This window comes from Desmodus rotundus, chromosome 8 (genome assembly GCF_022682495.2).
Source record: "Desmodus rotundus isolate HL8 chromosome 8, HLdesRot8A.1, whole genome shotgun sequence".
Lineage (NCBI taxonomy): Eukaryota > Metazoa > Chordata > Mammalia > Chiroptera > Phyllostomidae > Desmodus > Desmodus rotundus.
This window is the reverse complement of record NC_071394.1, coordinates 9218955-9291043: the sequence shown is the minus strand read 5'-3', so window position 1 is coordinate 9291043 and position 72089 is coordinate 9218955.

The window sequence follows — 72089 nt, the reverse complement described above, 5'->3', positions numbered from 1 at the left end:
CTGAGCACAGAGCAAGTACATACCATCATCCCAGGAAATAACTTCTACCTAATAGGTTCTGAAAGCTAAAAATAAGTAAGTTCCCTTTGGCATTTATCTTTCTAGTGTAAACATTTATCGAGTGCTGACTGTGTGCCAGGCGTATCACTAGGCGCCAAAGCCTCAGCAGGGAATAAAGTCCCTTAGTCTCATGGGAGGAGCCAACATTTTAGCACAGGAGCTACAGCCAAAATAATAATAGTGATGATATTGATAGTAATACTAACTTACATATTTCATCATGTAGTCAGGGCTAACAATCAAAATTAAGTAGCCTAGACATATGGATTAAAAGAAGGTATATTCATTCATTCACTTATTTGTGTTTAAATGAGTTTTAAGTAGCATGGAAAAAGACAATTTTAAAAACACAAAATTGCACACGGCAGTTTTGTGACCACAGGATCAGAACGTCGTAAAACCAGTGGAGGAGGTGAGGCGGACGATGCACAGTCATAGGAAAAACATCAAAATGCTCGTCTCTGAAGGATCTGGTCAAGGCTTCAAAATATTTGTAGTTTTCAAAATGGCTATAATGATCATATAAGCGTTTCATTTTTTTAATTTCCATTGCATTGTATTTCACTTAATAACTATAGTTTTAACTTACAACATAGAATATCTCAACAGCATAAAGGTAAGCAGCAGAAAAGGAGTCTCGCGCGTCGGGCACCGGTTCTCTCCTCACAAACAACGGCAGTTCTGGTGTGTCCTTCCAGGCATGTTCCACAGACTGTGCTGTGTCAGGACTTGCCTTTTGAAACTGTCTCAAACTTAACAGTGAAGGTGCAGATACAGGCTGCAGATTTTTTCCTAAGCCATTTGAGAGTTGCCAATCCAATGGCCCATTCCCCTGGATATGCTAATATACCTTTTCTGTACACAGGGTAGCCACAACCTTCAAATCAGAGTCAACAGTGATACAACACTGCCACCTAATCCTCAGACCCCGTTCAGGTTTCTCCAGTCGTCCCGATAATGTGTCTCTAGCCAAAGGATCTAGTCTGGAGTTGCGTGTTGCATTTAGCTGTCACATGTGTTTGGTTTCAGTCTGGACCAGTTCTTCAGCCTCTTTGACTTTGGCCATGTTGATATTATTGAACATTAGGAGTCAGTGACTTTGTAGAGTCCCTTCATTTTTGGTTTGTCCGATGTTCCCTCACAAACAGCTTCATGTTGTGCGTCTTTGGCAGGAATACTGCAGAAGCGATGTTGTGTTTTCCTCGCTGTACCCCATCAGCAGGCGCATGATACTGGTTTGTCCCGTTACTGGTGAAGTTAACTCTGATCGGTGGATTAAGGTGCTATTTGCCAAGCTTCTCACTGTAGAGCTCTCTATTCTGCTTTGTTGTTAGGAATTATTTTTTGAAAAGGTTGTTTGAACTAAGTACATATACCATTGCTCATCAAACTTTTTAATATACATATTAATTTATGTTCTTAATTAATGTATTTATCTAGCATGGACTCATGGTTTCCTATTTTATTTAGTGGGCCAAATCTGTATTATCATTACTTATTTCAATACTCCATTTGCATCCAATTTGCCCAGTGGGAGCTCCTTCAAGCTGGCACGTCCCCGTCATTCTCTGAGTACTTGCATACTTTCCAGTACGTGGCATTTCAAGCTCATCCTGCACTTTCCCGTTCCTCTTGTTGTCCCTCCCAAAATGGCCATTTCGCCAAGGATTCCCAATTCATTTTTGGGGAGAATGCTATTTAACAAAAAAGCTCTGGGTGTGCTCATTGCTATTGGGGTGTTCCTGCTCCCAGACCTGCTCAATACCTTTGAATGCTCATCCCGAGTCAGTGATAGATTCAATTTCTGTTGGAACTGACAACAGGGAGGGGTTTCCTCCGAGGACGCTAAGGTACTGTTGCCAGGAGAAGGAGAATGCATGTTGGACAACATCAACAGCAAATGTTCGTGAGAGCTGGAGAACTGGGATTGGAAATTGGGTCTGTCTGGTATAAAGAATGATGACTTTCCCTCATTCGGCTGCCCATAGTGAGTGGATCCCCTACAGCTAGCTCTCTGCTGTAGAGCTGTACAGTCATGTAGCTATACCTCATGATTATTTTTTCCTTTGTAGAGTAGTAAACACACCAAATCACCTAGACTAGGTGAGAAGCTGTACTCAGAAAAGCCTGGTCAGTGTCTTCCTAGGGGGACACAAGAGACAGTAGCTTATAAGCCTAGGGAGAGCATAAATTGTTCCTCTTTCTTTCTCAACAGTTAACAAGCGGCCAGGCCACATCCCAAGTCAAATGTTAATATGTCACTCTCTGTCCTTCAGCATCCTCAGGGACTTAGAAGAAGAAATGAGCGTATTATGCATCTTTTATACTGCATTGTAATTTTCATTTATTCAACAAATATGTATAGAACACTTCTGAAGAGCCAGAAGTAGTTCACATTTATACAAATAAGTTAATATTATATAAAATTATATATATTCAATATAAGAATTATTTTACTTTCATATATACTTATATAGCATTTAATACTTTATAATGCTTAGATAATATACACATATATTTAATTTCTTATAAATAATTGTTGAGTTTTAAGATATATTTATTGCTAACACATAAGAGGCATGTAAGGTACATTATCACCAAATGTATTTTTATCATTATCCCTATTTTACAGACAAGGAAATTCAGATTCAAAGACTATAAGTAAATTTTCTAAAGTCAAACTATTATTGACTAAATTCAGTCTGTTTTATTTTATTTTATTTATTTATATTTTAAAGATGTTATTTATTTATTTTTACCTAGGTACTTTTTTTTTCTTGTTGCTATATCAAGTGGGATTCCCCCCCCCCCCGATTTCTGTTTCTGTTATTTCATTATTGGTGTACAAAAATGCTTTTGATATTTGAATATTGACTTTGTATCCCACTGTTTTGCCAAATTCACTTATTAGGTTGAGTAGTTTTTTGGTGGAGTCTATAGGATTTTCTATGTACACTATCATGTCATGTGCAAACAATGAGTTTTGCTTCCTCCTTTCCAATTTGGATGCCTTTTATTTCTTTTTCTTGTCTGATTGCTGTGGCTAGGACTTCCTCTACTATGCTGAACAGAAGTGGTGAAAGCAGACGTACTTGTCTTTTTCCTGGTGTTATTGGGAAAGCTTTTAGTTTTTGCCCATGGAGTATGATATTGGCTGTAGGTCTTTTATACATGGCCTTTATTATGTTGAGGAATGCTCCCTCTATTTCCACTTTGCTGAGGTTTTTAGTCATAAATTGGTGCTGTACCTTATCAAATGCTTTTTCTGCATCTATTGATATGATCATGTGATTTTCATCTTTCCTTTTGTTTGTGTGAAGTATTACATTTATTGATATGCAAATATTGTACCATCCTTGCATCCCTGGGATGAATCCCACTTGATCTTGTGTATGATCTTTTTAATGTATTGCTGGATGTGGTTTGCCAATATTTTGTTGAGGATTTTAGCATCTATGTTCATCAGCGATATTGGCCTATAGTTTTCTTTCTTTGTTGTGTCTTTATCTGGTTTTGGAATTAAGATGATGCTGGCTTCATAAAAAGAACTGGGGAGTCTCTTCCACCTTCTTGGATATTTTGGAATAGACAGAGGGTAAGGGAGGGAGAAAGAGGCAGAGAATAACATCAGTGTGTGGTTGTCTCTAGTGCACCCCATACTGGGGACCTGGCCTGCAACCCAGGCATATGTCCTGACCAGGAATCGAATCAGCGACCCTTTGGTTCACAGACCAGCGTTCAGTACACTGAGCCACGCCAGCCAGGCCCAGTCTGTTTTAATGATATCAGTTTTTTTGTGTTTTCTTTTTTAACCTAAGACCTATAAGATTTAACATTGAACTAAATCCTAGGACTGTCTAATTCTAAACTGTATCCCCTTTAATCTAGAAGTGGCCTTCAAGTCTCTAGTTTGTATATTTCTCATTCTCTCTCCCTCAATATTTCTTTTCTTTCTTTTCCTCTCTTCCCCTACTCCAGAAGATTAGTTGATACTCAGTCTAAGATAGTGAAAGCCCCAGAAACTTGAAGGCAGATTTCCTCTCTGTTAATAAATCAGCGTGGTGTTTGAAATGATTTGAGATAACTGGCATCTTACACAGAAACTATAAGAAGACAAAAGCACCTAGAAAGTGTCTGGGCTAAAAAGGTAAAACTGTCTTGATTTCAATTTCATTCTGTTTAAGGAGGACAGTAGTTACCTGTCAAAACATCCACTTCCCATCATTAGCTGTTCTTTTCCAGTGGCATAATTTTGTGGTTAGCCTACTAGCAGGCACAAGTTAAGTTCTCAGAAAAAATTCAGTTGCATGAATGACCATACCATAGTTCAGGGTTGTCAAACTTTTCCCGTAAAGGATGCGGTACAAAATATTTCAGTCCTTGTAGGCTGTACGGTTTCTTTCTCAGTCACTCAGCTCTGCCACTGCAGCTCAAAGGCAGCCATGGACAGGGTAGAGGAAATGGAGAAGGTCAATGTGGCAGGAACAGGGTTGAAGGGTATGGTCTTTGACAGGTAACACATCTGCAGAAGCAGGAGAGGAACAGATTACAGGGGCTTTTAAAGGTTTTGGTAGGAAATTTCTTTATGTGGAATTTCTTCATTATTTTTATTTTTGAGTTACAGTTTACATTCAGTATTACTCTGTATAAGTTTCAGATGCACAGCAAAGTGATTATAAAATCATGTACTTTATTTAAAGAGTGATCCTCCTGCTGCTTCGAGTATCATTTTCTGCAAAGCAATGGGAAGCTACTCAAGGGTTTTTAGCGTGTATGTGACATAACTGGGTTTGAATTTTGAAATGGTCATCAGGCTTGCAGTGTGGAGAGCAGATTGGAGCAGAGCAAGGGTAGACCCTGGTGGTCTTTGAAAGACACGATAGTAGCTTGGTCCAAGACAGTGGCCGTGAAGATGCAGAGAAGTGTGTATATTCAAGAAAAACGAGGAAGCTAAGTTGATTAGACTTGGTGATTGACTAAGTATGGGGCACGAAGAGGCTGCAGGATGGCAGGGGCAGGTTTCCGACTCGCACAACCAGCTGGAGGCGGGGAGAGGAGACACTGAGGAGGACTGAGTGGGGCCTTAAGGTGGGAGTAGTCCTTTGGTTCAGATTTGAACATGTGGATCTGGGAGAGTGGAATGGTTGCTTTTGCCACATTTGAGACATTAAGTGAATTTGTTCTTTAGTCATATAAATGTAAGTCTGGAATTCAGAGGTATGTTCTAGAATAAAGATAGAAAATTGGCAGTTATCGGCATGTGGTTGGTTATGGAACCACAAGATGGAAAGATGGAATTTCTTAGAGGAAAAATATAAAGTGAGAAGAGAATACACACTTTTGCTTCTCAAAATGGGTATAAGTACCCCAAAGGAATGTCCTCTGCATTCAAAAATGCTTGAGAAAGGGAGGGAGGGAGATTTCAAGTTATAGGAACAGCTCAAATTCATGGAGCACCAGTTTCATTAGAATTTTTGGAATAAGCAATGTTATGGAGTAGAACAAAAAATTGTTTCTGCCATAAAATGTAAGACAAAGGGAGATAATTAGGTAATGTGTTTGAAGCTGTTGCCTTGGGCTAAAACCTCAGCTCCCCAACCCAGAGAGTGAGAAATAACCAATAAAGCACTTGCATCACAATTACAGCTGCTTTTTACATGCAGGGCCCTTTCTTCCCGTTCCATGTGTGTAATCTATGATTGAAAACCAGGAGGGAGGAACGTCCTGCTTTTGTGACACCTGCTTGGTGCCTCCTGAAGTGGAGTTAGCACACCTTAGTAGGTCAGGGAGGGAAGATCGGATGAAACACTATGCCTCCCAATAAATGAAATTCTAATCAAAATACTCCACAAGTAATTGTACTATAATGCGTAGGGTAAGTGAAAATTTAGCCCAAGCTTTTCTAAACTCAGATCATATCACTTCTTTGGAGGAACTTAGTAGCAAATTATAAGGAATTAGCAGTTAGCATTAATGATTATAGTTACATGTCTACAGCTCTTCATCTGTGCCAGACCCAGGTCTTGGTTCCTTTCTTGTATTAATGCATTTATGTTCCTGCAACAACCCTAAGAAATCCGTGCTCTTGTTATCCATGTTTTCCAGACGAGAAAGCTGGGGCACAGGGAAGTTAAGTAAGTGTCCAAGGTTACACTAATAGATGTCGGATCCAGGATTTGAAGCCCACAGGTCTGGTCCCACAGTATGTGGTCTTAACCATAACAAGCAATAGCCTTCTTGACTATCCAGTGGGGTCATGTGCCTCTCAGTGACTCAGGGACAGATCAACTCATCAGAATGAAAGGGAAACAGTCATCAACCAGCTAAATGTTATTGTTTAATGACCCTCATTTACACAGAATGTACCATATTTTTGCAGGTATAATGCATTCTTTTTTGCCCAAATTTTTGAGGGAAAAACAAGGATGCACATTTTACATGGGTATAAATGATTACATACCATGGGCATAATAATATGTATGATAATCCTGTGTATAATGTGCACAAAAACGTGGGTATGCATTATACATGGTAAAATACAGTAATCACACTTCTCTCTCTAACCCTCTCCTTGCATTCTCCCTAGTTATGATTCCACGATGCCATGTCTTCTACCTAATCCACCATAAAAAATGACAAAAAACCCACATGGCTTTGGGTATTAATGTCAGTTATGCAATTGTCATACCCAACAACTTGAGGCTCCCAGTGATAGTGGGTAATTTGGGGGGTGAAGAAATGAAAAAAAAAGGAATTAGGTTCTGACAGACATCACCTCTCTGTCCTCTTAGAAAGAACCTGTTATCAGAGGAAGACCTAAGCCTAATCAACATGCATTTTCAACATTCTGACCAACAGCTACTGTATCAATTAATGCTGTATAACTTAATTGTTTCTGCCACTTCCTGATACTTCATATCTGGAATAATGTGGTACGTTAACAGAATGTCAATGAATAATAGGAGTTCATGTTTTTCTGCTCAGTCTCCGATTTCAGGCTCCCTTCCCAACCCCAATACACACACCATCCCTCTTAGACAAAATTTTCATTCAAATCACATAAGACTGTCGTTCCTACAGGCAACTGCTGCGAAGAGCAAAGCCACCTAGCCATCCCTCTACTCAGTGAAGAGTTAAAAGCATCAGAGGTGTACATCAGGGGGATATTCACCAAGCGCCAGGTAACTTCAGGGTCAAGATTTTTGTAAGCCAGTACAGTCCCAGTTCCAAATTAAAAGAAAATAGGAAAAATGGTGATGGAAGGCGACTTGACTTCGGGTGGTGAACACACAATACAATAGGTAGATGATAGAATTGTACACCTGAAAACGATATAATTTTATTAACCAATGTCATCCCAATAAATTCAATAAAAGTTAAAAAATAAAATAAAATGCAAAAAATGTCAGATCTAAAAATCATCTTATTCAGCATGCTCTTCAATCAGAGCAAAGTCAGTGAAGATAATGAGATTCAAATTCCAAGTGTAGTAACAATCAGTTTATAGCACTGAGTAAGTTTGCTGACTCTAGAGTTAGATTTGTCTACATTTGACTCTGCCAGGGGTGTTCGACCTTTTGGCGTCTCTGGGCCACACTGGAAAAGAAGAAGAGTTGTCTTGGGCCACATATTAAATGTACAGACACTAACAGAAACAAAAAATTCTCATAATGTTTTACATAAATTTACAATTTGTTGTTGGGCTACATTCATAGCCATCCTGGGCCGCATGTAGCCCGTGGGCCGTGGGCTGGACACCCCTGCCAGACCTTGAACACGTTAACCATTCTATGCCTCCGTTTTCTCACTTGAAAATAGGAATGTAGAGGAATGCATCATAGTGTGTGCACAGAAACCTATGACGATCCAACACTGCAATAGGACAGCAAATATACCCACACCTGTGTATATTTATGTGTGTGCATGTGTATGCATATCTGTGTGTATGCATATGAGTGTTGGGACCAGAAGGATTAGAGAGGGAAGTACGTGCAGGGATGTGCTCTTGAAGGAGTTGTATTCAATGCTTAGGACTTGGAAAGCAGCCCCTAGACCAGGAGTGTCAAACTCACTTTCACCGGGGGCCATATCAGCCTCGCGGTTGCCTTCAAATGGCCGAAAGTAATTTCAACTCCTTAACAGTTGAGGAGTAGTTACATTTACACAGTCCTAAAATCACATTCAGCCCTTTGAAGGCAACCGTGAGACTGCTGTGGGCCTGGGAAAATGAGTTTGACGCCCCTGCCCTAGGCAATAGCGCACTAGAGTGCCATGAACAAATTTTAGTTGTGCCAAGAAAATGATCTTCTCAGCCTTCAGTGTGACGGGGTGGGACCGAGGATAGCCACGTGCACTGCAGGTCACCTCCAGCTGCAGGCATCTTTGTCCTCTGACCATAATGAGCCAAAGGAATGCTGGTGTTTTCTACTAGTGCTTTGATGTAAAGTTTGGGAAGCACTGTGTAGGCAGTAGGGACCTATGGAAGACGTTGCAAAAGTGTCGTGTTCAGAGAAGCTCATGTGACATGATGTGTCTGAAGTGTTCGATTAGCAGTTTTGCTTGTAAGTGTGCAGTTAAGGTATGTATCCAGCTATATGTGTGCTAATTCAGAGACTATACACTGAAAAATATTTGCCATGGTTTCAGTGACAGAATTAAAGTGAAATTGCATTTTGTTAATCGCAACAGATGAACAAGCACAGCAGATTGCACAAACATTTTTACAGCATTTTGTATATGAGACATATTAGTGATTTGATCTTTATGCAATGCTTAGTATGCATGTAGATTTAAGGAACTCAATAAATCCCCACCTGTCAGGAGTTCTAGGCCTTCAGTTTGGCTGACTCAGTCAGCCAACCAAGATACCCTCAGCAAATTCTTCCAGCTCTACACCATTTCTTGGCCCTCTAGTAAAGATCCTGAAAGATGGGGAATTTAAAGACAAATTAGAAAAGTTGATTTTCCTTAAGAAGGTGAAATTCTAGTAGGGGAGATTAGATATATGTACAAAAATAATCATGAGGTATGGTAACAAGTGCTAAGGTCCCCAAAACAGGCACAGAAACAAATGCTGTAAGAACATACAGAAAGAAACGCTATGGCAGGAGAAAGAAATCAGCTGTGTTGGGGGGGGTTAGAAAGGTTTCACGGAGTGTGTGTCAGGTAGGGCTCGATACCTGACATACCTGTTCTCATTAGCAACAGACAACCCACATGGGAAAGGGCTTAAGTAAGACAGGGAAAGTATGGATCTCCATAACTGATATCTCAGAAAGAAGTATAGCTTCAGGAAAATCTTGATCCAGGTGTCCCACACCTGAGACCAGCGTTTCTTTTCTTCTTTTTCATCTTTGCTTCCTCTGTGATGGCCGTGTCCTCAGGCAAGTTCTCCCCTCTCTCCCGTACTCTCCAGGTTCAAGTCCAGGAGAAGAGAAACAATTTTTTTTTTTGTTGGGTCTCACACAAGTCCTAGGATTTGCTCAGAGTTGACCAGTTTGTTAAATGTCCACCTTTTAGGCAATCACTCTGGCTGGGGGGATTGAATGCTCTCCTTACCTTTGACCTACTCACACACTCTGTTTCTGAGTACGTGAGCTAAGGAAGGGGCATTTTCCAGACAGGAAACTAAAGTGCTGTTTCTAGGAAAAAAAGTGTTGTTTGTAGGATGGCCACTAAAATGAAACTAACCACCAAAGAGTTTGACCTTTGATGTGGGCCTTAGGGAACAGGTGAGCTTAGAAATGCTGAGGCCAGAGTAAAGTGGGAGGAAGTGAACAAATAAATCACTCACACACATATTCTTACTACAAAATTTCTTTATAGTATTCACAATGTGCCAAACGCAGTTTTAGTCGTCTTACCTATGTTAACTCATCAAAGCTTCCCAGCAACTATGAAATAGACAGCATTGTTAGACCCACTTGACAGATGAGTGAACCAAAGCCAGAGAGGCTACCAAAGCTTTCACACCTTGCTCATGGTGGAATGGATTTGGTTCTAGTCGCTTTGGCTACAATGTCTGAACTTTTAACCACTATGCCATGGTACTGCTGTCAAATGAATGAATTAATAACTTAGTGAACCAGTGAGCCTCACTCAAGCCTGTGCACCTAGCCTTTCCTGTCACTGTCCTCCCTGGTCCCTGATGTCCCCAGAGTGTCCTTGGCTGTTTCTACTTGTGTTGTTTGCTCTTGAACATTGGTTTTTCTCCCAACTCCAAAATCTTCATTATCATTACTTCAAATCTTCCTCTTATCTTCCTCTTAATTTATTTTTTTCAAAGAGCAGTTGCCTTTGAGGTCTTTTGGTTAATTGCTAATAAAGACTTTTCTCTCGGCAAAGAGTCCTGGGTGAGTGATGTTCCGATTTTAGAGGGGATCAGTGGGCTTTAGAAAGTATAAGAAGATAAATCAGTGAGGCCCACATTCAACCGTTCTCTTCAGTGGCTTATTGCTTGGAGATCTTTAGAAAACACTAATCCAACCAGGCTGGATTAATGAGGAAAAAGATCTTTAGAAAACACTAGGGCATTATCACATTTTGAGTCAAGAGAATGCATTTCTCCTTTATTAGCTTTGGGACTTTCTGTCCATAGTCTGTACCTGACAAGGTAGGAATGCAAAGAGAAAGGCAAAAAAAAAAAAAAGAGAGAGAGAGAGAGAGCAGAAATAATCAAGAAGAACTAAAAGAGTGTCTACACTACTACGGCGAAGGCTCAGCTTTAAATTTAGTTGGAGAAACACAGGCACTAGCATTCAAAGAGGTATCAGCTGACTGGGAATAGTGTGATCCATGGGCTTAACGAAGAACTTTGCCACAGGGAAGTGTTACCCATAAGTGGTTGCTGTACAGCCATGATCTGAATTGTGGTTTCCCTCTGGGAGCCCAAATGGTTTTAAAGAGCAAGTGCCATTGCTTTCCATCAGCTTACAGCGTAGAGGCAATTGCTTCTTTAAAATAATATATCTGAATAACATGTCAAAATGATACATGCTTGTAGAGGAATGTTGGTAGAAGGTTCAACACAGCTATGACTCTTTCTGGCACAGTTCAATAGTGGTTTTCAATTTTCTTTGAAGGGGAATATGCAGTATGCAAAGAAAAACCCACACTGCAGAAGTGACAAGTGCAACGCCAGATCGAAGCACTGTTTTTAGTTAGGGGTTTAGTATATCAATTTAGATTTTGAGTGGTGGGTTACTTTTCTGCTCAGTTCACTGAACTCATATTAATGTTTCCCTTCGGGCATCCACATGAATTCTCAGAATGGAGATGGTGAAGGCAAGGCAAAAGGCAAGCAAAACAGAGTTAATATTTTAAAAAGAAAATGCTAGGGAAGTGGGAGTTCTGAGCTGTCATTTTGGTACTAATCAATAGACTGGGCTTAGATAAGTGACAATCTTTCTAGCCCTCATTTTCATAACTTAGAAATAATGAAAACTAACTCTCTAACTGTAAGGGTTTGATGAAATATTATGTATATCAACTTATTAGCCGTGTAACCTTGAGGAAGTTGTCCTTTTCATTTATTTAATTTTTGACAAATACCTACTGAATGCTCACCACATGCCAGGATTTACTTGGCATCAGGGATACAGCAACGGACAAATAAACACATAATAGCTTCTTCTATGGTGCTTACATTCTACTTAGGGTGAAAACCCTTAAACAGCTAATCCTACTAATAAAGGTGTAATTACAACCTGAGCTCAGGGCACTGCAGGAAAGAGGCACATTCTCTACAGCATGGCCAAGGGCACTGGGGGGTCTGGGACAGCAGGGAGAGTTTGCCGGAGAAACTATCCCCGAGCTGAGACCTAAAGGTGAAAACAAAGCAAAAGAAGGACCGGAAGACCAGTCCCCGGGGGAACAGCATGTGCAAATATCCAGGGGTCTGGGAGAATGGTGGCTTTGGTAAACTAAAGACCAGGGTGGCTGGAACAAGAGTGAGTTGCAGCAAGTTTCTGGAGAAAAGTGGGTAGGAAAGCAAGCAAAAACAAGAGTCTAACGGACAGCCTTCAGGTTTTTGGTTTTCCTTCAGTGACAACAGGAACTGCAGTTTTCTCATTCAAAATAGGGGCAATGGGAGAGGAGAAGGCTTGATGAGCTTGATTATACGTGTAAATCGCCCAGCACTGAGCCAGTGTGTACTAGACTTGCAAAAAAACAATCCTCTCAACACATGTTCTGACCTTTAAATGTCTTTCACTGTTAGTCCTTCTTTTCACCATTAGGTCCTTATTTAATGCACATGAACAAAGTCTGGCTCACTTTCACATGAAGTGTTTTCCTTCCCTATAGCTATAATGAATAGCAGACTGATACCAGTATCATAGCACCACTAGGATACCAGCACCATAGAACACTAGGATTCCGTGGGTGACTGGCCCCAAAAAACTTGTCTCTAATCCTTAATTACTTCTTATTGGAATAGAATGCACATATGAAAAGGACATAAATCATTGGTGCACCTTGGTGAATTTTCACAAAGTGCACACCTGTCTGCAACAACCATGCAGATCATGGAGGAGCAGAGCACTACCCCAGCCCTCGGCATGCCCCTCCCATCACAGTGCCCCCTGTTGTTTCCCAAGGCAACCACTACACTGACTTCCCCTACCAGGGATGCTTTGGGCCTTTTTTGGAATTTTATGTGTGAAGTCATACAGTGTGTATTCTTTCTGACCTAACATTCTTGCTCACAATTTTTACAAATCAAAACTATAAAAGTTACATTTTATTTTAATGAAAAATGCACATTAAATTGTAAAAGATTAAAATATCAAATTACTTTTCATGTATTTTACCAAGCTATTTGACTTTAAAATAGTCAAATTGATCTGTTAAAATTAAAAGGCAAATATATTATCTAATGCATACAAAATTTTAAATAAAATATATAAATTAAGCTGAATTTTTAACTTCAGAAAATTTAATAAACAGTAAACATTTTGTTTGTAGAATCTTCCTATTTAGTTGCATGTGGAGGTAATTTATTAATTTTTGTTATTGCATGGTATTCTGTCACGGATACCATGCAATTTAATTATCTGTTCTAGTGTCAATAAACATTTAGGAGCATTCAATACATATTTTTGAATGAGCATTGGATGAACTTCTCTAAGATGCAGTTTCTTCATCTGTAAAACAGTGTAATAATAAAATCAATATTTATTTTATGATTATTGTGAGGATTCAATGGGACAAAGCATGTAAAATGCCTATTCAGGGACTACAGTAAGTGTCCGTTAAGTGGAATCTACTCAGAATTATTTCAGGAGTCCCTATCTAAAGGATTTAGACAATGATGAAATTATTATAAGTAAAAATACTGCCTTAAATAAAAATGTCCAGAGTAAAGTGTTAGAATCAGAACAGAATCAAACCACTGTAAATATTTGCTGTCTATTGCAACCCTGTGCATGGAAGCTGCTTTCGCCCATGCCAATACCATGTTCTGCTAAAGACTGAAGTAATTACATGGATGCTTAAGCCCCTTAATAGCCTTGGGTCTTCCATGCTCTCCTGGCTCTGCAGCTGTTCTGTCCTGTTCCACTGGTTCTCTACCCTTGGCTCTGTCTCCTGGTCCTGCAATGCTCTCGCGCTTGGGTTTGTTAGCCCATCTTGATTTGTACAGGTTGACATTTGCTGTTTTCTATGCCAACCCTGCAATTTACCTGCTTTGAGAGTTCCTCCTACTTCTTGGTCGCACTGTTTAAAATATTTTGCTCCAGGTCTAGTCCAACATATTTAAAATTCTGAAGTGAATTCAGATGTCATTGTGCTGAACATATATGGGGTACTCAATATAGAGATATTGATGGGCATATTGGCTGCATGTTGGAACCGTGGTAGACAGAAATCTATGGAAGTCTAAGAATAGAGCAATGCTGCAAGGTCACCAGAGTGGCCTTTGGGAAACGGGTTGGTGTATCACTGACTACACAGAGGAATTATGGCAGCCCCGGGATAGCTGTGAAGGGCTCATCCACTAGATGCTTTCACACTTCTCTGACTCCTCTATTCATGGACCGTGTTCAGTCAAAATTCTTTCTGTGGTATATATTGACGCCAACAAGATCTCTGAGTCTGGCACAGAGCTCTTCTGTGAGTATAGTGCATTCAAACACCTGGTGGCACCTCCACTGATGTGACCTACACACAGACGAAACTTAACATGTCCAAGGTACAATTTATTATCCTGCCCTAACCATTTCTCCCGTAGTCACCAACTCCAGTCAGACACCTGGGCACACTGTCTTTGACACTTCCCAACCCTCACCTACCATATTCAGTCAATAACCAAGACCTGGCCATGTCTCCACTGATTAGTCTCTTTAAAATCTGCCTACTTCTCTTCATTCGCACTCAGATTTCCTCAAATGCATAATGTCTAGGCCCTAATAGCACTTAAGACTTCCAATTTACTTGCCTGGTTTTTTACATGACATCTCCACCCCCACTCGTGCATTCTTCACCCGGCAGTCAAAGAGGACTTTCTACATTTCGTACCTGATCATGTCACCTCCCTGCTGAAAACCCTCGCATAGCTCCTTCTTGCCATCTGGATGAATTGAGGCTGACTATTTGCATGGCCTGTTAGTCTTTTCATGGCTTTGTCCCTGGGTCTTCACCACTTACGGACTTCTTTTCTCCAGACATTCTGAAATATTTGCTATTCCAGGAACATGCCACTTTCACACGTATCTCTAGCCCTTTGCTTGGGACATCCTTCCACACGTTCCACCTTCTCCAGGCTAGTCCTAGTTATCGTCAGGTTTGCACTTCAATAATAGCTCCTCCAGAAGAGGACCATGTGTCCTTCCCTTCCGGTACCATACAGCTATTCCATCCAACCAATTGTTGCCTCAGTTGGAATTACTGGTTTACCTGCCTTGTCTCTTTCTGTAATTATAACTGGTTAAGGGCAGAGAGATCGTATCTTGTTTTCCTTTTACCAGCAGCATCAAGCAAAACACATGGCAGAGTAACAGCTCAAAACATATTTGTGAGTAAGTCAGTAAATGCATTAAAAGTTAACCAAAGATGTGCTTATATGAAAGCATACGTCAGACGCCAGTTTATTCTAACATGGCAGTGTACTGCCTATCAAACTAAAAGCATCTCAGCATATTTTTAAAATATATACTTATTCAAATTTGCTCTGAAGCAACAGATAATTTGGCAAATGCTAGATGCTAATGGGGTGTGCTGACGTAAATACCATATTCCAAGCAAGCCACGTCTTCAATGATGTCAGTGACCCAGTACCATTCATTTTCTTCCTTCCACAGACATTTACCATTTTCAGCAAAACATTCAAAGACCGTAAGATTTGAGTTCTTGTTTCCACTTTTTGGCATTCAGTGCTGATTTTTGCATATAGCTATTCTTGCTCTCTCAGTGCCTAGTGACTTATCGGTTTCTAGGCTAGAGGAGAAGGTAGCTGTAATGCAGGGAAAAAAGGTACTATATTTATAATCAGTTATAATAATGGGGAGGCTGCGCATGTGTGTGGACAGAAGGTATAGGGTAATTCCATACCTTCCGCTCCATTTTGCTGTGAATTTAAAACTGCTCTAAAAAAAGGATATTAAAGTAAGTTCACATAATTGATATAAAAACTCCTTACTAGCTGAAGGGCATCCTATCAAATCTATCACTGGAATACCTTTAAACCTTTTACTTCTACTCCTTCCTGTTACTAGCCAAGGCCAGGCTGTCATCAGTCACTCAGTTTCCTCGTTGGCCTCACTCTTACCAGTTTTGTCATTCTCCAGTCAGTTCTCCATCCTTCAATGAGCGGGGCTGAGCCCTTCAGAAGACGGATTTGATCATGATATCACTTTGCTTCAAACCTTTCCGTGGTTTCCCATTGGTTTTAGGATATACTCCTTATCATCACCTACAAGGGTTTGCATGATTTGGCCTCTGCCTATCTTTTTCCTTCCATCTATTACCACATTCCCTCCTGCTCTCTCTCTCTCTTTCTTTTTTGTTGGGGCTATCTTCATATGAGCAACGCCCACAGCCATTCATATCTCCTGTTGTTTGCAAACAGTCCAAGGTCCTAGGTATATAGTCCTCTCTCTTCCTCCAGGGAGAGCAGGGAGTTCCCATGACTCTCTGCACACGTTTCATGCTCCAGGAACATGGAGAATCACAGCATTCACAGCTCTGAAGCCAGACAGACCTGGTTTAAACACCTAAGTAAATTAGTGTTTCAAACAGTAATAAAAATAAGGATAATGAAGATATTTGCTACTTATTATAAGTGTAGGTACTATGCTAAATTGGTATTCATGTGTCACCTCTTTCAGGTTACAAAACAGCCTTAACATATAATTGTTCTTGTTTTATACATAGAAATTAATGTGTAAAGAGGATAAGAATCTTTCTCAAGTCATCTGGTGAACTAAGAGAAGTGGGGATTTAAACCAGAGTTTGATGATTTTAGAGCCAGAACTTAACTTTAGTCATATACCTACACCTCATATAAAGGGGATATGATGTAATACATTCTTAGTGTGGTGCCTAGCACATATTAACATTTCACTATAAATAATTGTCCTTGGTATTGCTCCTTCATGGGAGAAACCAACGCTGTCTCCTCTCTGTATAAGCACATTTTTTCTGTCCTTCACCGTTAGGCTCAAGCAGAGCTTTTCTCAACCCCTGGTGTCACCCTGGATCACCCTCTCACTGGCCACACCGTACGCTTTGGCTGCCACCGCCCCCCAGCCCCCCACCCCAACTCACTGTGCAGAATTACAAACTCCTGGAAGGCACTGGCTGCTTTCCTGGTTTTCTGGCATCTCTCTCAGCACATGGCACAGTGCAGTGTAACTGTAGGCCACTCAATAAGTGACTGTTGGATGAATGCATTGAACCTCGGAAAGACCAATCTTCTGACCTTAAACTCATTAGCAGTATAAACAGCTGCGCTAACTTGAGTTAGACTAAGCACAAATAAAATAAAATAGATTTTCTTTTTTAAAGAAAATAGAGCTTTCTTATCTCAATCATTTGTTGGCCCAGTTCCTACCTGAGAGAGATCCCCTGCCCCAGGAGATAGTTCACAATGCCTGGAGACATTTTTCAGGGTGCAGCTGTATGTGATGAGTAGAGGCCATGGATGCTGCTAAATATCCTGGAGTGCACAGGACAGCCTCTTCCACAAAGAATTCTCCGGCCCCAAATGTTAACAGTGCAGAGGGAGAGAAATCCTGAGTTAGACAAGGCCATCAAAAGACATTATACAATTTACATGGAGGTTATATGTGATTTTAGATCATGTATAAATGTGTGAAGACTAAAAAAGTCCCATTGCTAAATACCTTTTGAATCAAAATTTCAAAGATACTGGAAAAACGCATGTATAGTTAAACTTTACTAATTCAAAATAACTTGAGGGAAATCTGTTCTGTTCTGTGCAATTCAGATGAGAGCAGCCAGCCTTATTATTCTACTTAAGATACAATAATCCCATATGCTAACAAGGTGATGCTCATAAGGTCTTAAACTGGCTTTTGTGAATTGATGAAAATCGTCTGTAATTGACATGTTTACATTTTAAAAAGTGATGATAAAGAGATTTTAAAAATATTTTGGAAATTGTTTGTAATGACCTAACACTTCCCTCTCTCATACCTTTACAATCTCAACCATGAGTTAATTGCCCCTATGTATGAAATAGCACAGATTTCAACTGGCATATATTTGGCGACCGGATCACAGTCACATTTCTCCCCCTGAAATATGTTTTAAGTGTGCGCAGACACACACACACACACACACAATCATAGCAGCCAGACCTTTCCTTGTACAGGGAGCAGGGTTATAAGTGAAGTGCACACACACACGAAAAAGAGCTCTAAGAAAGCACAGGAGTATAAAAACAGAGATTATATTTTGGGTATAATTTGTGTGCCTGTAGGGAATAAATTTTTATATCAATTATGCTATTATATTTTCATGGGCTTTATTTTTTAGAGCAGTTTTAAACTCACAGAAAAATAAAATAGAAGGTAGAGATTTATCATGCACCTTCGGTCCTCACACAGGTGCATCCTTGCTATTTTCAACGTTCGCTCACCTGAGTGGTACCTTTATTAGAACCGATACAGTGGTGTATCAGTATCATTGAAAGTCCATGGTTTACATTAGGGTTAACTCTTGATATTGTTTATTCTGTGGTTTTGACAAATGTATAAAGAGATATATCCATCAATATCCATTATTATAGTAGCATACAGTAGTTACACTGCCCTAAACCAATCAGTCTAAATTTTAAAATAAAAATCAGAGTAGATGAAGGCTTACAAAGTCTCTCAATATCAGGAAGATAGTTTTACTGTTAAAGAACAGCATCTCTTTCCTAGGTCTTTTGCCCACAGATATTCCATTTTCAAAGGGAAACGAGAAACTCTAAGACATCAGATACAGAAGTGCTCGCATGCTCAGCCCTTCACCTTCTCTTTAACGACATAATGTCGTAGAGTCTGTAGGGAATCACTTGATAAAAATTTTCGTCCTGAGGGATGGAGAGAGCTGTGATACCCCTGATAAAGATGAGAAGATCGGTTGTAAAAGAGACATCTTATAAAATGGTGAGTTATAACCAAGAATTGCTCCAATTCTGAGTCCTTCTAGGCCAGGGAAAGCTTAATGAAGTTAAAAGTTAAAACTTTCAGGCAAGCCAGATAAACTTTTGAGCGGGTCTTTGCATCCCTCCTAGAGAACCTGCAACAGAAAGAGATAATGAGGCAGCCTGGATTAAGAGTGGCATTAAACAGCTGCCTGAATATGAACAGCAAAGCCAACTGAAGTGAAGACGTCACGTGCTTCAACATCATCCCTGCAATGGGGAAGGGATGATAGATTGAAAAACGACAACTGGTATGTGGGTTAGGGGTCAGACCACCTGTGTTCTACTCAGTCCTGTCACTAACTAATCCTTGTGGCCTTGGGCATGTCACATAACTTTTGTGAGCATCCATTTCACATATTAAAACGGGAATAAGAACTTACTAATCTCGAAATTTTGTTGACTGAGAGGATGGTTGCTTAAATCCTAGAAACAGGAAAATGGAGAACAGTTGGTGATGAGGAACTGACAGGAAGACAAAGACGATCTTGGTATTGGAGGTGGCATGCATTTGGTTTAGAGGAAGATTAATCCAAGCTGAGCTTTATTTCCTCATGCAACACAATTTTAAACCTTGATTGGATGCAGTGATCTTATTATGAAGGGATTCACTGGGATGAAAATCCACGTGAGACCTGAGCAGACTGTCTGATGGCAGAACTCAACCACGAACAACACATGGAGTGTTTGTGTGCCTTAACTTCTCATCCACAGGGCATAGCTGATGTGTGTGTGTACGTGGTTGTGTGCAGAAGAGAGGTGAGTGGGTCCTCTAATTGAGAAGATCTTCTCTTTTATTTATCGGATGACTGTCTTTCACTCTAAAACTCCTCAGACCCCTCTCATTATAAAAATAATACTAATAATTGCCCTAATGTGTTGGTCACTATCCACATGTACATGCCATTTAAAACTTCGATCTCATAATGTCTATATTAGTGCTTACATTTGACAAAGGAGCAAATCTACACTGAGAAAGATAATGTGGTTTGACCAGATCTCCACAGCTGCTAGATCAAAGAAGCGGGCATCCTCATAGGTTTGACTGAATGGAAATCTGAATTTGCCTGGTGCTCTTTTCAGGCAGATGTGTGGCTTCCTTGTATGAAACTGGAGAAGCACTCCATGCCAAGGATGCGCTCCAGGCCTACCATTGTTTCTAATGATGAATTATGGTCGTGGTTGCCTTGTAACCCCAGCTTCTTAGTACACCAGCCCGGCAACCACCTGGCTGGAGTGATTTATTGAAACGCAGCTATTCTTGTTTCCATGCACGTAAGTGCCTCGCCAGTGCACCTTGGGGTAATTAGACTGTGGATGAAGAACTGCCCTGGCAACCACCCTTGGAGTTGTTTGTGTCCTGGAGCTGCAGGGTATGACCCCCCAGAGGGCTCTTCCTCCTGCTGAGGTTGGCTGTGGATGGTGGGGGTTGGGGTGGGGTCAGGGGGGGAAATGGGCACTAGCCTATTACCATGGAGACAGGGGTGCTGATAAAAAGCAGGTATCCTAAGGAGGAAGCATCTAGAGGAGCAGTATGGCATTCCTCAGGAGGTCCTAGTGGAACTGAGGAAAAATCCTGACCTTTTCCAAAAGTCTGTAAATAATTTGCAACCTATCTCTTAAATTTGTTCCTTCCACTTTATTTTTTTTTTGCTTCAGATATTCACCTCTTCAGACAATCATTAAGTTCCAGTTCAAAACATATTCTGATTCTTAAAGCGTTCTCACCTAATAGGCTCTTTGGTTGAAATTAGGTAATGATGTGGCTCATCTACCTTCAATAGCAGGAGTGGACGTTTGTAGACTTGGCTTTTGCATTTGGATTCCCTTTGAATAGCATGCTCTGGTTCTTTGAATAAAGGCCTCCCCAAAGAGTCTCTATTTTCAGCTGTGTTTAATTAAATTTTTAAGATCAGGTCTTCCCCTCTACATTGGAACCCAACCAAATTTTGCAGATAAAAAGTGAAGGGAGAAAGTTAATTAGTATGTATTGAACGGCCTTTTTTTAAAGATCATATCCACTCGTATGCTCTTAAGAAAAGGAAATACTCCATAGAGTTTTGTCAAGAATTAAGATGGATGCAAGTGTGGTAAATTCAAAAGTCTGCAGGGGCCAAGAAGATCATGGACATGGGCAGAAGGGGCTGAATGCCAGGCAACAGGTGTGGTGGGCTTGAAGCAAAGGGGGAGCACCTTTAAACGAAAGTAGGCATTTGCTATTGTGCCATTTTTACAGAGAAGCCAGAAGTGGGGGAAATGGTAAACTTTTCTCAGTTTTTTAAAATTTAAAATGTTTATAAAATTCTTGTTTATTCTATTACATTTGTCCCATTTTTTCCTTTTAAATTATAACAACTTATTTAAAATATTGAAACACCTAGAAGGTAAAAAATGTGCGAATACATTTAAAATATGTTATGGACTACCAGTTTGAGGCCTCAGATAATGTTTGTGAAAAGCTCAGTTCTGCACCGGGCAACCAGTGAACTCCCAGTAAGAGTTAGCTATTCTTATCTGCTTTACTTGGAGAGCATGTGAGGAGTTTACAACCAAGGCTCTGAGACCTGACCTGAGATGTGAAATAGCCTGACAGGGGTTTCTGACCCTACACCTCCTCTCCCCACCCCGCAGTAGGAAGTTGAGGGTGCTCATTAACAGCTCATGCTTCTTTCATGCTGACCTGATTCCCATGATTTTTTAAAGCAAAACATTATTCTTGCTTGCCTATTTGCCTTAAATTTTGAGAATGAATATGCAGATGCCTCAAGCATTTTATTTATTGATTGATTGATTTGCAAAGAGGACTCTTGCATAGAAGTCTCCATTAAAAAAAAGGAAAAGGCCCAGAGGGGTACTCTGGGTTCACTGCTCCTAGGCTAAACTATTTGCACAGTGACAGCTGCAGAGTTTGAATTCAAAGCTATAATACCCATTTCTTCAGAGAGAATGGGTCTCTGAGGACCTTCTGTGGCCTCAGCCTAAATGCTAAGTTCTCCAGTGTTTTGTCACTTTTAGGATAAAGAGATTTCAAACAGACAGAAGTCTCATTCCCTCTGGGTATCGCGCACAAATCAAGAACTATGAAGGTAATAGTTTAGGTTTTTGCTTCTTTATTTTCTAGGTCCAAACATGTCCATGTTCTAGTTAGCAGAACCAAGAAGCAAATCAAGGTCAGTTAAGAAAGGTGAGCTAACGACCCAGGATGCAGAACAAGGTCAGTGAGTGGAAAGGTGAGCTTGACATCCAGGCCGTGGTGGGAAAGTGAATTAGTTACAAAGTGTCTCTCGGAGGCTGGGGATATTGTTTTCTTTCTTGGCCTGTCTTTGTGCCAAGGCCAGCAGCACCAGGGGACTATGTGAAGAGGAATAACCAATTCCTCACAACTTAGACTTTGTAGGTTTTCCACCTCTGCAGTTGCGAGGCTTTGGGAATTTACTTAAATACTCTATGTCTCAGTTTTCTCATCTGCAAAATTGAGACAGCAATACTACAGGGTCCAGTGCAAATGATGCTCCTTTTTATCACAAAATCCTTTATTACAAAATCATAAGCATGTAGTTTTGTAACATAACAATATCACACTCAAGCACACTGTATGATATTTTAGGTGAAATGTTCAGCTTAAAACTATAAATTATCACATCCATATTATTACCCTACCAACCACACTCAAGCAGGCCAGACCCTATATTTTGCCTCACAGGTGTTGATAAAACTTAAATTATATATGTAAGTGCTTAGTATGATGCCTGATGTAGTTATCCAATAAATATCTATTGTTGTTATTATTTTAATTCATCTTTTCAAATTGTCTTTCTCCTTAATGAGCATATGCTCTCATATACTGGCATGTCTCTCTCTTACTTACTGGCTTCGCTATTGCAAAGAAGCATCTACTAGTTATATATTAATAGTGAAAAAGGGGTCCTCAGTGAGACAGGCTCTCCCATGCTATTAAAAACTATAGAAATAGCATCTGCTAATTCAGTCCCACAGGGTCCCACAGTGCCAGGGCAGTCTCTCAAAGTAGATCTCTGATAAATAAGTTGATAAAAAATTAGTTGTTTATTTCCTGGTAAAAGAATAGTGGAAAGAGTATGAAAGATTTTATTCTGTGAAATAGATTTTCACGCAAAACATAGCTTTGAGTCAGAAGGTCTGAATTTGGTCCACATAGTGCTGGGGATGGAAAGAAAAATCCCTGCCTCCTTTCCTTGGCACTCCTTGTCAGTTGAGTGGGAATTTCCTCTCCGTTACAGAGATGTAAGTATGATGGAAATCATGTCTGCTTGGCTTGAGGTTCGTATAAGGATGAGTTTGGGTAAATGCTACGTAACTATTAATAAAAAGCACACTGAATCTCTTTCCATCTAGCCCCATAAAGGCATGCTTTTCCATCCAATATCTATTTTTGTTATTGCCTTCTTCCTTTTCATTACTCTTTGATGTGTGCTTTATTAGAATGCTGAAAAACATGTATTGCTCGTCATAAGGTGTGATGATAGGTCCCTGGCAAAGTAAAAGTCCACGTCGATGTATTGTACATGTCCGGTGCTAAGAGCCTGATTTCCATTGGCTTGCTGGTTACTTAAACCTCTGAGCGGTTATCAACGCAGTGTATACCCAACCCCACCCCACGTTTCCACATTTCACACGGCTTAGAGAATGTCATTTCTGCAAAAGTAGTAACTCCTCTTCCTGTGTGCGTGGTTCACTGCCATTTCAAAAGCTCCTTTCCATGCATTTTGTCATTTGATTTTCGTAACAAACCTATGAGTCCAGCAGGGCATTATTAGTTCTATTTTATACTTAAGGAAAATAAGCCTGACAGAATATAAGCAATTCATACAAGGGCAGAGTGGGGATTTGAGCTAAAAAGTATATGACTCCAGGGCCCTTGCTTTATCCTCTGTTCACAGGCAAGGAGGGGTGATTTCTCAAAAACCTCCCTGTTCGTTAGAGTGCCTCCTTTTCAAAAAGAATCTGAAAAGGGTGCTGACAGAATGCTCAGAGGTACAATCAGAGCCACGAAAGGCAGTCATTTTTATCTAGGGTGCCTCTGATCCTGTTCCCATTCATCACCTCCTCAAAACTACCATGAGGAAGCCACAAAGAAGTGTGGATTCTTTCTGAGTTTTAGATATGTTGGGATAAAGAAATTGTTCATAGGACACAGATGTCACTTGGCATCAGTGTGGTGGCACAAAGAAGTGAAGGGGAGTTAGATCTGGGTGTGGATACTGGATCCATCAGCTTCCAGCTCTATTATAAAAGGAAAGCTTCCACAAGCCTCAGTTTCTTCATCTGGTAAATGGAAATATTAATACTATCTGCCTTTTATGGATGGCATCAAAGTGGAAAAATCACATTTCCTATAAACTGTTTAGCAAAGAATTTGGTTTTATAACCACTTAAATAAATAATAGCTTGATTACTATTGCTTGTATTCCTGTTGCCTTTGCTGTTAGAATGCTACAATATAGAGAAACCAGCCTGTTGGAGGTTCCTTAGGCAGCTGTTGCCTTAGAGGTCCTTGTTTCTTTAGGCCTCCAAACAGAAGAGAAGGGAGATGATGCATAATGAGTGCTCTGTAGTCATGACTTCTATGCCCCACTTAACTTCTGCAAAGACTTCCTATGTTTCTTTCAAAAGCTTTAGTTGAGTTTAACAAACATTCTCTGAGGACCCGCTGTGTATCAGGCACTTTGCTAGGCACCAGGTTGCAAGGTGGGTAAGACACGGTCTTCAGCTTCAAGAAGCCTTTGGATAAATGGGGATGATGGAAACGAATGTTTTAGAACTGTGCAGCAAGGATTATGATTGCTAAATGTCCAGAATGGTGTGCAAACTATAATAAGGTAACGGGCAATTCTGGGGCTTCAGATGCAATGGAAGTACTCTTGGAAGCATTTTGGTATTACCAAGTAAAGTTACAATTAATAAGAGGTCAAAATTAACTGTGAAGAGGATTTGTGGAGTCGGATCATGGGATGCTATGGAAAAGGTAGTGGGTTTTATCTTACAAGCGAGAGGTCACAAAACAGCATCCCACGAGCCACATACAGTCCAAACAGCTCACACAGACTGTTTGATCTAGATCTCCTGAAATGAATTCACATAACTACAAAATATGATTTCACTTACCAATCCCAATGACTACCTTCTGGGGAAGTCACTTCCACCCACGTTCTCAGGCAGTATCAATTAACCGGAGCCGAAGTTCGGCTGTCTAAGAAATACTAGGCATGTTCTCTCAGATTTGCTCTTTTAATTACACTTGGCCTACAGCACTCATTTTTTATTACATTTGACACCTCTGTGCATTTAAGACTTCTTTCTGCTCCTTCCATTGTCTAGTCCATAAGCATTTCTAGACCTGTAAGAAATCTGGGTATCAATCTGTTTACTGCATGAGCATTGCCTTTTAAAGAGCTGACAGATTGGTCCACTCCCTAGACACCAGCAATCTCATCAAATCATCTCTCTCGAAACCCAGCAGGTTCAGGCCAGAGTGGGAAGCAGGTGGCAGCAAGTTAATAGCCACAATGTTGGTACTGCTTACGTTTGCCAGTAAGAACAACAGATAACAGTTATTTAATTCTCAGTGCCTGCAACTATGCTGTTACATTTCCATTCATCCTTTCAATTAATGATTTACAAGAGCAATTTCATTATCCCAATTTTACAAATAAGAAATGTGAAATTTATAGAAGTTGATAAAATAGTAGAGATTGGACTGTTGTAAATACAGACTCTTAAACAAGCTGCAGTTCTGCATAAGGGAGAGAACGGGAAAAGCAAACACAGGAAGAACTAGGAGGGGAGTACATATATTGGGATTTATAATGTTTCCTATTCCGCATTTTTATGTGTTCAAAGAACTTCCCTTTTGGCCTAATAAAAACCTACTCAGAGAAAACTTACTAAGAACTGAAGGTGGGCACATCAAGCTGCCGCTCAGGTGTGAGTCTCAGCCTGAGAGCTCACCAGACCTGCAGCTGACAGAGAGCAGAATAACAGTGATGTACAACAGGAAATAACAGTGATTTACAAACTGTCAATGAGTCTGAAAAGATATTCTCAAATAACAACTAAACAGAAAGAATGATTTCAATAGCATTTTGGGAACATTTTAGGATAACTGAAAGGGATATTTGTCCTGAAGAGTCAGAAGAATGAAAATTCTAGAATTTTGAAAATTTTCACTTATGAAAATTCTAGAAACCAGTTTTGGTATTTTCAGTTGAATACAAGTAAACATTGTCTTTCTGAAACAAAAGCAGACCACCATAATGAGAAAAGATGGGCTTGATAAAATATAGGAGAATGAGATGAAAATAAAGATAAATCATCAAAAGATGACAAGAAAATGAAAAAACATAATAGAATAATTAAAATAATTACTGGAAACAGAATAAAAAAATGAGGGAGAGTCAGACATTCTGCTCCTTGAATGACAGACTAGGTAGTTCAGACTGACCTCCTACTAAGAAAATCTAGAAGAAACACAGAAAAATAGTTTTAAAACTTAAAAAACCCCACAAAAAACCCTGACTCATTTATGCACATGCAAGATAATATGATATAAAATTAAAAGGAACAAAAATTTTTTTCATGAATTCAGAAGATATCCACATAATAAAGCTATAACACAGATTAAAACAATTGTGTTAACTATTAATATGTTCAAGTGCATAAAAGATAAGATTATTAATTTGACAGAAACTTGGAAACTATAAAAGGAATCAAACCAAAGTTCCAGATATGAGAAAATATAACTAAGAAGACTAACTTTCTGTGTTAGGTGTTAGAAGGCAGATTAGATAAAGTCAAAAGTAGAATTAGTTAACTGGAAGATAAGCCCAAAGAAAATACCCAGAACAAAGCATATAAAGATAAAAGAATAAAAACATTTTTAAACATGTGTAACATATGTAGACAATCTAAGAAAGTCTTACATATACATAATTGGAGACCAAGTAGGAACAGAGAGAGGGGAAAGGGCAAAAAGCAATAAGAATTTCCCCAAAATGGCCAAATAAGTTAAGCCACAGATTCCAGAAGTCCTATAAATCCTATGCAGGATGAGAATAAAGAAAACCATACCTAAGGTCTCATTAAAAAAAAAAAAAACCTGCTAAAAACCAAAAACAGAGATAAAAATTTTAAGAACAAAGGGGAAGTGAGGAAGATGCATTACCTTCAGATAAAAGTGACAGGACAGATGCTTTATCTACAAAAACTATAGAACCAGGAGTCAAAGAAATGAAATCATCAAAGTGCTAAAATAAAATGATAGCCAACCTCAAATGCTATCCTTGGAAAACATTTTTCTTCAGCAATTTATATGAATTTAAGACATTTGCAAACAAACAAAAGCTGAGATAATTCATCACCAGCAGAAATGCACTAATAGAAGCGATAAAAAGACTTCTTCAGAAGAAATATATGCCATATGAAAGGAGGCTCAGAAATGCAAGAATGAATAAAAACATCAAAAAAGAGTAAATATTAGGTAAATGTAATTGCAACATACAACCAGAATTTATAATAAACTCTACAAAATAACGAAATAAGAGGCAACCCTGAAGGAATATGTATACAGTCCTTTAACGAGTCCTGTGGCAAAGAAGACTTCTGTGGCCCAAACCATACGAAGGCGTTTGCCCTCACCAGTAGTCAGGTGGTATAAGCTGAAGCCAACAGGTAGTACCACTAAGCACTCAGCAGGATACTGAGAGTGAGGGGCTACCAGTAGCTAATTGGTGGTAAGGTTGTGGAACAGCAGAAACTCTTATATGCAGATGGTGAAAGTGAAGTTATTAGAATCACTTTGAAAAAAAGGATAACATTATCAAAATGGAAGACTAACATGCTTGATGACCCCACAATTCCATTTGTTTCTATTATATCTGCCAGATAAAGACATGAGCACTTGAACACCAAAAGACATGATCCAGAAGGTTCTTAGGATCATTATTTGTAATAGCCCCAGGCTGAAACATCGCAAATGCCCATCGGTAACAATGGATAAGCACATTATGGCATAGCCACTCAATAAGACACTAGAGATGGGGGTCAGCAAACAACAGCCCATGAGCCCGACCTGGCCTATCACCAAATTTTTCAAATACATTTTATTGGACCACAGCCGTACTCATTCTGTTATATATTTATTGTCAATGGCTCCCTTCATGCTCTGACAAGAGTGGAGTTATTGCAGTAAAGACCACCTGGTCTGCAAAGCCAAAATTTTAAAATATCTTCTCTCTACGGAGACAGCTTGCCAACTCCTGTTCCAGCACAGAGAAATGAATGGCAATTGCATTTGTTAACATGTATGAATCTTACAAAGAAAATCTTAAATGAAGCCAAATCAAAAAGAAAAAAAACCCATACATAATATGCCACCAAGTGTATTTTTCTTGAAAAAAAGAATAACCTGAAGCAATACTTTAATTCAGTTTTCCCAATTTAAAGCAATACTTTAACCCAATTTTCAATGGTTGTACCACAAGAATTTTTAAAACATGCAATAACTGACTATTTAGTCAGGGGTACTGACCTCTCTTCCCTTAGATGGTCAAATTAAAAAAATGACAACAGCCAACACAACAATATCCATCCAGTGTGAATGAATTAAATTATGCCTATTTTTTGGTCAGGTTTGCAAAAAATGTATTTTTTGTTGGGCCACAGAATTTTGGTAATTAGTTTATGTGTGCCATGAGATGAAAAAGATTGAAAATAGCTGCTTTAACTGATCGCAACATAAATCCAAATATTTTTTTAAAAATAAAAAATGGATAAGTAACAAATTAAGCATACTAATACCTTTTGTTTTAAATATCAGAATGCCTGACCCTGGAAAAAAATATACTGTAGCAGAAAGAATATAGAGTAAACATCTGGGTTTAAATCCCAGCTCACTCACTAATTAACTTTGTGACTTTGGGCAAATCACTCAATCTCTTTGAGTCTTAATTTCTTTACATATAATATTAAGTTAATGATACCTAACTCTAGGTACATCTAACTCTTGAGTAGATTAAATCAGGTAATACATATAAGTGGGATTAGTGAATTACTCTAAAAATGTTAGTACTTACTATTACTCACTGAAGGGTTTATACAACTTTCAGCTGAATTATCAGAGTGGCTTTATTAGGGACTGAGTGTTTGGCTCCCCAGCAAACTCATCTGTTGGAATCCTATCCCCAATGTGATGGCATTAGGAAGTGTGGGGGCTGTGGGATGTGAGATCCAAGGGTGGGAGCCCCGTAAATGGGGTTAATGCCCATATAAAAATCACGTGACAGCTTGTCCTCACTCTCTGCTCCCTGTCACCTGAGGGCACAGTAAGAAGACCACCCTCCATGAATCCTGAAGCAGGATCTCACCAGACACCAGGTGTGTGGGCATCTTGATCTTGGACTTCCCAGCCTCCAGGACTGTGAGAAAAGAGTATCTGTTGTTTGAGTCAGCCTGTCTGTGGTGTTCTGCTATAGCAGCCTGAGCTAAGGCAGACTTTTAGTTTTCTTTTCAGGGGATAGGCATTTCTGTGAATAAGGGATTTGTGGTGGAACAGTGAAGACAGACCACTGTATTTGGAAACATAAATCTTATAATCGCAGGTCTCAGATACCACAAGCCAGATCTAGCTACATAATAACAAGAGTGGCTTCCTTCTACAGAATTCTACAGAACTGGATCTTGTGGGGTTTTTTTTTTTTTTTAAGATTTCATTTATTTATTTTTGAGAGAGGGGAATGGAGGGAGAAAGAAAGTGAGAGAAACATCAATGTGTGGTTGCCTCTGGCACGCCCCCTATTAGGGACCTGGTCTGCAACCCTGGCCTGTGCCCTGACTGGGAATTGAACCAGCGACTCTTTCTTTGGCTTGCAGGCTGAAGTTTGGGTAGGTAGCTAGCTTATGTATTTACATAATTTTAAAATATATATATTTTTTAAGATTTTATTTATTTATTTTTAGAGAGAGGGGAAGGGAAGGGGAAAGAGAGGTAGAGAAATATCGATGTGTGGTTGTCTCTTGCACACCCCATACTGGGGACCTGGCCTGCACCCCCAGGCTTGTGCCTTGACTGGGAATCGAACTGGCAACCCTTTGCTTTGCAGTCCAGTGCTCAATCCACTGAGCCACACCAGCCAGGGCTTGTGATCTTTTCTATGAACCAGTCAGGTTAATGTCTTAACAGAAGCTCTAGTTCCTATCCTGAGCACCATCATTTCTATCTCAGATATATGCCCCTGACCGAGTCCTGGCCAGGGTCAGGGCTGCCTTGATCCTGTGCCTTCAGATGCCCTTTCTGCATGAAGACTTTCCTCCTACCTCCAGGCATCTCTGCTCCGTGTCTTTAAAACTTTAGTGCAAACCACACCAGCACATTATTTACAGGTTACTCGTATTCTTTATTATCCTCCGCGACCAATTTAGAGTCGTGTCACTTACACGTTGCGCAAATATTTATGTTGGAAATACAACTAAACTGTAATTAACCGATGTCTATGAAAATCTTTCCTGTGATAAAACAACATTCATGACACGGCATTACAAAGGGAAAGGAAGTGTGGACGATGTGTACCATATGACCCACACTTCAGAGAAATGCTAGCAAAAAGATTGGAAAGAATTGGACTCTGGGTTGCCAGTGGTGATGTCTGGGGAGTTGAATTAGCACGTTATTTCAGAAAATTTGCTTTATGGATCAATAGTTCCCTGAGAAATTCCAAGTTGTCAAAATGCTGAAGAAATTCTACAAGTGAAACCCTCATCATGAAAAGTCGTATCAGAAGTAAGATTATTGAGCACCTACTGTGGGGTCAGTAATGTGAGCCATTAAAATATCCAATCAGAAGAGAAATTGTACATTTAGGAAGTCAATAAATGTCCATTTTCTCCCCATATATAAGAAAGTTGATACAGAGTTCATTGAATTATAAATTTTCAGTTCCCTGGTGATAACTTTAAACTGAAGTTACTCCATTATTGGTCCATTAACTTGGGTCTTCATTATGAAAAGCACTATCTTATTACTTGGAAATTGACTTGTGAGTTTAATAAGTAATAACATTCACCATCCTGAAAATCCCAGGAGAGAAATGTTGCAGAATGTAATTGAGATATTCTCCATCAATTTATTTAGTGACTATTGAGGAGCAGGCACGAAGTTCTGTTATAAATAAAGTCCTCAGCACAGTGCTTTGCACATACAAAGTCAGTCAATATTCTGATCATAATCTCCATCATTTCAAATGGGATCCTTTTATTTGAGATCTGGAGATAAAAGAACTATATAATCAGTGCTTCTTTAAAAGTTAGTCTCTCTACCTTGTTACAAACAATAAGAAGCACTCACACTCAGCCAGGAAACACACACCTTCACCGCTCTCAGGATGCTGAAACAGGAACTTGGAAGGTGAGAGGAAGTGATGGCTGAGAACAAGTTCCCTGTCTAATCACTTTATCTGCCACATTCCTCCCCCAATGAAGATATGGTTTGCTGTTTAAAAATGATGACGACTACAGTTGACCCTTGAACACCAAGGGGTTAGGGACACCAACCCACAGCCCAGCCAAAAATTTGCATTTTACGTTGAACTTCCCCAAAACTTAACGATTATTAGCCTACGGTCGACCAGAAGTCTTGGCAGCAACATAAGCAGTGCTTCACACACATTTTGTGTATTACAGAGATTATTTGCTCTTACAGTAAAGTGAGCTGGAGAAAAGAGAGCATTAAGACCACCCCGCAGAAGATAAAATAGGTTCACAGTACTGTGTGCACTTACGTTTTTAAAAAACCCACACATAAGGGGACCTGTGCAGTTCAAACCCACATTGTTCAAGGATCAAGTGTATTTTTCCCAAATACAAAATTGCGTCTGAATGTTAACCCACTGTTTTCTCTAGGCATGTGCTCTGGAGAATCACTGCTGGGGCATGTTTCCAGATTTTGTAAATCTGGAAGTCGAGGCTCAGCATGGAGATGTACTCTGCCCCAGGTCCACTAGGCTTGTGGACAGAGGCAGAAGACGTAGCTCTCTTTCCCTCTGGCCAAGGGCCGCTCATTCTGTCTGTCCCTCTGCCTTCCTTAGAATCAAGAAAAATGATAATGGAGTCTAAAACAGTCCCAACTTCAGAAATTTTCTGTGAATAATTGAATCAGCAGGTCTGAGGCTTCTTGGGAACAGTAATGTTAGACCTGGGATAGAAATAGCCCATCCCTTGGCTGAGAGGTGTTACGTTTAAATTGATACCGCTGTTCCCCAATGTGCAATTAGGAACGACAAAGACCTACTTTTGTGTGTGTTGTTAAAGGAAAATGGAGCGGGTATCTCCATTCTCTCATTTCTCTAGGTCAATCGTATTCCTGAAGTCTCTCTTTGTCTAGCTTGCTATTGTTCCTAACTGCCTGAGTCATTTTCCTGGTGGCAGCCCAGGGCTGCTTTAGGAGAAGAGACAAAGTCACGGGGTCAGGGAACAGGACACCTAGCATATGCAGATGCTTCTTGTCCCCTGGCTCTGTCCGGCTCACACGTACCCTGCAGCCCATCCTTTGTGTGCCCCTCATCTGTCTGTCCCTCCATCCATCCGCTCCATCAGGGGTGTCAAACTCATTTTCAACAGAGGCCGCAGCAGCCTTGCGGTTGCCTTCAAAGGGCCGAATGTAATTTCAACTCCTTAACAGTTAAGGAGTAGTTACATTTATACGTCCTAAAGTTATTTCGGCCTTTTGAAGGCAACTGCGAGGCTACTGTGGCCCCCGGTGAAAATGAGTTTGACACCCCTGCTCTACACCATCCTTCAGGGCGAACACTATGAAAGCCATGCTGAATAAAACAGATATTCTTCCTGTCCTTGGGGACCTCACTCTCTAGCACAATCGTCAGATGATAAATAGGTTAATAGTGTGCAATTGTCACTGTTAACCCCATTTCAAGATGAAGAACCTGAGGCTTAGGCTTGCACAAAACCACTCACCAGTAAACCGGGACACACCACGGTCCACCACTTGCCTGTTTCCCCACACTGACTCTTAGCTTTGTGCTTCCAGAGAGAGGGTGCAGATGGAGGATCTCAAGAGAAAACTTCCCTTCACAGCACAAAGAGGCCGAGCCTTCCTCCACCCCAGCAGACCGAGGCAGAGCGAGGGTCAGCAGCCTGAGTCCACACCTCCCCCCGCCAGGGGACTGCACATATTTTTTAAACATAGCTCTTCAAGTAGCCTTTTCTTCTTCTTCTTTTTTTTTTAAATTTACTTTTTTTAGATCGGGTTTAGGTTCAGAGTAAAATTAAGCAGGAAGTACAGGATGTTCCCGGATGCTTTTTGCCCCAACAGGTGCACAGACACCCCATTTATCAACAACCCCCCCCCCCGAATGGTGCCATTGTTACAACGGATGAATCTGCATGGACACATCACTACCACCCCAAGCAGGGCTTACTCTTGGTGTTGTGCACTCTGGGGGTTCAGACGAGTGTGTAGTGATACGTATCCCCTGCGATGGAGCACGGGATCGTTTCGCTGCCCTGAATATCCTATGAGCTCTGCCTGTTCATCTGTCCCTTCAGCCCTCGGCAGCCACAGGCCCTTTCATTTCCTTCATAGTTTTCCCTTTCTCGGAATGTCACACGGTTGGAATGACACAGGACCTTCCAAACCGGCTTCTTTCACTTAGTGAAATGCATTTAAGGTCTCTCTGTGTCTTTTCATGGCTTAATAGCTCATTTCACTTTTAGTGCTCGATAGTATTTCATTTTCTGGATGTACAGCTGCACAATTTCAATTCTTTTTTGTCCCATCAATTACTTTTGATATTTGGAATGCAGGCTTAGCTACGGGGCGGGGGGTGGGAGGGAGAGTCCCAGGAGCCCAGAAAGCAGACTTCGTGTATCATGTAATTTCTCTGGTCCTCAATTTTCTCGTTGGTTAAATGCCTATGATAATAGTCACCTCATCCTGCTTTTGTGGAGAATAAATGAGTTGACATAGTAGCATCTAGAAGACTGTTAGGCACCTGATAGGCACCAACAGGCATTTCTACCTTCTCCTGAGCTTGAATAACACAACAGTAATTTTTTCCAGATTCTGCTTGAGGTTGGTGCCTAGGAGCTTCACTTACACCTGCATGATGATTTTCTGGGGCAAAGAAAGATCTGCCTGTTCCCTAGACTAGACCCTCTTAGTATTTGCCAGGCGAACGTTCTGGGGCCCACGTTCTTGGGAAGCAGCATTTGTGTTGCGCAATATCTCATATTTAGATTGAATTACACTTTCTTCGTAACTGCATTGGGAGCTTTTATCCAGAGACTCTTGCACGTTCGTGTCTCCCGAGGGGCCAAGCTTCTGGAGAGCCCACACCACATCTTCCTGGGCTTTCTGTTCCTGGCAGCCAGTCCGCCGCACATCAGATGCCCAGTAAACACTGGCTGGACACAGAGAGAAATCAAATGATTAAAGTCTCAAGAGTGTTAATGTAAGAATCCTAAAAATACCTTCTCTTCCTCCATCCTCTAACATAAGGTTTCTCCACTGCCTGGCTGTTGGCCTTTCGGGTGGGATCATTCTTTGCTGCAGTGACCTGCTTTGTGCCTTGTAGGGTGTTGAGCAGCGTCTCCGGCCTCTAACTGCTGGATGCCAATAGCATCCCCCCTCCCTCCTCGTCTAAGTTGTGACAATCAAAAATGTCTCTAGACACTGCCAAAGGTCCCCTGGGGAACAAAGCTGCCCCTAGTTGAATATTACTGTTCTAAGGTAACTTGGTGGCTACCTCACCCACCACGAGTTCCCTGTGAAGTGTTTATCCTCTCCCCCAAATGCCTTCCTTCCTTTTCTTACATCGTAGTCTCCCAAGACACCCAGTGACTCCGGCTGGAAACTCAGAGAGATCGATAACTTCTCTCTGCCTTTGTTTCCCCCACATCAAATACATGGTTCAGTCTGGAAGGTGCTGTATTTTGGTCGCCTGATATATAGTACAGGCCGCCCAGCTACATCTGAATTCCGGAGAGGCAACAGATCATGTTTTGGCACACGTGTGCCTTGAAGGCTGCACGGGACATAAATCTGACCATTCTTCTCGACGCCTAAATTGCCTCCCCAGTCTGCCCAGCTCTTTCTGTTCCTGAGGACACTGTTCTAAGGCAGGCCTTAGTCACCCTTCTCTTCAATGGTTGTAATGGTCTCTATCCATCAGCAAGGTTTTGGCTTTAAGTAGTATAACACTGAGACCCCACCGGCTTCACTGATAAAGGGCAGTATTTTCTCTATGATAAGGGATCCAGCGTGGCTGCAGACGCAGTACAGGCAGGGCTGCCGTTCAGCTTCTGCACGTTCTCTTGGTTCTGTACCCCTTATTGGTCTGCTGTGCCCGCTGGCTGCTTGCACGAAGGCTGTGGCCAATCTAGACGTCACAGGAAGACACAGAAACACCCAGAGGCAAGAAAAGGGCAGATCCTCTCTTCCTGGGGTTCCTGCAGCAGATTTCCATATGTCTGCGCAGGTCGGAGTCCCTACACCTGCCCAGGCAGAGACCAGTTTCTGGCAGGACCCCCAGCATTATTCTGGTGGGCCAGGGTCCAGTCCCTGAGGCCGGGGCCACCCTCCTCTGAAGTACAGGCCTTCGGGGAGGCATGAGGAAGCCAGAATAAGACTGAAGTTCTAGTTTGAGAGGCACCGGGTGAGAAGACGGGGCCTGGGTGTGAAACCAACTGTGTGTTACAGCCTCCTAATTAGATCCTCTACTTACCATTTCTATTTTTTTTTTTCACGCAAATTTTACTTTGCTGCCGTTCATCCAAAGAACATTTGTTGAGTATTTACTCTGTGCCAGATACTGGCAGATACATTTTCCTAAGACACACATCTGAACATATTCTCTTTCAGTCTGAGAGTTTCAATGGTTCCCCCTTGCCCACTTAGTTAAATATTCACTTTGTACATCATCACTCAAGGTCCTAACTTTGTGTTCTTGTTGACTCACACTTGTCTCAACTCACACTTAGTGTCTTCTCAAAATGCCTTAATGCTTTTCCGACTTCACCTTCCCATTTATCGCATTTCCTCTGCCTTCAGCACCTCCACCCACCAGTCCCATCTCCACGTCTCAAAATTCTAATTCCCCTTTCAAAGGGAAAAGTGCCACCTGCTCCATAGCAACCAGCCAGATTTTCACAGCAACGACACTGACTCCTTTTTATCCCGTCGGCTGTAGCACTAGGCGTTCTACACGTTGTGTCTTCCACACTAAGAGCATGGAAAGTGAGCATAATCATCTCCATCTTCTAGGAAACAGTCTTGCTCTGTTGTAGAAACTACCGGGATGATGTATCGCCCTCTCCCCCCCTCTACGGCCGGGCTAGTGACCGCGCGGATCCTGCAAATCTTGCTCACCATTCCACTGGCGGCAGCCGGCAGATGCCTGGCGAGTTGTCTACAGTCTAGAAGTAATGATTGAGCATGCGATGGAAGGACAGGGTGGTGAGAAATGACATCTCCTCCACTACCCAAGGCTGGTGCCCACATATCTATCAGAATTTACTGTGAGTCAGACACCAGACTAATTGCTGTACGTGCATCATCTCAATAAAACACCGCACAGCCTCATGAGCCACCTGCTAATGGTGGTTCCCCTTCAATAAGGGAACACACTGGACCTCACACAGACAAAGTGTCTCGCCCAGTGTTGCACTGTACTTTCCTGGAACAAATTAAAAGTCTTACAAGAATTTAGGTAAAGGCGATGGTAACGGCCTGGAGAGGTCAGTGGAGCCTTATTGCAGGAGGAGGAAACCAGTCCGGGCTTTGAAGGATGTTGAAAACTGGGGCGCCGGGGAGCCGCAGGCAGGCAGCGTCCGCCAGGGCGGGGCGGAGAGTCGGGATTCATCTCACGGTTCGCAGCTGCAAGCGCTCAAACCCTCACCGCAGTGTCACCGTAATACATTTTAAAAGCTCCCTTTCAAGGTAAGCAGAGCAAAGATGTATTAGATTCAATTCCTTCCCATAAGATCATCAGCAAATAAGGCAGGCGGCTGGAATGACAAATTAGGACAGCAGCTATCTGGCAAGAGTTGCTCGTAAAGGACGATTCCCTTCTGGGTTACAGTGTTAATGAAAAGTGAAGGTCTTGCGCCATCTAGTGGCTGTATTGGACGCCCCTCTATGTCAGTCAGCGTTCTGGTGTACTGTTGCTGACGTCGCCTGACACCAAAGACTCTAGTTTACCGAAGGATCAGGGCAAATATTTGCGCTTCAGGATTCTCAAGGACCAAAGTGTGTTTGAGAACACAGAGAAATGAATTAAGACTTTCAGGCAATATCGTGACTCACTGCTCCAATCACAGGGAAAGTGTTCGGTAGATTTTACAAGAAACGTACCGGAAACTTTAGCGATCTTGAATTCTGGAAAGGGAAAGTGTCCAAGTGTTAGAAACAGAAAGATCTCAAGGCCAAAGTTGCCAGCGGACGCTCAGGTCTGAACCTCTCAGGTTATGGGAACAATTCGCTCTCACTTGTCATTTCTGGGCCAGTGTTCACTCACCGAGCCATATCCTCGTTGGGGTTTGTATTCTGCTGCTTCTGCGTGCCTGGTCGCTCTTCATTGAATTTATCCGGGTGGCACTGTTTAATAAAATTATAACATTCTGGAGGTTTCAGGTGTACAGTTCTCTCACACATCATGTGTATGTTGTATTGTGTTCACCACCCCACCCTGGTTGTTTCTGATTTATGTCAAACACTGGGAATTTGACCTTTGTATTTTTATAAATATCCTTGAGCTTTGTCCTAGGAGCCAGTTAAGTTACCTAGAAATAGCTTGATCCTTTTGAGTTTTGCTTTTAAGCTTCGTTAGGTGATGATAAAGTGGTATTTAATTTAGGGCAGGGGTTACTTTTCATACTATCTTATAAGCCAAGTATAATTTTTACATTTTTAAATTGTAAAATAAATAAGAATGTGCAACAGAGACTGAATGTGCCCTATAACATCTAAAATATTTATTACTAAGTCGTGTATAGAAGTTTGCTAGTGTTAATTTCTCCCTAGAACTGAGGCAAGATGCTTGTTAATATTCTCACTGCCCCATCTTTTATGAGATTTTTCACTCTGGTTCTTGATGACTCTTACGTCTGCTTGGGTGTGTCACATGTCACATCCATTGTCCTGTCATTAGCCAAAGCAGATCACATGGCCACGTTTGACAACAAGATGGAGATGTGAGCTCCCTCATAAGGAAGCACTTTCCCTCGTGCCACTGCATGCCAACAGGTGGGATCTGGAATCATTTCTTACTGGAAGAAAGACTGCGTGTGTAATTGTGAATCACATCTGCCGTGCACACCTAGATTAAATAAGCTACAGGGATTCTGTTGATGCAATATTAACTCTGAGCCTTTATAGGTGATTACAGAGTTTCCTGTAATGCCAACACGTTCCCAAGAAGAATTTTCATTTCCATTTTGTGTTTATATTCCAGTGACTATTGTAATAATTTTACATCAGCTTATTTGCAAACATTAACGACAGTCCTGAATTTAATGTTTATTAGGAGACTTCAGAGCCCATGTTTCCATTTTCACAGTTCTGAGGAGAAGAGGTGGAGACGAGAAACGAAGAAACACACGAATATATTTGGGTGTCCGTGGCCTTGCCAGTACCACGTAGAACCTATACATTCGTTCCTCCTCTTTATTTTCCCTGTGACTGTGCCTGGGAGGTGTAGTAACCCTGCTGGTTGGACAAGGAGTTTGAGTTTCACGAGAACTAAATTGGTGGTGGTTCAAGCTGACTGGGAATGGTGAGGCGGGGATCAGAGCTCAGGTTGGTCTGACCCCAAACCTGACCCCTTATTTGCCATGATGTAATGCTCCCCAAGTAGGCAGAGAGGGAAATAAAATCTGCAGCCATGCATAGCCAGCAGCCTGCACCCCCGACAGTTCCTCCCTACTCATTCATGCATGGTGGCCATTCAGAACATGGGATCACTTTTGCTGAGAAAAAGCCTAAGACTCCTGGCTCACAGTGACTCGTAATTCTCCGAAGAGGAATCCAAATCTGATACTTACACTTCCTGATTTACTAGGACTGAACACAATCTTCTGGTCAAAGCAGGACCCTGGTGATGGTGCCTTCATGAACACCAACTGCACTGCAAAAATTAAAATACTTGGTATCCTTAAGTATCTGAGATCCTCCAAAGAAATAATTGCTTGAGATTGTTTTACATTGATCTAGTCAAAGGGCAGTTTCTCTCGATGTAAAAGAATTAAACATAAAGCACAATCATCCTTTGTGTGTTTGTCCACAGTTTATTCATCACTGCCCCATCGATGGATGCTTGGGTTGTTTCCAATTACTTGCTATTATGAATAATGCTTCCTCTGTATCAGCTTTTAATACAAAATGAAATGCATAGAACAACCACAAAACTTCAATTGAATATGGAAATAATTATTTATTGTTTGTGTCTCTTAAAGCCCAGCTATGGGTCTGGCACACTGTTACTTCCACCACATGCCATCATTCAAAGCAAGCCTCATGGTCAAGCCCAAGGTCAAAGGTGGAAAATTGCTGCACTCATGGCTGAGCCATGCTGAGGTTTGGGATGTAAGGAAGGAGGAAGAGTTAGCACCAGTAACACAATCTACTGAAGTCTTGTAAAATTTTGTCAATGCATTTTGAAAGACACGAGCTCTGTACATAAAGTATCCAGCCATGTAATATGAAAAATAGAGACATTTATTGAAGAAGATACAAGATACAAGAAACATTGTACATAGGACAATGATACCTCAGTCCCCTTCAAAGTAGGCACCTTGGGACCTCACACAGTTCTCCCAATTGCCATCAGCTGCCACATCCTATTTTCCTGAATCTCATTGATGGTCTGAAATCTCTTCCCTTTCAAAGGTGATTTTAGTTTGGGGAGAAGCCAGAAGTCACAGGGCACCAAATCTGGGCTATAGGGGGTCTGAGTCACCTGGGTTACTTCATGTTTTGCCAAAAATTCTGCAGGAGACGTGGTGCATGAGTGAGCATGTTGTGATGAAGCTGCCAATTACCAGTTGCCCATAGCCATGACCTGAATCATTCAAATAATTTCTGCAGAGGAATGTTCAAGTTTAATGCAAAATCTGATTCAGATTCATTGTTCTACTTGCTCAGTCACTTTGAATGCAACGGCCACACAGTACACACACTCAATGGCGTCTACTGCCCCCACTTTTATAAATTTAGGATTTATCCTATTGTAAGCAATGAATTGAATTTTAACTTTTTAATAGAGCTATTCAGTTATCTCAATACCACTAGTTTGAGATGCTGCTTCTTATTAAATTAAAAGTCATATGCAGTTGGATCTAGTTATGGATTTCCTATTCTGTCCCCTTCATGTGTCTGTCTATGAGAACTCCTGAACCAGCGTTTAATAATGCTTTGTATCGTGCTTAGTACTGGGCGGGTTGGCCTGTCCAAGGCTTACAATGCTTATTTATGGTGTTCAGATGCGCGTTACTTATTTATTATTGTTGTGTAAAAATTTAAATGAACGTAGTGAACCGAAACAGTACTCATCAATCTCCTCAGAGTTTCAGGCACAGCGTCGCTGGCTGGGCCTTCTGCTCCTGGTGTCAGGAAGCCAGCCTGCAGGTGTCAGCTGGGCTCCATTCGCACCTGGAGTGATGGCTGTCCCGATGTTACCTACCTTTGAATCACTGGAATGAATCCTCACTGGTCACGATGTAGGTTTGTTAATGTGCTTGTGGATTTCACTTGCCAATATTTTATTTAACATACTTGCATCGACATTTAAAATTGAAGTTTGTTTCTAGATTTCTTTATTCAGTATAATGTTTATCAAATGCGTGGATCAATATTATTTTACTTCATTAAACCAATTTTTGTTTTTGCTTGTTCTTTTAAATAGCATTGAGTTTATCTGAAATTTAGAAATAATTCCCCTGTGAAATAATCTGGGCCTAGTGTTTCTTTTTGGAGGAGCTTTAAACTATTTTATTTATTTCTCATGAATATAAATGTGTTTAGCCTATCTTTACTAGGGTCCATGTCAGTGTGTTATCTAAAAAAATTACTGATTCCACTTATATTTTGTGTTTTGCATTTTCTCTGTTTTTTTTCCAGTTTAGTTAGTGATTTATCTACATTTTTATTTATTTTTATTTTTTGGTTTATTTTTTATTTTTAAGAGTTCATTTTTATTATATTTTCTCTATCACCATTTATCTCCCCCATATTCTCTACTACTTCTACCCCCATCCCTGCAATTAGTTTTACTTTTTTCTCTTTTTCAACTCAGCATAGTCCAGTTTAATCTTTTTTCTCTTTTTCAACCCATTATAGTCCAATTTAATCCTTATTAAACATTTCCTTCTGATTTTTGTTATTTTTCTAACTTTTGAAGCTGGACATTTATATTATTTTCATTTTTGCCTTCAACTGATATAGTTATTTAGCATTATAACATGTCCTCTGGTAACTATTTTAACTGTATCTCATAGAGATAGATGTATGTGGTCATTACCATTATTTTAATGGAACTTGAACATCTTATCTTCCCCTTTGAAGTAAAACTTAATAGCATGCTTTTTAAAATTCTAGGTATAAGAATCTTTTTTGTTTTGTTGTTACTAACTTAGAGTTTTATTGCATTAGTGTCAGAGAATTATCTTATTTCTATTTTAATTCTTCAGGATTAATAGAGGTTTTATTTGGGACATAAAGTGTGTTTAATTTTCATAACTATTCTATGTATACTTGTAAAAAAGGCATATACTCTAACAGATCAAAGTACAAAAGTAGAATATATATTTTTACTCTCTCTACATTCTACTTTATATATATATATTTAAAAGATTTCATTTATTTATTTTTAGAGAGAGGAAGGGAGAAAAAGGAGAGAAACATCAATGTGTGGTTGCCTCTGGCACGCCCCCTACTGGAGACCTGGTCTGCAACCCAGGCCTGTGCCCTGATTGGGAATTGAACCAGCGACTCTTTGGCTTGCAGACTGATACTCAACCGCTGAGCCACACCAGCCAGGGCTATCTGTATTTTTATATCTATTTTACATATACCTTTACAGACTTCTGTATCGATTAGGTCATTATCTTTGCTTGGAGGCCCTAAGACGAGGACGCGTGCTGTGCAGCCGGTCTGTTTGCAGTGTCATCCCTGGGGGCAGGAGTGGGGACTGGAAGAAGTGAGCGAGGAGGACTGGAACAGTGATGAGGGCGTCAACGGCGAGACTGAGGCTCGGCGCTCACCTGGTGTCCCCAGGTTTCGCGAAGCCACTCACAGTTGTCTGTGCCGGGTGGCGTGGTGAAGTGATTTTCTCCAACGCTGAGTGTTACCATAGAGGCTTCCGTTTCCCTATGTTTGGGGGCCGTATACCAGTGCTTGCTGAGTGGGGGCCGTACACCGGCTCCTGCTGGTGTCTAGATGGAGGCTATCTGCAGCAGAAAGAGAAAGAGGAGCGGAGACACATGAGCGAGGAAGGCTCCGTCAGCAGGTGTCAAGTCCAACCCCACCAGGTGGCAGAAATCGCGGGGAGAGGGGGGAGGCCCCGAGCTTTGCTTTGGGGCACCGGCAACATGCGATGCAGCTGTTTCGGTCCTCGGCGGACGCCCGGGGTTCCTGGTTGGGGTCATCTCTCTCGCACTGAGTTGTGTCCATTCACGTCTTTCCTTATTGGTCTGCGTGTTTTCTCTTTGGTCTCCTCCCAACAACGGTTTCTGAAAAGTGTTGCTATGGCATTCGGTGAACAAATACCGCCACCTATAATCGCCTTGTTGGATGTTGTTACCTTTAGCATCGTAAACTGGTAGCACTTTGAGGTCTCAATTCAATCGTTTATCATAGAAGGTGTGACCCCTGCTTCCTCTCCTTTGTGTTTATTAATTTTTGTCCAGTGTTTGTGTTTTAGTATCTATCTATCTCAGACTATTTTTTAGAGAAGTTTGAGATCTACAGCAAAATTGAGTGGGGAGTACAGATTCCCCAAACATCCTCTGCCTACACACACACACTCACACACACAGACTCCCCAGTTGTCACACCCCACACCACAGCAGTACATACATATGTTAAAATCCGTGAACCTGAATTAACACATCATTATCACCCAAAGTCCACAGCTTACATCAGGGTTCGCTCCTGGTATTGTACATTCTCTGGGTTTTGACAAATACATAATGATATATATCTGTCATTATTTGATCTACACAATAGTTCCACTGCCCTCAAATTCGTCTGTGCCCTGGGACTTAGCCCTCCCTCCCCCCTAAGTTCTGACAACCACTGATTCTGCTTCAGGTTGGCTTTTTTCACTTGGCAACATGAATTTAAGGTCCCTGAGTATCTTTTCACGGCTTGACAGCTCAGTTCCTTTCAGCACCGAGTGCTAGTTCAGTGTCCGGATGCACTATCCTTTTGTCTTTAACCTTCCTGACCCTGTTTGTACCCAGCATGATATGGTGTTTTATAAAACACATGTGTGCGCACACTCACCCTCCGCCCCATCTCTCACGTCCAAGCAGGGAGGGGTCTGTCCCTCTGTTCTTGACTTCTATCTGACTCCACGGTAGTGGATTTAATCTGGCTGGCAACACTATGAAATTCGTCTGCTTTCTGAAACGCCTTCCCTGTATTGTGTTTCCCAGAAAGCACATTCCATCCTTGTCAACTAAATCTAAGGGGATTTCTTCCAACCAACGGAGATGTGAGCCCCTTTCTCGTCCTCCCCCCGCCATCAGAGCTGAAATACCCCGACTCTCCCCTCGTAAAATAACCCAAAGGCAGCCCCGTCTTTCCTCACGTTTGCTGTGCAACGTATCCTATTTCTTGCATTGTTGCCTGTAAGGCTAGATAACTTTTGGCTTACACTAGAATATCCAACTTTTGCACAATTACCGGTTAAATTTAGTCACGGCCATTTGACTCGCTAACTGTTGAGTAGGTCATGTTTGTGGCATCTGGAAACAATAAAGATGGTGGGAGAGGAAGGAGAATTAAGTTTTCTAGAAAAGAGCTGGCAGACAAGAGAGCCTTAGCTTGTTTGAGAGGGAATGATAGTTTGGGTCTGAATGGAAATGGACGATGCATACTTGCCCTTTCCTTGAGAGAAAAACTTGTGTTGGGAGACCCAACATCTACTCTTGGGCAGAACTTTATTGTTCAGAGGAACCCGTTCAAGTAGTCAAACGTACAAAGGATCTTCAATATGCCGTCATCACAGTTGAATGGCGGGTCTTATTACTGTTAACTACATGATTTCCACGTCCCGTCAATGGAGTATGGAATTTACAGAGTGGGCTTTAAAATAAAAGGCCGTTAATACGAGAACCAGTGTTATCCATGTGCGTGTGTTTGTGCTGAGTGATGCAGAAATGTAAGAAAATGTTACTGCATCCAAACCATTATCCGTCCAATTCAGCTCTTGTCAAACGATGGAGCACACCGAAGTTTGAGAAATAAAAACACTCTGAGTTTTATGACTCCCTTGATGGGATGGCTACACTATGTATCGTTTCCTTTACTACTGTCGAGAAATGCACACATATGTCTTAACCAGTAATGCGATTTACGTGAGAGTCTCATTTCCAATGGTGATAAGGGGGGAAGAAATGATTTTAACTTGCAACAAGGAGGGGTTTTCCTTTTATGTCTAGGACACAACCTTCAGATCAGATGAGGCTGGTCGCACGCAAGTGTAAGAACACACTGCAGAATGGACTTGCTCTGCGTCATGCCTGGCAGGGGCCAGAAAACAATTCATCAGAGAACAGCTTTGCCCACACTTCCTATTTCACTCTAATTGAATCCCGGGTATCTGGGAACGTGGGTCTCTACCTAACCTACACTCTTAGACGTCTTTCCATTCACCAGACAGTGGACAAGTCTTTCAAGGTATATATGGAGGTGTTTCTTCCAAACTTGCGTAGAACTTCTCGTTGTTTACCACCCCTCTTGGCAAATTCCACAAAATGCTTTCTCCACTGTCGCTCTCGTGCATAATTCCTTGCTTTGTCCAAAAACTTGCGTACCACCGACTGGCTGTGTGTGCTTGGCTGACAATTGAACCGTTTTCCCTCCCATCCCGCGTGTGTAATGGGAACATCTGCCTTCCTGTTGTAGGTGTCGTGCTGGATGCTTTGCATACATCGACCCATCTCACCGCCACGGTTACTGTAGGATGAAGGTGCGAGCAAACCTCGTTTTAGTGTGCTTTGTGGATATCGCATTTTTACAAATTGAAGGATTGTAGCAACCCAATGTTAAGCCAGTTGGTGCCATTTTTCCAAGAGGCTCTAATGATGGTTAGCATTTTTAAGCAATACAGTATTCTTTAATTAATGTTTGTATATAATGCTGTTGCATACTTAAGAGACTGCAGTATAGTGTAAACATAACTTTCATCTGCACTGGGAAACCAAAACGTTGGGGTGATTTGCTTTCTTGCAATATGTGCTACATCGCAGGAGTCTGGAAACAAACCTCCTTTCCAAAGGAGAAAGTGGTTGCAGAGAGGTTAAGCAAGATGCGGTCTGAACCCAGATGGTCTTCCGTCTTTGCTCTGAACTGCTCTTCTGAACCACGATGGGAAACCACCATGCAGAGTGCCTGAGAGACAGAAGGCATCCAATGCACATGTGCAGCTCCAAAAATAATAGCCGAAAAAGTATGACTGAGTTGATAGAAAAGAAATTTGCACACTGAAGCACAGGTTTTCTTAAAACGTTATGTTTCCCGCACATCGGAACCTTGGACTTCATTTCACACTCCCGACTCCGAAATGAAGACACTGGGCACACGGATACTCACGGCCATCCTCCGGCACACGGTTTGAACACCGAAGCTTGAAAGTTGCCAGCATGCTCACAGGATCCTGAGCTGGGACTGAAAATAACTGGGACATGAACACATCTGGGGCGTATCATATTCCTACCTGGGACAGCTCTCTGTAGTTTACAACTTGCTTTTATGTGCGCACTCAAAATCGTTTTCGAACATGTGCGTGCCTATTCAAAGTAATTTAATAGCATCGTCCCAGGGAAACAGCTTACAGCCAGCATTTTCGTGCAGCGGTGGCAATCAGCAGAATGGGTTATGGGGCAAAGGCAGTTAGTCAAGGATGTTGGATCTGCAGCCATCCCTTCTGCTGAGCTACAGGCTGTTGGAGGTCATGGTCAGTCTCTCTTGCTCCCTGTGTACCCTGTATTAAGAGCAATATGTTATGTCTATATACAGCTTATACTTGATGAATATCTGTGTAATTGAGGAAAAGAATTTCACACGCTGGGGAAATAGTTCTTCAATCAAAACGCAAGCGCACTGTTGTGCTTTTCCTGCCTAAAGCCAGGGAGGTCTATAAAATGCTTCTCACCGGGGCGAACATTTTTATAGTGACTTTCACAGGCTGAAGGAATTTGTCAGATCAAGTTCCCACTGGAACTCGCTGGTGTCTTTTGAAGTTTCTGGATTGGCTCAGGTTTTACATTGCCAAATTAATACCAATTAAAGACAAAAAATGCGTAATTACAAGAAGAGATTCCAAGAACTCCCTGTACATAGCATGTCAGCTCTGAGATAAGAAAAAGGAAGAGCTGATATGAACCTGGATGTGATGGTGCCAAATGAGGCACAAAAAAAAAAAAAAAAAAAAAAGAGAAGAGAGGGCATTCAGTCACTGGCTTTCAAGGGAAGTAGGGGCCGTAGTAAATTGGTGAGGAGGGTTGGTAATTAGCACCACAGCTGTGCTTTAGGGAGTTCTAAAGTTGTGTGGACTGTAATTTGCTGTAAATATGGGCATAGGTCAGATGTGTGCAGGAGCACGGTTATTTACGTGACTTTAACCAGAGAACTGGCGTCTGCTACTCAGCTTCTCCTTAGCCAAGCTCACGGAGAGAACTGTGGCAGGGGAACCCATCAGCCCCGAAAGTTTAATCATCCAGGCGACCTTGATAATGCCAAAGCTAGAAACTAACCAGGTAAATCATTTCTTTCAAACAATGGTATCTTTTCCACTGTTTTGAAACCATTTGATCTTCATTAGTATCCTATTTTAGAGATGAGAGACAAGTTAATAACTTGCTTAAGGGCATAGCTATGAAAGAAATAAGCATAGTATTCAAAAACCGGGTGCCCTAACATGGCAGGAGGTTCTTCGGACCACAGCGCAATTCCCATTCACAAGCCAAATGACTTTGCTGAGTGAGGCTTTTCAACTGGCTGCCACTTCTTTAAACGAATAGATCAAGTCTAACCTTCAGTGACTGGGAATCCTTTCCCATGTGCCTGCTCTCAGCAGCAATTGCCAGCAGAGGGCGCCAGAGCCCTTTGCAAGCTGATTTTTCTCAGTCCCGGTCTGGGCTTTCAAATTCCTTAGTCTGCAGGAATCAAATTATTGCTTGGGGGTTGGTGGGAGGTGTTGCGGAGATATCTGACGCCCTCTTTCACTTTCTTAAGTAGGGGGAAAAAAAAAAAACCTCTTTTCATTAAATTGTAAGAGATATGCCGTTACAGCATTACTTGTTAATCAAAACAGGCTCCTCAAATCCACATGCAATTAAAACTGAGATTTCAGACCTTTATCTCCTTCCTCCCGGGGCGTGTAGCCTCCTCTGGGAACTCCTGCTGGGAATGTGGCTTTGAAAACACTAATACGTGTAGCAGGCCCTTGGGAGACACCAGGGGCAGGGTGCTGGGTGGTGGGTGGGGGGAAGCCGACCTGTCCATTGAAATGCGGGAGGCAGAAAGATAAGAGATGCAGTGGCATTCTGGGGTGACAGCACTCTGCGCAGGGCTCGCCCCAGAGACGACCAGCAGAATCATTCTCTCCAGTGCTTTTGCACCGAAGAATTCCCTACACGGATTCACACGTCAAATTCATGTAGAGGTTTTTTTGTTTTGTTTTGTTTTGTTTTGTTTTGAGGCGGTGGTTAGTATAAAAGAGGGGGACTATAGAGGATGCACTTATGTCAGAAACCTCAGAAAACATCCTTCACGGGACTACTGGAGGCTTTTCTCTGACGGCGACGTTGCCAGTGAAGCAAATTTGTGGCGCGATTCCCCTTGCCGCGTCTCCGACCACCTTGCCTGCCGTGTCTGGCTCTACGGAGTATTCCTGAGAGGGGCTGTGCAGGGAATGAAAACGTCAAGGTCTTCCATCTTCGCTGGTTTGGATGTTTTTCTTAGCATTAGACCCCACGGGGAGAAGGCTTTGGCATCAGTGCGGTCTCTTTGCTCTGCTCACCACCTGGTTAGCAGAAATTCGACATTGACCACATTGCTCTCACACCGCTTTCAATGGTAGGTTGTCACGGAGACTGTGGGAGCAGCAAAGAATGTCATTTGCCCCAGCTAGGGGGACACATCAGGGCCTCTGGAAGTGTCACCCGACTTGAGGCTTGCAGGGTGAGTGGGATCTAGCCAGGTGAGGTGGGGAGACCAGGCTCTCCGAGCACGTTGCTGGCTATTCCGGGAAGATAACGCCATGGAACCTGATCACCGTCCGTGATTCTGCTGTGACTCTAAGAAAGGATTAAATCAGCTCGTCCGCAACATTAAGTAAGAGCGATGGAAGGCTTCGGTCAGAGGGCACTTGTTTATTTCAGATCAAGAACTGGGTGTCAGGTCAAGTCTAGGAAGCCTTTTCTATTGTGCTGAAACCCTCGTGGGGGCAGGAGATTGGATCCCATCTGAAAACCCAAACGACAATATGCATTTCAACTACACGTTTGTGAAATCTGATATGTAGGGACAGTGGGGAGAAGAAGAGCATTGGCCTCAATTCAGTAGCCTTATCGGGGACTGGCGTTGACTCACTGACCTACAGTGCCGGCCCATTTCCAGCTTGCTGTCTTTAACTTGGGATGTTCCACATCTGTTGCCTTACGTGTGAGTGACCATCGGATGCTTTTCTGCAAGCCTACGGACGTGTAAAACGTTTGGGTTGAAACATGCCTTTTCACCTCACTTTCCCAGCAACACCTGGAGAAGACGTCCGCCGACTAAAATCCAGCCTTAAAATCCCTGTTTGTTTCTAAATGTTTTAATTCCCCGGCTAAAGAGCAGCCTTCCAGCGGCCAAAAGGTCCGTGTGGCCAAAGGGACGTGGTGTCGGGAAGACCCCATGGCAAGTCTCAGGAAAACTCGGCCGCGTGCATTCCCGTGGTTGCCGCTTCTGGGCTCGGAGTCCGAGGAACTGGTGCAGGGTGGAGGAAGCCTACGGGCCATCTTCTAGGAGAACCCACAGGAAGGTGGGTTCAGTGAGGTGAATTCTCTGGCTCTACCGAGAATAGTTGAGCTTTAAAGGAAGTGTCGGTGTTGAAATCCTACATGCGATAAAAGGGGAAATGAGAGGCTAGATGGGTAAACTGAGGTGGTAAAAGATTTCCAAGTACCTCTTTATGTTTCACCCCATATGGTGAACCTCAGTTCCAAATGTCTCCTTCCCTCAGTTCCTATCATGTGCCTGACACAGAGGCTGTGGAGACACACAGATGTTCGAGATGTGGCCACCGTCTTCCAGGAGACAAAATGCATAAAATTCATGAGACTAGGAGTCATTTGGTGGCAGGGAGGTTGTCTTATTCTATTCATCCTGGATTTGACATTGCAAAAAAAAAAAATGCTTCCTGAATGGATGTACCAGGTAGCATGGAGGGATACAAGAAGGGGATATCTGTGTTGGGGCCTCAGAAATGGTTTCACGGAGCTGTTTTAGAAGAACTGGAAAGGATGAGAAGAAAGTCCCCACACAGGCAAGGTAGAGAGGGCTTTTCATAAGGAAGTGTTAATTTGCACACGGTATTTGGAGAACTGTCAAGGAGCTTGACAGAGGCGGGGAGGATGCAGGAGTTCCAGAAGATGTTGGAAGAACCACACGCATAAAGCACGTGATGAAGGGTTTGGGGGTGAAGTCTCTGGACTGTATCCTGGATCGCCATGCTTCTTAAACTTTCTGTGCTGAAGGACCGGGGCTGGCCTTTATCCCCCACCAGTGACGCGCAGTGTGAGTGCCACAGCACCCTGCACTGACCCTGCTCAATGACCCAGGTCCACTCACCACACACTTGGGGAACATGCAATGTCAAATGCCTGTAGTTTCCAAATGCTCGCTCTCCACTTCTGTACTTACCTCGCTATGGACAGAAACCAGCTTCTCAGTGGGGCTCCTGAAGGTGGACTACACTCTCAGTTAGGAACGCCCAGAAATGACCTAAGCAGGGAAATGACTCGACCCAACTCGTGTCCCGGGAGGTCACACTGACAGCAAGGTGGAGAAAGGGTTACAGGCAGAGACAGAGTCAGGAAGACGAGAGAAGGGGACAGCTTCCCTATATGAGGGAAAGGATTTTTAATTAGGAAAGAACAAAGATAACACTCAAACTTTGAGAATCAAAACCAGCTCCCAGCAGCCAAATTGGCTTAAAAATATATATCGTGTTTAAGCCAATATGTATTTTAAACATCCATGCATGTGGAAGCCAATATATATTATACACAGATGCCAATATTTATATTTTAAGCTTGGTTGCAGCAATGCAGTTTATGCAATGGAACATTCCTCCGCTCTAAAGTCACGAACGAAATTACAGATCTGCCGAGTAACCCTATCCCGGCTTCCTGTCTGAGAGCTTCCTATCTTTCCACAAGCTCAAAAACAAGCCCCAGCTGGCCTGACACAATTAAAATGGCTTTTTAGGTGCAAAGGGCCACGGGATCTGCTGTGCTGTGCAGAAATGTAGTTTCGCTGCTGGGATGGAAGGGCGGCGCTCGGGTGGGGAGCATGGGGGCGGGGGGGGGGGGGCACCTACCACCTGGGACGCTGGCTTCAAGTCTCCTGGTGCCTATCTAAGGGCGGGGAGAAATGATTTGAAGGTCTTTTCCAGGGTGTGGCCACTTGCTCAAACCCTCATCCCTCTATACTTTGTCCAAGTCAAGGGCTCTACTCACGTTTCATTTTCCAAATGTACACCTCTTCTGTGACAATTGCTGGCCTCCCAACAGTGTTGCTAATGGAAGGCCTGTTTTAGACTCAAATTAAATAAGGGTTGGCTTGAACGTCCAGGGCCGTGTTGAATAAGAATGGTGAGGATGGGTACCTTTACCTTGTCCCTGATCTTAGGAGGAACGCATTCGGTCTTTAAGTATGATGTTAGTGGAAGGTTTCTTGTATATTTTCTTTATTGTATTGCGGTAATTCCCCTCTATTACTTCCTATTTGCTGGGAGGTTTTTTGGTTCTTGTTTTTTTTTTTTTTATCATGGGTGTTGGATTCTGTCAAATGCTTTCTTTGCATCAGTCGATAGGATCATGTGATTTTTATTTTCCTTTACCCTGTTGACCTGATCGGTTACACTGGTTGGTTTTTGAATATTGAACCAGGTCTTACCTGTGTGGAATATGTCCCATTTGTTCATAACATATAATCTTTTTATATATTGCTAGAATCAATTTGCTAATATTTTATTGAGGATTCTTTATATCTAAATTCATGAGAGATATTTGTGTGTAGTTTTCTTCTTTTTTTTTTCTACACCTCTTGTTTTGGTTTAGTATTGGGGTTATGCCTAAAAAAATTAATTGGGAAAAGCTTCTTCTTCTATTTTCTGAAAGGGATTGGGTAATTGGTGTTAATTCTTCTTTAAATGTTTGGTCAATTTCTTCAGTGAAACCGTCTGAGTCTGGAGACTTCATTTTGGGGAACTTTCAATTACAAATTAAATTTCTTTAGTGGTTATAGGACTCTTCAGGAGCCTATTTCGTCTTGCTTGATTGGTGGTAGTTTGTGGTTTTTGAGAAATTGGTTCATTTCTCCAGTGTTGTCAAATTTATATGCATAAAGTTATTTGTGTCACTCTCATATTATCCTTTTAATGTCTGTAGGATCTATAGTGATTTTCTCCACTTCAGGCCTGACGAGGTGATTCATGTCTTTTTATCTTGCATCTTATTCAGCCCTGCCAGAGGTTTATTACATCTATTGAAGAAACCAACTTTTTGTTTCATTGATTTTCTCTATTGTCTTCCGGTTTTCAATTGCATTTATTTCCATTCATAATGTTATTATTCCTTTTGCTATGCTTGCTTTGTTTTTATTTTGCTTCTCTTTTTCTCGGTTCTTGAGGTAAGAATTTAGGATATTGATTTGAGACCATTTCTCTCATAGGTGCTGTAACTATTGGTAGGTGCTGTGTGTATTCTGCCTTGTCGGGGGAACTGTTGGGAATATGTCAACTAAATCCTGCCGTGGACTGTGCTGTTAAATTCTGTATCCTTGCTGACTTCCTGCTAGTCATCGTGTTATTTGTTATGGGCGGGCGTCACGTCCTCAACTACAATGTGCACTTATCTGTTTCTCCTTTCAGTTCTATCATTTTTGTTCTGTGTATCTTGAGGCTCTGTTGTTTGGTGCATCTATTTTTTAAATTGCTGTGTTTTCCTGGTGGGCCGAACCTTTTATCATCATGTAATGCCCCATCCATACCTCTCATTTTTTTTTTTTTACTATATGATCCATTCTCTTTCAATTTTGGTCTGGTGAATGCATGTTTTTATTTAAGAGATTATTCTCATCAATGTATCAGGTGATATATGTCTCTACAACTGAATTTTTTTTAAATGCTTTTGGTTACAAGAGCCACAAATTCCATGGAACCTAATTTGAGCAACAAAAAGTCAGAGTTAATAGATTTACATAACAAGGAATTTTAAGAACAGCTGTTGCATGTTTGGATGTAGCTGAATTCAAGGAGGGAAGAATTATTCTCTGTCTTTCTCTTTCTTCCCTGTCCCTCCTCTGCTTTTTTGTATTAGCTTTATTCCCACCTATACCTTTTCCACACCGTGTCTAAGATTTCCACCCATTGTTCTTCACAGTCTGTTAGCAGCCACAGATCATCTAGCTTGTCTTTTTCTGCCCAGCGGTTTCAGAAAGAAACGCTGTAGGAGTTTGTCTTGCCCATGCGCCTGCGCCAATCACTGTGGTCAGGGAAACGAGATACTCTGGCTGAGCGTGGCCCCAACTCTGTGGGCCACACATCAATCATTGAAAAGGGTAGTGGTGGTGGGATAAACCTCCGAAAGGAAGTCATCCTGAACACAACCTTCCTGTAGTATACTCCAAGTAGAAATGATTTCAGTTTTCAATTAGGCAGTAACAAGTTATTATTGAAAAGTTGTTTCAAAGCCCTGGATATGCCACTAAAAATATTTACCAATAAAAAAGCTGAACCCTTTTTTATATTAGCGTCTTCAACAACCAAATTTCTTCTCTTTCCCATTATGAAGCAAAAATGAATGGAAGCAAAAACCTTTGCCCCCTGAGTTCAAAGATAAGCTTAAAAATAGGGAGGAAGATAGGATTTCAGTGATGGGTGGGTAGAGGTGCTAGAATCACAGAGAGCGTTCCACACGTCAGGAATGAAAGGGGACATGAAAACAGGCAGGACGCCTGTAGTAAGAATGAGTAAGGAAGGTTGTTGAGAGAGAGACTGAGGAAAGCTTGGGAAAAGTTCAGGAAGCGGGAAGAGCGCATCAGGAGTGGGAAGGATCTCATGAGCTCCAAAAACGCAAATTGTGGCCAGGTGACTGCTTTGTACCTGGCGGCCTTAACCCCTCCTTCTTCACCGCTGCCCTCCGCCCTCTCCTCCTCCTCCACTCCCCACACTATGCCCCGCCTCATCCACCCTCTCCATCCTCTCAGTGTGCACAGCAGGCAGAAAACCTCCCGACACCAACCCTGCTGTAACTACCTGCTTATGTGACTCTCTCCACCTTGAGTTTCTCAAGGTCAGGGACGCTACCTTGTTTGTCTTTGTGAATGTTGTGTAAAGAAGCTTGTGGAGCCGATCAGTAAACTAGGATAGGAGAGTTCCAATCGCATTAATTCTAATAGCAGAAGTGGTCATGGCTCCTGGTTAATCGGTCTCTTTGATTCAAATACCCCAGTTTCAGGGAGAGTGAAGCTCTCCCTTGGCACGATGGCTTCTGTTAACTGACTGATGGACACATACACAATCATGAGATTCTGGCTGGACATGCAGACCTCTGTCTTCACCGGGAAAAGTGCCATCAGAGAACGCCACAGTCCGCTTCTCCCTTTGGTTTTGCTTCCGGGAAGAGGCCCCCGGGTGTGATATTGTGCCTGAGGCGCAAGCAGTCTGGTGAGAACCACCGGCCTCCTTGGAACATCATTCTCCCCAGAACCTCTCACTGATGTGCTCAACAGCTGTCTCCCACTGCTGCCTGCATCTTTCAAGATTTCAGTGACTACTTCCAGGGTTCCCTGGCTTGCTAATTGTCCTTCTGCTGTTACTCATCTCTCATGAGCAACACTGACATTGTTTGTGAGTGAGTCCAGGCATTCCGATCAGAGGAGCCCCAGTTCCAGGCTTCCTGGGGCTGGTCTGTGGGGAGCTGGCAGCTCTCTGGTATCTCATTCCACAAAGGAAGTGATATTCTCCCAGCAGCCTCACTCTCATCCATGGGGTGAGGCCCCTCCTGCCTCTTTCTTTGTTTTCAGGAATAGCAGCAGCTGCCTCAAGCCATGCAATTTCTCTTTTTGTTCTTGTTCTCTTTCTTCCAAAAAAAAAAAATTGTTTTTTCTTACTGGAGACTTTACCTTGCTCAAACTGCTTTCCCAATGTGAGGCCAAGAGATGAAATCGCCCCCCGGGTTCCTGGGACCCACCAGCTGCTGCTGCTGGCTTCCCGGGACTGTCAGTGACTTCATTGAAAACGTATGTGTGAGCTTTCAACATGTCCACAAGTGGAGGGGAAAAGGCTTGCTGCTGGAAAAAGTTTCCTGATGTGTCATTAAGCGCATGCACACGCTGAAATGGGATATCAGGACAGTCATTTCCAATGACTGCCTGGCCTCTCTGCTTCCCCTTCTTTTCACTCTGGCAGCCAGATTCCAGAGCTTTGCCACACAGAGCGCAGGGACTTTCGGCTGTACGAGCGTGGGGCTCTGGAGGAAGGCAGGAAGTGTGAGCAAGGCCTGGCCACCCACTCGAGGCCCCTGCCTGTGTTTGCAATTACTGAAATCCTAGCAACTCCGTTTCCAAGAGTGATCTCAGCCCTGTCAGACTTCCTTTCAGCAAAGTGACTCTGCAGTGTGCCCTGCAGATGGGGTGGCTTCTCTCAGGGAGCTTACAGTCTAGTGGGGGAGAATGTTATCACCCAGGTAAATATGCCTGTGAAATGCAGAAGTGTCCTCTGCTCTGGAGAACAAAACAGGGTGAGTTACCTAGTCTTGGATGGAGGAGAGCCAGAAATCCTTCTTTGAGAAGCAGCTGACTCTGCAGTTCAACTGGATGCATTCTTTCCTCACCGACACTCTTGAGCTTTTGCAAAGCTAGTCCCTGTGCTATGTGCTGTGAATGCATAAGACGTGCACATAAGACATGGTACCTACCTTCCCAGCCTCTCCACAGTGGAGAGATATGTAAATATTCAATTAAAAAATAATGTCACAGTCCTGCGAGAGAGATAAACCAGGGGTTTATCAACACGCATAAGAAATGCCAGCTCCTCCAACCTTCCCAGAGTCTCAAGGTTACATTAATTGCTCATATGTGTGTTCACGGCCTCTGGTTGATCTCTCCCGCAGAACTGTGACAACAATACTATTGGGCAATGGTCATAGCGTTCTTGCATGTGTCAGGCAGTGTTCCATTGCTTTCTGCATATTATCTCATCTAATCATGGCAACACCTCTATGACATAGCTACTATTGTTAGCCACATTGTACAGGTGATGAAAATGTGACTTTGAGAGATTAAATAACCTGCCCAGGTCATGCTAGAGGTAAAGGGTGGAGCCAGGATTCAACCCAGGCACTAACTGTCCTGTTCAGTTGTCTTCCTGGAGTTAGCCAGGGAAAGAAGGGAGAGGGGGGCCCTAGATCCTGGGACCAGCCCAACAGCAAGGGTGCAGGGCAGTGAGGGGGCGTGGCCATCCCAGGGGCCGCAGGTGTGGGTTTTCTGAAATACGCTGCACACCTGGGGAGTGAGGGAGGGGACGAGGATAAGGCATGGCACGTGGTAGCTTTTGATAAATGTCTTTTTCTAAGGTTTTATTCATGAGCATGAATAAATGAATTAATTAATGAAGAAGTGAGTATCAAACTTTTCTTAGCAGAAGGGCTTGTTTTAGAAACCATTAATCTAGCCTGCGGAAGAAAATAAGTAAATATTTACTGACTAAGTGAATTAGGACATGTATGAAAAATATCATTCATGCTCAGGAGCACAGCTGACATAAAGCTTACTGTGTGGGAAGTGGGGACCAGGTAAGGCTAACAGAGGTACCTCTTGGCATTCTGAACCCACCCGAGGCTTCATATGAGTATACAGTGTTGCTAATTACCATCCATAAGCATTTTTATCCCAAAATTACTCTGAAGGCCTGGATGTAGAAGGTAGAAATTGGAAAGGCAGGTGGTATGGAAGGTCAAGGTGAGAGAGTAGGGGGCTTGCAAGATTGTAGTTCAAACAGCTCCTTGATTGTCCCCATCTCACAAGAATGACAGATCTGGGGAAAGGGGGGGAATTTAGCAACAGAGTTGGAAATAAAGGCAAAGAGAAGATTTAATGGAAACGAAGTAGAATGTAGAATGAAAAGTTTGCTTGGATTTTTAAAAGATAACATTTACCAAGTGCTTATATTTCAGGACTTCTTGTACATAACACCCCCATAAAGAGATAAATGTCAGTATCACTCCCAATATTGCAGAGGAGAAAACTGAAGTATGCAGAGTTAAGTAATTTGCTCAAGGCCACAAAGATTATGCGTTTCAGAACAGGAATGAGCACCCAAGCCACCCAATTCCTAAGTCTGAATTCTTAGTCCCAACATTGTAACAGCACCTTAGGTTGTATAAAAACCAGAATTTCAGAATCTGAGATATTAGAATTGATTTTCTGGTGATGGTGATATCTAAGGGAGTAGTCTTGGTCTAGGTGGTTGAAGGGTAATGAAGGTGAAGGTGAAAGACTTCTTATCTCTACTGTTGGGTCAATAACGGAAACCTTGACATTTCCTTGGTCAGTTGCCAGAAAAACCAGGCACATGGAGTTCTTGTGGACCCCTCCTCTCTCCCTGTCATGACACGCGTGCACACACAGACTGGTTTAAATTTTCACAAGCCAAACAAGACACTGTGAAGGTCTTTTTCCTTCCTCTGTTAGTCTTCGGTGATTTCTCCAGAAGGATCAGCTGCACTTCGATAGCAAGAAACGACTCATTCATCCTCATGGTTACGTAAGGTTTTGGAAAAATGAGAACCAATGTAACCCTAACTGTCTGATTTTTAAGTCAACTGCTTAATTGGGAGTTGACCCCTTACTGGCAATGAAGTTGAAGGTCTTCTTTGTCGTTTGCTGGACCACACACTCTGATGGATTTGTCTTCTTACTGAATGAAGCATGCCCTGGTCAGACACATATTAGCAAAAGACAGCCAGGTTTTGCAGAGAGTTGTTAAGACAATTAGAGCATAGGAATTGAGAAAATTCCATATATAATCTACTGAAGTCAAATAGGTTTTTAAAAATGAGAGGGATGATTCCTGAATAATCACATGTCCTCACTTTACAATCAGAGAAACTGAGGCTCAGAGAGGCAGAAGCTCTCATCCCCAAGGAACTTGGACCATGGGCTAGTATATACCATAGCTGGCTTACAAAACTTTTTTTTTTAGCTTTTTCATTGATGACCAACTGAGGTGAGATTATCTGTAGCTGACTTCCTCCTCTTTTCTCCTTTTTCTTTTAATAACAGGCCCTAATTGTTACCTTGGCACATTGTTGCCTGACCAAATTTTCCACCTACTTTACAACAAGGTATGGCCATGTATAACTACATTTGCCAATAATGTCATTGGGAGCTTCCAGGAGCTTTTTAAAGGAGAGAAGGCTAATCTTTCTCTTTTCTTTCACCCTTTCTGATTTTTGAATATGAGTGCAATGGCTAATTTCCAAAGGAAATTTGGATCATGAGGATATTTTGGGAATGAAAACCATACATTCTAGATTGTGAATCTGGAAATCTACCAGTAACTGTAAGCTATGTGGAGGTAGAGACTGTGGCAGTGTTGTTTTCTTGACAAAGAGGTGACCCATTGATGAATGAGTTAAAAGAGAGAGGGAAAGAAAAGAAAGGAAAAAAAAGAGAGAGAGAAGAGTGGAGAAGATACAAAGATAAAAGGAGAATTTATACTTAAACAACTAAATGCTATATAAATGTGTGTGTATGTGTTTTGAGGTCAGTTTTAGGTAGAACTCCTTTTGGATGACTGGATTCCTCTTTCCCATTCATCACCCAGGGGCTCTCAATTATTCGTGAGGTACTAATGAGGATGTTTTCTTTTCTTTTTTCTTCTTTTAAAAATTTATTTATTTATTTTTATTCAGTTACAATTGTCTGCATTTTCTCCCCTTCCCTCCACGCCACCCCAGCCAGTCCCACCTCCCTCCCCCACCTCTACCCTCCCCCTTGATTTTGTCCTTATGTCCTTTATAGTAGCTCCTATAGACCCCTCTCCCCACTATCCCCTCCCCACTCCCCTGTGGCTATTGTTACAATGTTCTTAATTTCAATGTCTCTGGTTATTATTTTGTTTGCTATTTTCTTTTGTTGATTATGTTCCAGTTAAAGGTGAGATCATGTGGTATTTGTCCCTTACCACCTGGCTTATTTCACTTAGCATAATGCTCTCCAATTCCATCCATGCCATTGAAAAGGGTATAAGCTCCTTCTTTCTCTCTGCTGCGTAGAATTCCATTGTGTAAATGTACCATAATTTTTTGATCCACTCATTTGCTGATGGGCACTTAGATTGCTTCCAGTACTTGGCTATTGTAAATTGTGCTGCTATGAACATTGGGGTGCATAGGTTCTTTTGGATTGGTGTTTCAGAATTAACATCATCAAAATGGCCATACTACCCAAAGCGATTTATAGATTCTATGCAATCCCTATTAAAGTACCTATGACACATTTCACAGATATAGAACAAACATTTCAGAAATTTATATGGAACCATAAATGACCCCGAATAGCTGCAGCAATTTTGAGAAAGAAGAACAAAGCAGGAGGGATCACAATACCTGTTATCAAACTGTATTACAAGGCCACTGTAATCAAAACAGCCTGGTACTGGCATAAAAACAGGCACATAGACCAATGGAACAGAACAGAGAGCCCAGAAATAAACCCAAGTCTTTATGGTTAATTAATATTTGACAAAGGAGGCATGAGCATAAAATGGAGCAAAAATAGCATCTTCAACAAATGGTGTTGGGAGATCTGGACAGCTACATGCAAAAAAAAAGGCTGTTTTCTTGAATGTCACCGGTGCCAGTGCTCTTCACCCAATTAATCTCCCAACTCAGAGGTGGCTCTGCTGCTTGTTTTCAAAGGTTCCAGACCATTAACCAAACACATTCCTCAGTGTAATAAGCTCTAACCTCTCTAACCTTTGTTTTCCCATTTGCGGCCCCGCATGCTGGAGATGTCTGCTGCTTCCTTGGACTCTGCTATGGGAAATCTTCTGGAGGACATGGATTTCCTGAGGGTCCTTGGGATATTTTTCAGTTTCTGGGACCACTTTGCAGACCCCACGGCAGCTGGATTTGTGACATGAAGATTGCTCTCCTTTAAGATTCCCATTGCAAAGATCTTGTTTTGAAGAGAGACAGGAAGGCTCCATCTAGACCCCTGGGCTCCTGTGAAGTAATGAAGATGATGAGTTCATGGAACCCAAGGAGGTGGAAGGAGGTCCACCAGCTGTCTCATAAGCAGGAAGGAGCAGGCTAACTGTGGGTTTATGTCTCTCACTTAACTGCAACCGATAGGCATACAGACACCTCCCTGAGCTTTGCAGCAGCGATTCCAATGATAACAGTGTGTACGTGACAAACTGATGAGGATGCTTAAAAAATTCACACTATTGACATATAATTAATTCATCTGTCATACAGCTCGCCTATTGCGAAGTGTATAATTCAATGTCTTGTCTATCAGAACTAGCTCACTCAAGGAGCCACTACTGGTCATCATCAAAGGTCTCGCTCAGGGGGGGGTGAACCTGTGGCCAGATAACATCGCCACTGCTAGAACATGCTTGAACATTCCTGAGAAGTGACTTCAGAGCTTACAGCACATCCTTCTGAGTCTTCCCTATTGTGCTGAACTTTCATCCTGTGAGGGTGGAGTTGATTCTTTGGAATCAGATAAGTGTCATTCAGAGCCAGTCCTGCTGAATGAAGACTGCGATCAAGCAGAGTGATAATGTCTGGGGTCAACCACCAGAAGGTGGTTTTAAAAGTCTCCATTTATTTCCTGTGTGGCTTGGGAGCAGGCCCTGAGTGACGTTCCACTTCACTGTCCCATTTCTGCGCCTCTGATGGGGGATATTGTCATCTACTTTGGATAGCAGGTGAAATCATACATGTGAGTCTTCTCTGTAAACAGTAAGTTGAAAAATGCTATACACAGGAAAGGGAGAACATCTACTCTAAAAGGCTCAGGGCTGCCACTTCAAGGAAAAATATCTTTCAGAGTTGAAAACCACAAGTGTTAGGGGGTGGGTGGAGCTTTTGCTTGGAAGCATCAGTTCTAATAGGGCCTGGTCTAGGAAAGAGGACATCCTTGAGTCTCTTATTCTGGCACGATAGTCTTGATCAACTTGTCCTAAAGGAGCCCTTCACCTTCACTTAAGATCTATGTTTCTGTGTTTCTCTCTTCCTACTCTCCACTTAATTAACCGTCATTCATCCTTCATATTTCACTTTAAATATCACTTCCTCTGTGTTCCTTTCTGATCTCCTCTTCCCACAACCAGGGTGTGCCCCCTCGACACGTGGTTTTGTAACATATATGCTTCTCTTCTATGCAAATCTTTCTCTATTTACAATACTTGTTAATGTCTTCGTTCTGTAGGTCACCTCTAGATTTCCACTATAGTACCTGGCATGAGTTAGCTACACAGCAAATATTGATTGTGTTTGCAGCCAGATCCTTCTTTCCCTAATACCCATAAGCTTGAGAGGCTGTTTCGCATGGGAACACATGCTGTATTTTTGTAAAAATTATCACGGGGTAGTAAATTTTGAGAGGAGATCTTAATTTAATGTCCACATTCTGCTGAGCAGAAAACTGAAGCTTTAAAAAGGCAGTAGTTTATCAAAGGTCAACAAGCTAAATATTGATAGAAGCTGGACCGGAACTCACCGTAGTTGTTATCAGTTACCTTTTATTCAGTAACTGTTTCCTAGTTCAGCTTGTTGTGTTGCAACATGTTTAGATAGCATTTCCAAAGGGTTCTGAGGGTCAGCTCTGGGTGAGTCAGGATTTGCTTCAACTCTGTGAGAGAAAAAACAGCAAAACACAGCTTTTGGTTTTAATTGAGGTTTATTTCTCTTGTAGGTAAGGTCTGAAAGGGTCCATATTAGGGACGAAAATCTCCCTATGTTTTAATATTCACATATGTCTTTCATTCCCAAGTTCCTCTCAACACCTGAGATGGTCTTTCCAGTTGGCACGTACAGAGAAAGGGGGAAGGCAAGAACAGCCCCCTCTGGTTAAGGACATTCCAGGAAGCTGCACCCAGCACATCTGCTCACGTCCCATTGGACAGAATGTGTCCTGTGGCCACACCTACTTGCAGTGGAGGCAGGTAAATGTAGTGTTGATCCTGGGCAGCCAGATGAGAAAGCAGCCTTCTGTGACTGAGGATGAAGGGGGGAATTGTATTGGGGGGGGGCAATACGTACAAACTCTTAGATTTCAGAGGACAATTTATCTATCTATCTATGCATATTTAAAATTTCAGAGTAGAATTTTCCAGGGCTGGAAGAAAAATTAAAAGTTTCAAAGCTACCATAAGCAATTTCCTGTGATTCTGTGTGTAGAAATGTCATGGGAGAAGAACACCCTGGCACTTTGCCTTCCGGTAGACTAACTCGGAAAGTGAGGAGGTACGTGTGAAATTAAAAATTCACAGCACTGGTCTAATAAAATATTTCATTCCACTTTTTCATTTATACATGAGTTCACTAATTCAGCCATTTGACCACTAGGAGCCGTGCACATACTCGGTTTCCGAATGTTGTCAGGGCGGGCTGGGATGGCAAATCCTGAGTGTTCTGCTCTGCAAGCCCGAGGCTTTAACTGAGTACTGAGAGAGCCACACAGCTACCATCTGAGACGTCCCATCACCCCTCTGAGCTTGTCTGAAACCTGAGGAACGAGACAGTGCTTCTTAAAAGAGTACCATTTCCTTTCTTCAGGTGCTGCTCCTACAAAATGCTACCTTCTCCCCTCGGGGCCAACCTTATTGCAGGACAAAGGACTTTAGAGCCACGTGTACTTAACCTAGGGCCTGCCACAGGGCAGACTCATATTTGAAACTAGCATTTTTCTTTATGTCTTTGAGCGCATGCCAGGCACTTGTGCCTAAGGAGTCACATTGAACTGGGCAGCAGCTCTGAATAACGATGGTGCCGTTGGGGTAGCACGGGGAGGCCCGAGTCCTCCAGCTCACATTCTCTACATCAGCACTTGCCCTTAAGTCACCTCCACGAAACAAGCCCCTCAGGCCACCTTTCTATCAGATCAATAATTTGGTTTGTAAATTATATATTATAGATTTAATTTATAAAATGTCTAGACTCATCACTGCCTTTGAAGTTGCATTATTATGCCCAATGTACAGAAGAAGTAACAGAAGCTCCGAAAGGTGACGTGACTTCCTGAAGCCAGGCTGCCAGCTAACTGCCACAGGCCCAACTCTGTCCCCCCCCCCCCCCCCCCCCCCCGTGAAGACTGTCTGAGGGAGCAAATGAGCTCCCAGGCAGGAATGCACACGCTCAGGTGACACCGTGGGAGCCTCCTTCGAAGAGCTGTGTCCTCGTTTCTACAGAGCTAGTTGCCTGTGGGGCAGGATGCTGAGTTCCAGCCAAGAGTCCCTGGAACCGGCCACTGACCACATGGAACTTTAGAGTAGGATTCTTTCAAGATTTTTCCAGTCGAGCTCCTTGATTTTACAGTTGGAGGCCCAGAGAGGGATGGCAGCCTCCCATGGTTACACATTGAGTTAGTGACAAGAGTGAGACAATAGCCCGGATGAACTACTCCCTGCAGCCCAAGACCTCGTTACACCTCCCGAAGTGGAGGGTGAGTACAGGAGGGGCGCGAGGATGTGTAGCTGAGGAGTACAAGAGTCTTCTGTGCTCACTGTGGTTGGAACTTAGTATCTGAGTGCAGTGGAGAGATTAAATCAAGTGAAGTGGTACATGATGGGGGGGAGGACAGCCACTTCATTCTCCTCCCCCTCAGAGTGCAGACGTGAATAAGGTCACTCACTTCATTCCCACTGGAGGTGATTCACACCTTGGTTGTTATCAGTTACACCATAACTACCGATCCAGTGATCCTTTAATAAGGATTAGTTGATAATCAGTTGAATGAAGGCAGATGATGTCAGAGGGAGGTTCCTGAGGCCCCCTAACAGCTTACTTTGTAGTATTTCCTGGGTGCTGGTCATATTTCTCAAAAAACTTTATTGGTGCCAGCATCATATGGCAGTGGCTCCATAACGTGCTAGACTTGGGGCCTGGGTGAAACCCAGCTTCAGCTCCAGCCCCGGGAAATGAATGCTCCCTGTGAGGTGCCAACCCATTCATCAGTGCATCTTCAACATCGACTGCATGCTGGGTATACTAAGCCCTTAATTAATATTTGTTAAATAAACTAAGACTTGTGAAAAATACTCAGAATGAAGGCGTACTGGGAGTTGGAACGGGACTATTTATTTATTTTCACAGTAAGGAGAATGAGGAAAGAAGAGGCTCATTGCTCAGGGCAGAAAAGATAATGTTAACAAATGACAGTGAGGAAGCCAAGCTGTATGTCTTATAAAATATGTCATTCTGTCAAGGAGAATGATCTTCCCGTTGGAAAGGGTAGGGCGTGGAGAGGAGGATACAAGAGAAAATACGATAGAAGCAGAGGTCAGAATGCAGAAACGGAATGTAGATTCTGCACGGGACGGGGACCGACATTTATTAAAGGGCACGGCAGGTGCGGGGTAGGGGTTTTTAGGTATGCTATTATTGAGCTCCTTTCTCATAACAGCTCTAAAACACACACACATAATATCCATTTTACAGGTAAGAAAATTGTAGTGCAAAGCATATAAACCATTTGCTCAAGGCTACCTCCCTGAATAAATTACTTTAAATAGAGAAAAGATTTGAACTCACATCTAAATCTCATGCTTTCCCTACTAAGACTTAAAAATACAATTGTAACTCTGAAGTGAACTCTGAGGAACCGCAAAGGGCAGTCCCGGTGGCCTGGGGAGCAAATCATCCCATGGGAAATAGGGAAGGAAGACAGATGTTCGAATGTACATCTAAATTTTATATCTATCTCTGAAAAAGCTCTATCATTGATCTGCATATATTTTTCTCAGCACTTGGAAAAGGAAGCCTTGATCACCAGGATGTGGCATGGATTATCAAGAATAGGAAGAGGTGATGACGAAGTCACCTCTTTCCTTGTCTGATACAGCTGGTAGATTAGCAACGAACTGGATGTCACTGATGCATATGTGTCAATTTCAGCAAGAGACTTGGAAGTTTCCTTCAGGATATGTTGGAAGTAACACTTGAGAGATCAAGGCTGGATGGTAGTAAATGTAAATGATTGAAGAACAGGGGACTCATCTGTTAACAGCTGTATCCGTCTGTCCTTGGCCTTCCTTGTACACTTAGATGACTGTTGGAAATGAAAACTGAGTTTGGTAAAATGTCCGATGCCACGTGGTCAGGAGAGATTGCTGGATAGGGCCCTGGGATCAAGACATCAGTCCAAGAAGAAGTAAGTGAGATGAGAATAGACCCAATCACTGGGAAAGGTGGCTTAAAGATGGGGACACACTCAGGAAAAGGCAATGAGACCAGTGGTGAGCTGACCTGCAAGGCAGGGAGTTGGGTACTAGGTAGGCGCTGAGCTGGACGGTCAGCAAGTTCAACTTTAAAGGACATCTCCTGAGCACTTCACACTGAAGGACAGCATCACTCTCAGAGTTTTAGAGGAGCGTGAACCCACAACTAGCTGGGTGTGTGCATGCATGTGCACATGCGTGGGCGTGTATCCGGGGAGAGAGCCATGCGTTTGTGGATGTGGGAGGTGGATCAGGGCAGACATGGTATGTAAGCTGGATGGAGAAGAGGATTGGCGAGATTTATCAGTCATCTTCAATTAATCAATGGTCTTTTTGTGTGGAGAAGAATCATTTATTCTTTTATTTTACTTACATATACTTGCTTTTCATGTCTTTCTTCTAATATGGTATTGAAATCATTAAAACACATTCCAAATAGATGCTGAGTGGCTTCAGCAGTCAGAACTAGGACAAGTGGTAAACATTATAAGGAACCCATCCTAACAATTTGAGTTGCAAAACAATGGAGTGACCTGCCTGGGCAGGTAGTAACCTCCCAGTCCTGGAGGTATGCAAAAGCTAGGTGGCCAGAGTGATGTGTGTACACACACACACACCCACACTGAGTTAACTCAGTTGGCTTGCCTAGATGTCTTCTAGTTTCTGTACGTATTCCCTTAATCAAGTTTGATTATTCTCTTGTATGCATTGTTTTATTGTAAAGATTTAAAAAAATAGCACACCACAGTTCCAACAAACTTTCGGTCCTGGCTCCAGTCATTGATGTCCTGCACAGCTGCACCCAAGCCTGTGAGGGTGAGAGTGTCTTTTGGGAATACAGCTGGTCAGACCTAGCATTCTGAATCACATAGTAACCATGGCTTTATTAATTAAATAATTGCCAGTGATTTTGGAAAGAAGACTAGAAACTGTTGCAGATCTGGGAAAAAAATAATCAACAAGACTTTTTCTCCAATGTCCCAGCCCCTGACTCTCTGGACAACACTATTCTGCATATACAGACTCTTCATTTTCCCTCTTCTGCCCGAATGCAGATTGTCTGTTGCCCCTGACTACTCTTGGTCCTGGGTTGGGGGGATACTCTAAGAGGCTATTGATGTGACCGAAATGGGGATTTCACATTTCAATAAGGGAGTTTATGTTCAGAGAAAGGAAAAAAGATAGAACACGACTCCCTGCTTTGCACCCAACCAAGGACAAATCAAGCAGGTATGAAATTACAACCACCAAACTCTCTCTTATTGTCTTTAAAGTCACGGCCAAGAGACCAGCACTTCCTAGGGAAATGCTCCCTGATCTCCCCCAGAAAGTTAACCTTTTCTTCCTCTAACCTGTGTGCATGCCATCTTCTATGTTGTCACTTACTTCCATGCTTGTCTGTCTGTAAGAGACAAAGTAAGAGTGCTTGGAGTCATCGCTCCAAGCAAGACTGCCTGGGCTCATATCCTAGGTCTGCCACTTACTGACTCTCTGACCCTGGACAATTCACTGCCTGGCACAACGAGAATAACAGTATTTAGCCCCTGGGGCTGTTTGAGCGCATCCTAAGGTCATAATGCACGCAAAACCCTCAATAAAAGTGGGCGCCTCCGTGGTGGTGGTGCTGAGCAGGGTGGGCTCTGGGATCTGGCTTGGGTTCAGGTTCCTTACTTAGGTTTGTTACAGAGCTCCACTGTCAACCGCACTTAGCTTCAGTTTCCCTTGTCTATAAGATGGGAATAAGCATAATCTTCATCTCTGAGGGGTTGTTGGAAGTGCAATGCAGGGAAAGTGTTTGGCCCATAACACTCACAAAAGGCTACACACAGAACTCAGGGCTTTCGGGGCAGTGACTGGGTCTAAGCCATCTCTGTACACTTAGCACCTAGCCTGGGGCTGGCACATAGTAGGAGTTTTTGAATCTGTGGACTCTGGCTCCCTTGGCTAACCATCCCCCTTACTCTATTCTCCCCAGCATACACACATACCACACACATTGTACATGCATACAGCATACAAACCACACCCACCCACATGTACATACAGCATACGAACCACACACAAACACCATATATACATGTATACACACTGCACATACAACACACATACACATAAATACAACACATACCACAACACGACACACCAAGCACACAAACACCAGACACCTAGCCCACACAAACCATATATACATCCCCCATACACAACCACTATACACCACCCCCACATACACACACCCTTGTGTATCCAACATACACATAGAAACACCGCACATATCACACACACATAAGCACCATACACACACACACACATACATATGGCACACAGACATTATAAGCACAAACTCCATGCGCGCACACGCACACACACACACACACACACTCCTTCCTTTTCTCCCTTAGCTGCTCCACTGAGCTGAAGGGAGCTATGTCAGTCTTAACGATAGGATTCCATTTCCAGGCCCTGTTGCTACAAGCCTGAGGTCCCTCATCAGCTGTGGCCACCTCCCTGCAAAGGCATGCAGGGTGAGTTCCAGATTTGCATTTTTGCCTGAGGAAAAGGGCGTGGAGGTATTTTTTTGCCCTTTTGATTGTCAAATAACATATCTGCTCAGGCCAAGAGACCATTTCTCTAAACAGAGGTGTAGGTGAGGCAGGCTCTTCTTTCTGAAATTTCACACGGCTCGGAGGAAAGCCACGTGTGTCTCAGTTAACAGGCATCTCACCCGTGTAGCAAGCACCACAGAAGAGAGGCACAGCCTGTCCGGGCTGCAAGGCGAGTTGGGAAGTGTCTTTCTTGTCTGGTGATTCTCAAACTCTACTGGATTTTAGGAACTCCTGGAGCTCAGGCTGCTCATACAACTGGCCAGGCTCCCACCCTCAGAGACTATGATTCAGTAGGCTGGGGGTGCCGTCCCAACACTTGCCTTTTAATAAGCAACCTACGTGGTTCTGATGCAGACACTTTGAGAAGCACTGGAATCTGAAGTGGCGAAAACTAGATCCCAGTCATCGAACAACTGACTCTTACAGTTAGTTAGTGGCAAAGCTGGTACTAGGCCTCAGATCTCCTTGCTTCTAGTACAATGCTTTTTAAGATTTAGAATTGAGTCCATTGGTTTTTCTTGCCTTTAGATCTCTAAGCACTTTAGAGTCAGTCTGTGGCAGAGAAAAGCTGACTGTCTCAGAATTTGTCTCAAAGGAAAACAAGACTCCTCTGTGGCCATAGTCTCATTCTCTCTGGAAGACTCCCCAAGCAAGTCCCCTTCTTGGCAGTCCAGTCCACTGGTCGCCACAGAATTCCTACCCCAGGCTGGCCAGATTGTAGATTATCACAAGAAGAGGGAACTTAAACTTGCCAGTTAAATTGGCCTCTGCCTCATCCTCCTCAGGAGCCAAACTTTCTCTCCAAAGCAACACACCCCAAATGTTCAGAGTCTTTTTGATTGTTCAGATCAGTCGTTAGAAATTCATAGTCCTCAGGCCAAATCTGACTCACCATCCGATTGCGTAAGCGAGGTTTCACAGAAAAACATCCACAGACGTTGGTTTACATATCACCTATGGCTGCCTTTGTGCAAAATGGCAGAGTTGCGATAGAGACCAAATCGCCTGAAAAATCTAACATGCCATCTAGCCTTTTACAGAACATGTCTGTGTTGACCCTTGGCTCAGAATGTTACTTGGGACACTTCCAGAGGTCATGGAGCTGATAAAGCAAATTAAACCTGAACACTCAAAGCCAGGAACCTCCAATAAGCGATATGATATATGGGGTGGGAAAGAGTAGGTTTATAGTTGTGACTACGGGGAACACAGGGTTTATTCTTGTGTTGTTATTATTTATTAATTAGTGTATTTTCCATGAGAACAAGTGTGAACCTACTTTTGCCTCCCTGTATTCTGCAATGTCCTTCTCCACCTCATCGTGTAGCCTTTATTGATGATGAAATTACAGCAACCTAAAGACTCTCTTGCTGAACAGTTTTGGTCATTTCAGAAGCTTAATAAGCTAATGAAATTGTCATTAGATGATTTTTTTTTTTTTTTTTTACTTTGTGGAATTTGTTGCAGGGTCTATGGCGTGAAAATGTATCCTAAGTCAGTCCTTTTTTAAAAAAATATATTTATTGATTATGCTATTACAGTTGTCCCATTTCCCCTGCCCTCACTCCACTCCATCCTACCCACCCCCTCCCTCCCACATTCCCCCCCTATAGTTCATGTCCATGGGTCATACTTATAAGTTCTTTGGCTTCTACATTTCCTACACTATTCTTACCCTCCCCCTGTCTATTTTCCACCTATCATCTATGCTACTTATTCTCTGTACCTTTCCCCCCCTCTCCCCCTCCCACTCCCCTATTGACAACCCTCCATGTGATCTCCATCTCTATGGTTCTGTTCCTGTTCTAGTTGTTTGCCTAGTTTGCTCTTGTTTTTGTTTTAGGTGTGGTCATTAATAACTGTGAGTTTGCTGTCATTTTTACTGTTCATATTTTTTATCTTCTTTTTCTTAGGTAAGTCCCTTTAACATTTCATATAATAAGGGCTTGGTGATGATGAACTTCTTTAACTTGACCTTATCTGAGAAGCACTTTATCTTCCCTTCCATTCTAAATGATAGCTTTGCTGGATAGAGTAATCTTGGATGTAGGTCCTTGCCTTTCATGACTTGGAATACTTCTTGCCAGCCCCTTCTTGCCTGTAAGGTCTCTTTTGAGAAATCAGCTGACAGTCTTATGGGAAGTCCTTTGTAGGTAACTGTCTCCTTTTCGCTTGCTGCTTCTAAGATTCTCTCCTTCTGTTTCATCTTAGGTAATGTAATTATGATGTGCCTTGGTGTGTTCCTCCTTGGGTCCAGCTTCTTTGGGACTCTCTGAGCTTCCTGGACTTCCTGGAAGTCTATTTCCTTTGCCAAACTGGGGAAGTTCTCCTTCATTATTTGTTCAGATAAGTTTTCAATTTTTTGTTCTTCCTCTTCTCCTTCTGGCACCCCTATAATTTGGATGTTGGAACATTTCAAGATGTCCTGGAGGTTCCTAAGCCTCTCCTCATTTTTCCAAATTCTTGTTTCTTCATTCTTTTCTGGGTGGATGTCCCTTTCTTCCTTCTGGTCCACACCATTGATTTGAGTCCCAGTTTCCTTCACATCACTGTTGGTTCCCTGTACATTTTCCTTTGTTTCTCTTAGCATAGGCTTCATTTTTTGATCTGGTTTTCGAACAGATTCAACCAATTCTGTGAGCGTCTTGATAACCAGTGTTTTGAACTGTGTATCCAATAGGTTGGCTATCTCTTCCTCACTCAATTGTATTTTTTCTGGAGCTTTGAAGTGTTCTGTCATTTGGGCCTTTTTTTTTTTTTTTTTTTTTTTGTCTTGGCACGTCTGTTACTTTAAGGGGCGGAGCCTTAGGTGTTCCCCAGGGCGGGGTAATGCTGGTTGTTGCACTGTGACGCTGTACGTGGGGGAGGGGCCCAGAGGGAGCAATGGCGCCCGCTCCCCTCTCCACCGGATTTCAGTCTTTCACTCTGGTACTCACAATCAAATTGGGCCCCTCTGGTGCTGGTTCCCGAGTGAGTGGGCTTGTGCATGCCCTAGGCCCCTGTGGGTCTCTCCAATGACCTCTCCTGTGAGGCTGGGAGTCTCTCCTGCTGCCGCCCCAACCCCCACGGGCGTTTTCAATCAGAGGTTTGAGGCTTTATTTCCCCGAGCTGGAGCCTTGGGTTGCTCGGTCTGCTTTGCTCCCCGCCATTTGTCTGGTTTATCTGTGTGCGAATGTGGGGTCACGGGGTGCCACACGCCGCTCTGCCTGCCCCGTTCTCTGCCATTCTGAGTCCGGCCCTCTGGGTTTATCTGTGCACAAATGTGGGGCCGCAGGGTCTGCCAGTGGTCAGACTGCCTGCCCCGTTCGTCCCACACTCCGCCAGTCTCGGTCCTGCCACGGCAACGTGAGTCCTCTCCACCCTGATGCCTGTCTCCGCCCCTCCTACCGGTCTGGATGAATGTTTCTTTTTTATCTACTTGGTGTCAGACTTCCTTGCCATTCGATTTTCTGTCAGTTCTGGTTGTGCAAGGAGGCGCAGTGTGTCTACCTACGCCGCCATCTTGGTTCTCCCCGCTAAGTCAGTCTTGATAAGACATGATGTTGGCCTCTTTATTAAGTGCCAGGCATCTCTTCTCCCCCCTCCTCTTCCTCATTCTCACCCACTATGAAATGTGGTTAGTTTTGCTCCATGTCTGCATGGGTACGTCACTTCCTTCCTGGATCCAGCATCTTTGTAGAAGCCGGTTTCGAAGGGCTGGGCTCAGGGCTGAGGGATGTTCCCAGAAGCTGATTCTTCCTCCTTCCCATGTGTGGTGTTTCCTAGCAACAATGTGAGAGGGATAAGAGAGATTCTGGTGGCCTGAGGACTTGACACAAAATGATTTCTGAGCTATTATTGAGAAATGATCCCCGAATTATATTTTTCATTGCACCTCTAAATTTTATACATGCGTGTATATTCACACACCCTTTGGCCATTCAAATAATTTGTACTATAAGAAGGGATTTGGTGTATAAACTTTGGCCAAAAAGTTTTTCCTGGGAGACAAGAACAATATACAACAAAAGGGCATTATCAAGATAGGTGTTCCTATAGGAGACATAAATTCACTCCTGCTTTTACGAGAAGACTGCCCTCATGCTTAAGCCCACCACGTTTTGAGTTAAAAGGCCCAGCTTGAAATAATAATAGCATCTACTTTACGAGGTGGTTCTGTGAATTAAATAGGAACACTTATTTATAGTCTCAGCACAATGGTTGGTGGTCCATGAAGCCTGTTTGTTGTGGTTGTTGCTGTGTTCTTGATAATGATGTTATTTTTGTCAGGGATTAAATTTGGCAGGGCGTACACAAGGCAGAAGGAGAGTTTGAAGAATGTGTGTCAGTATTGCATTGATGGGCCCACTTAATGGGTTCTTATTCATGCCTTTATTCTACAACTTGAAGCCTTTGCCCTGCCTCTGACTTTGTTCTAAGAGTGTACTTTGCTTTGGCCGTTAGGATGTTAGTGGAGGCTTGGAAAGAGGCTTGGAAAGCCCTTAAGTGTCTCCACTTATCTTGAAAAATGGAGTTTTCTTGAACACAAAATCTTACCAGCCCCATGGAACCAAGCCTGGATTAGCCTGCTGGAGGCAGAGAGATTGGGCAGAACTGAGTTGTCATAGGCAAAGTCATCTTGGACCAGGCTACATTCTAGCATGTGACATAGAATCTCAGCCCAGATCAGCTGCCCTACCTCATCTGACCACAAAAGCATTAGTGAGCTCTGTCACAGTCAACCAAGCTTAACCCAGATCAGCAAAGTTTCCCAGATCATTGATTAGTCCATGAAAAATAATGCAT